The sequence below is a fragment of the Manis pentadactyla genome, chromosome 1, assembly GCF_030020395.1.
Source record: "Manis pentadactyla isolate mManPen7 chromosome 1, mManPen7.hap1, whole genome shotgun sequence".
Lineage (NCBI taxonomy): Eukaryota > Metazoa > Chordata > Mammalia > Pholidota > Manidae > Manis > Manis pentadactyla.
Window position 1 is genome coordinate 48,069,963 of NC_080019.1, and position 72,089 is coordinate 48,142,051.

The 72,089-nt window shown below is 37.3% G+C and overlaps 1 protein-coding gene and 1 pseudogene across 1 annotated transcript; one reads left to right on the forward strand and one right to left on the reverse strand.

The window, feature by feature from the left end:
• Positions 1 to 6,637: 6,637 nt before the first annotated feature.
• Positions 6,638 to 18,816, forward strand: LOC118925732 (xin actin-binding repeat-containing protein 2-like). The gene is given in 9 exon segments (XM_057497619.1): positions 6,638 to 6,890; positions 7,243 to 7,315; positions 8,194 to 8,327; positions 9,000 to 11,826; positions 11,829 to 12,298; positions 12,300 to 12,375; positions 14,440 to 14,557; positions 16,996 to 17,540; positions 17,543 to 18,816. Coding segments are annotated over 9 exon segments (5,205 nt in total). The 5' UTR covers positions 6,638 to 6,827; the 3' UTR covers positions 18,442 to 18,816.
• Positions 18,817 to 25,571: 6,755 nt separating this feature from the next.
• LOC130679480 (cAMP-dependent protein kinase catalytic subunit PRKX-like) lies at positions 25,572 to 30,556 on the reverse strand (annotated as a pseudogene).
• Positions 30,557 to 72,089: the final 41,533 nt, after the last annotated feature.

The window sequence follows — 72,089 nt, forward strand, 5'->3', positions numbered from 1 at the left end:
TGTGCATTTAAGAAAGATTTTTCTGACTGTGTAGGATTGATATAAAGAGGGTCACACTTAGATGGAAGATGATAAATTAGGAGACTACTGAAATAGATTGAATACACAAAGAGTTAAATGGGTCAGAATTTCTAGGGTACAAAGGGCATTGATTGACTCAAGAGATTATTAAAAATAGATTGGCAGGGCCAATAAATCAGTTGGATAGTGATGAGGGAGGGGTAGGAATGAAGAGAATTCTCTTGTTTCTCTATTTTAATTTGCATTAATTAACATAAGATACATGTTACCTCTTTTTAAAAATATTTTCATTTTTCTTGAAATTTTTTTACTGGGAATTTCACTGTTCCTTGAAAATCTACATTTTAGCCTCTGTTATTGTACTTTTATGTTTGTTTATATTCCAGTGACTCTTTGGTTTTAAATTGCTTTATATCTATGTTAGATTGAAATATTGTATACATCTATGTCTTTAACATACATCTATATAAAACTTTTGGAAAGTGTCCCTTTATTGCAAATTGAATATTTTTATATATCCTGCTTTTTAGTTTGTCAAATAAATACTGTTAACTTATATAACTAATATATTTCATCACCCAGTGGAAGTGCACCTTTTATATGTTCTTTTTTATGAATCTTCAGCATTTTTGGACACTGGGGTATGGCTCTATATATACTTTCTGGAAGGAAAAGAGTAGTTAAGAGTTCCAGCAATTAAAGTTGTCATTGCTTATTCAGAGACCTCTGTTTTGAAGTCAAATATTCCTACTTTTAAATTAAGTACTTTTATTTAAAATTTTTTTTCTTTATAAATATGACCAAAGCATAATTGTTTTGAGTCAAGAGTTTAAGTTAATTGAATGATAATACTTCTCTCAAGAGATTTATGCAATAAACCTACATAATTCATGCATCCATATATGTTAAAAGTCCTAACTCAAGGGAATTTCAGGAGCATTTTTACTTCCATCAGATGTGTGTATATTTTTACATATTACACAGTTATAGAGATAGACAATGGATAGTTGGTAGGTAGAGAAATAATCATAGAAACTTTTAGTAAAACAATACTGCCTAGGCCTAGCACAATGTTGTGGAGATAGTTGGTGCTCAGTAGCTTTGGTAAAATAACTAAATGCCCAGGTGAAGCTGTATAAGATGATTCATGTTTAGAGATTCAGTGATTTCAAAGGAGAAAGTCACCACCTCGACTTTTTTTTTTTTTTTTTTGGTGTTTTGCACCATCAGTGTCTAAGGATCCAGCAATCCAACTAGCGCCCGCTCACAGCTTCGGGCAGGGCTACTGCTGAACCATATAAAACTGGAGGCTTCACTTACAAGTATATTGACTTATGTAAAAAGATCAGGAATTGAAATTGCTTTGATTCTCCTTTCCACTCATTTTTTTCCTATATGAATTAAAAATGAGGTTAAAGTAGTGTCTTTCATTGTCACCATAAATAGCTCAGCTTATTTTTTTGATGTCAGTAATTCTGCCCAAGGCCTTCTACTGCAGTTTCTACATGATGCTTGACAACTTGTCAGAATCAGCTCAGTCACTAACAACTCACTAGAGGAAGGGCATATGTAAACTAGTTTGCGTAGTACCATGAAAGACCTTTTTATAAAAAGGCTATTTGAAAATATATTTCCCTGTTGTGAAGGATTCTTTACCTTTGTGAGTGAGTGTGTGTGTGTGTGTGTGTGTATGTGGTGTGTGTGGTGTGTGTGTGTGTGTGGTGTGTGTGTGTGTGTGTGTGCGTGTGGTGTGTGTCTGTGTGTGTGTGGTGTGTGTGGTGTGTGTGTGTGTGTGGTGTGTGTGTGTGTGTGGTGTGTGTGTGTGTGGTGTGTGTGTGTGGTGTGTGTGTGTGTGGTGTGTGTGTGTGTGTGGTGTGTGTGTGTGTGGTGTGTGTGTGTGTGGTGTGTGTGTGTGTGTGGTGTGTGTGTGTGTGTGTGTGTGTGGTGTGTGTGTGTGTGGTGTGTGTGTGTGTGGTGTGTGTGTGTGTGTGGTGTGTGTGTGTGTGTGTGTGTGTGGTGTGTGTGTGTGTGTGTGGTGTGTGTGTGTGTGGTGTGTGTGTGTGTGTGTGGTGTGTGTGTGTGTGGTGTGTGTGTGTGTGGTGTGTGTGTGTGTGGTGTGTGTGTGTGTGTGGTGTGTGTGTGTGTGTGTGTGGTGTGTGTGTGTGTGGTGTGTGTGTGTGTGGTGTGTGTGTGTGTGTGTGTGGTGTGTGTGTGTGTGTGTGTGTGGTGTGTGTGTGTGTGTGGTGTGTGTGTGTGTGTGTGCGTGTGGTGTGTGTGTGTGTGTGTGTGTATGGTGTGTGTGTGTGTGTGTGTGTGGTGTGTGTGTGTGTGTGTGTGTGTGTGGTGTGTGTGTGTGTGTGGTGTGTGTGTGTGTGTGTGCGTGTGGTGTGTGTCTGTGTGTGTGTGTGTGGTGTGTGTGTGTTCCCTTTGTGTATTTTTCGGTCTCTTGGTCCAGGTTTCTCCTCCCCCCGGTGATTCCAGGTCCTCTCCGCAGCACCCCAGCACTGCCCAGATTCTTCCATGGATGTTCTGATCACTTGCAATGCCATTAAGGGGCCTTTTCCTGAGAACACTTTGTGAAGTGATTGACATGTTACTGTTATACATCAGCTTCAGTAACTCTGTTGACCAATTAAGAAATGTTCATTTTCCAAGACTGTCAGCGGAAATACCAAAAAATAAAATCATAGGATTTATGTGGAATAAATTTAGAATGTCAAAGTTTAAGCTAGATTTTCATAAATTCATACAAATTTTACATTTCTAGAAAAAAGATGTGATTCTTTGCTCCTGCAGACACTCCTTGATATTTGGGGAGGCGTCTACTCTCAAAGCTAAACATTGAGATTTGAGGATGCATGAGTTCAGCTAAAGGAGAGGGTCATATTATCAAATATGATAAGTAGACAACAAAGAAGTATACTGACAATATGGGAATATGAAAAGAGGCAGGGATAGGTATTCTATACATGAAAATATCAGGAAAGCTTTTAAAGAGAAAATAATTTTTGAGTGAAGATTTCAAAAGTGAATGTGGAAAAGCCTTAATCTGAAGCTAAGACCCTAGGGATGTCAATATTTATACTGTAATTTTTAAAGTAAATTTAGAAAAAATAAAGAAAACTCATGGCAAAATTATATATATATATATATATTTGAATTTGAATATATCCAAGTCTAGACAAACACAATACATCAACCACAAATCTTTATGCCCATCGCTTAAAATAAATAATTGATTATTCTTCCAAACCTTGGCTCCTTTGACAGTTTTCTATCATAAATAGCACATTATTGGTATTGTTTGTGTCTGACTAACAAAGATGCAAATAGTATTGGTACATCATAACCCTTTGTAGTTTTCTTAAAAATGAGATTAGTGATGGGTGAAATTACTGAATCACTGACATTGAGCACGAACTGGTTTTTCCATTCTTAATGAGGTAGTTATCATGTACTATATTCTGCCAGTCTTTTATTGCATTTTTTCCTATTGGATATACTTCTAAGAGTCACCGTTTCTTTCCTTATTATGCTAGGATGAGCTTGTATTTTTATTGGTTGAAATGTACAATATCTTTCCTATAACGATAATAACAGTGGCAGGCTGGCTGGGCAGAAGCAAACTGTTCCCTATACTGAGGTCATCTCCTGAGGAGAAGCGTGCATGGGGATAGAGGTTTGTAGTAAATTTAGTTAATATGTGAGCTGACATCAAATTGGTATGAGTGATGCAAACATTACAATATTGTTTTGCGATTGTACCACATTTCTCTCTGAGATTCCCAAATACGAGCATGCTTGTCATGTTTTTCTTTCTTTTAATAGAAGAATGAAAAAAAAAAGGAACAGTTGATGTCTGATATAGTGACTTTCCCAAGATTACAATACCTACTAGAGGAGGAAGTTAGTACTAATCCCATTTCTGCCTCCTGGTTAATCCACCTGTGAACAAAACTGCATTTTTGTCTCTCACAGCCTGATCTACACTTGAATTTCAATTTCAGGAACCAATTATGAAATTCATTAATTACTTTGTATGAATTTATGTATGGTAGTCTGGCCAGAATTCTTGGTTACACTTTATTTGTGTCATTTGATTTCTCCCTGAGCATTATGACATCCATCCTTTTAGCTAACCCTTTGCTCTATAGGCACCAGCAATTGGCAAGAAAATCTAAACTAAACTAGTTACAAAATATGAGACATAGTAAGTGATGGAAATAAAATTTTGGAATATTTTAAGACCAACTATATGAATTATAGTAACCAAGGGGCAGTAAAATTGATACATTGACACTAACATAACAAACTAGTGTAATAGTTACAGTTCTATTTAGTAATAGAACATAAGTGCTGGAGTAGAAGTGTACAACTCTAAACTAAACTTATGTACCCTTGCCTGTTTATATTGTGTCATCTTCTACAAGACAATATTATGTAGAGATGACAGGCATAGATTGTTTTCACTCAAGTAGATACACATTAAGTATAAAGTGCTCCAGCAAATGATAGTTTCTAAAGTTTGTGTCAAAAATACATTTAGTATTTTTCTACTCTCAGTACTTTGCATTTGTCTTCAACATACACATTCACATCACTAACACTATTCCTTCAGCCTGATGATAAGCAGCAAGTATCAGCAAGTGAAATTTCTATGGGTTCCCAGCAGATTTTTTAAAACCATGAACTTTGTGTTGAAACTAGTGAGTGATGGGAACAATGACAAGTTGAAAAGTATTTGCCGCTTCTAAAAAAATTGGCCCTTCCGTTGTTACACTGCCATGTTGGAATTTGAACCCAGTGTTTAAATTGGTCAGGTCATAATACTGGTCAGGCTCCTACTGTCCTTTGCTCTTTTATCATTACTTCCAATTTTTCTCAGTGTGTCATAAGAAAGTCATAGAATATTTCCATATATCCCTATAGATGGAAAGACTTGACACAGTTGTAAAGACTTTTTCTATCTGCAGTCTTCAAGGATTCTTATTGTTCCCTCTAGGCTAATGTTACTGACATCCTTAAATAAAACTTGATTATTCAAAGCTTCTTCTTTTATAAAATTATGATTCTTTGAAGTTAAAGAATATAGGTTATTTTCTGTACTCCCTCTTGAGAAAGTAAAGAACATGTTTTGTTCATTGTTCTATCTTCAGTTTCTAAGACATTCTCTGGCAAATAGGAGGTTGGATGAATAGTTTATTAATAGAAATTTGCTATTTCAGTCATTCATTCATTAAGTAAACTTTTCCTTAATGTATACTGTGTGCCAGTCATGTTATTAAATGTCATTGGATGCATGTGAATCATTAACACGGACTAGAAAACCATTCTGCTTAGGAAAAAACTTACACTGGGCTTCAGTTAAATGAGAGATCATCTACATTTTTTTCAGCTTCATTAAGGTATAACTGATAAAATTATATTTAAAATGTACATCAACATGAATTGATAAATGTATATATTGTGAAAAGATTCCTCCATCTTGTTAATTAGCACATCTAATGAAATATAATCTAAATTTTCAAGTGTAAACTTACATTTTGCCTTCAATTTTCTGTAGGACTTTCTGGAGGGCCTCAACTTTTTTTCTTGATTCTCCCTCCTGGAAAGGTGTAAAAAGATCAGATCTACCATCTACCTTTCAGTCAATGTCTGACTACCACTTACTTAATCAGAACTTTCACCCCATCTACCAAATACCCTTAGGAGAAAAAAGCCAGACACTACAAGTCCACTAGCAAAAAGAAATAAATATATAACAAGTCAGATCTCATAAATTAATTTGAAACTTATCCTTGGTTTAAATTATTAGAGTTTGAGAGCTTAAGACTAACCTGTATTTTTAAAAAACCCTTTAGTGCTCCTATTTGGCTTATAATAAAGATGCAGCTTTGCTCATCTGACTTTTCTCTAAGACAAATTTTTAAAAATCAGACCTCAAAAATAGTATTTATTTAGAGTCATGTAGATCTCAAGAGAAAGGTGAACTCCCAACTTCAAACAAGTTCAAAGTCATGCTCTCTTGGGAAGTCATCTGTCTATATCTTTGTATTTTGATGCTAAGATTTTTAGCAGGATGCCAACTGCCTCATCATATCTATCAGTCAACCGATCATATACTTGTGTCATATCACATTCTGTAGGAACAGCAGGGCTGGATCACCAGAATGAACAGGAACTTTAAGCTTCCATTTAACCAGGGTCACCTGTACTAACTGAACCAAAATCAAGAATAAAGAGTGAAAGATGCATGCTAGCATAATTATAGTCTGTTTATATTAGTTATGCTTAATGGTTATATTCTTCAATAGAACTCTGGCAGTGTCATCAAACTAAATGGCCAACTTGAAGACTGGCATGTCTCTCTATAACAACAAAATGTATTTCTTTTTTATCAAGGATGTGCATTTTCTTTTTGCAGTTCACTTTTCTCATACTGTTACTTACTAAGAAGAGCAGGCGGAATACTGGCTCCTAAAGCATGCCTTGTGACACCTGTCGACATTCATTCAGCTCTGAGACCCATTCAGGGCTTGTGACTTACAGAACCTTAAGATACTAAGTCTGTGCAGTTGTGAGCCACTACGTTTGTAGTAATTTGTTACAGCAGCCAAGCAAACTACGATACTGAGCAACCCTATTTTTTTTCCAGAAGACTCTATCACTGAAACTGCATTAACAAAAAAAAGTTAAACTTTGCAGACTTTTATTAAGGCACTGTCTATTCATTCACTCATTCATTTATTAATTTTCAGGAGGTGATCCATAGCAACCAGGTCGACATTTCAAGAAGCAGCCAGGAAATGGAAAGAAATGAACAAGAATCTTCCGAAACACACAAAATTGATGTTGTTGGAACAGAAACGGTAATTACTTAGAAAGACAATACTTTCCAAACAGTTCCCAGAATTTTGTTGTAAGCAATTGCTTTTAATGTCCTTATGTATTTAATATCCACAAGATCAGTGTCTTCCCTCACTTTGGAGTTGACAGTCTCTGACAAATAATGCAAGCACCCTAAAAATGAATGCATCTTAGGTGCCAATTCATACATGTTCTGTTCCAGCAGGAGTCCACACATTAAAATAAGTGATAGACGTTTAATTAGCGTTTCTCAGGGTGCACTGAAGTCTTGGATGAAAATCACTGTGAAATGAAGAATGTGTGTGCAGTACTGAAATATCTGACTTCTTAAGAACAACTATTTATTTAAAACAGGTCTCTCATCTTCAAAAGCACACTGAGGAAATAAACCAAGCTTCTCAGATCCATCAATATGTTCAAGAAACAGGTAACAATCTAGTATTATTTAATCCCAGTATATCTTTCTCCTATGTTTGAAAGGAGAACTTCCAGAGCACAATCCTCTCACTATGTAGGAGTAGTAACTATGACTCATGGTCCCAAAGAGGGCAGGGTAGGATTTCTATATATAATTAGGTTCTGACTGTGGTAATAGATGCAATAAGCTTCTAAAATAGTTCATTGCCCATCAACCCTGTGATGTATTCATCCTCAAAGTCTAGAAGGGAATAAACCAGTCACCTCTGAATTGCTTCTTGCCTCACAGACCTAGAATAACACTTGGTGTGTACCAGTTCCCTGATTATAGAAATATTATCTTGATTGCATTACTTTTAATAATAGATTTAAGCACTCTTAAGTCCAGTTCTTCAATCTACAGATATGAGATTAGATTACAGGCAAGTCGGCGTAAGTTTGCATAAGATGGGTATAGTTTGTCTTGCCTATAAAAGGGGAAAGAGAAGTTTGACTTTCCTGAAGAGCTAAAAGGGAAGATTTAAGCCAACTGTGACCCAAATATTACTTGACTATATCTGTATTTTGGTTTTGCTTAAGGAAGTAGGTATTTTCTGTTCTTCTGCTGTCTTTTAATTATTTTTCCTGACATGCTTGTAGAAAATTTAGTAAATATATACATTAAAATAAACAACACTTTCATCACTTATGACTTCCCATCCAGAGATAACCACTGCCATTTTTCTTCTTCTATTTCTTGACAGATACTAACTTGCAGAATGAAATAGTGCCATATGAATACATTTGTGCCTTGAATCTTTTTACGGGATGTTTCCCTTAGCATTATAATTTCTTGTCAAACATTGTGTTTCTTAGTTACATAATATCACTGGTGTTCTCTGTCTGTAGTCATTGATACACCTGAGGATGAAGACATTCCGAAGATTTCGGTTAAGGTTTTAAAAGAGCAATTTGAAAAGTTTGCTCAGGAAAAGACCCTTTATTCTGACAAAGAGACAGCCCCAGCCAAGCAGATTAATAAGGTAAGACAATTTCTCTACACAGAAACATATTAAATGCAAAACTGATGTAAATACATAGCATTTTCAAATTATTGAATGTTGGCAGAGGTTTTTTCCAACAGAAAAATATCCTGAACCAGTGCCTATTCTGTTCTCTAAGGAGAATATTATTCTATGTGAGGAAAGTGGTAGAGAAAATTTAAACTTTTCTCACTAGATAAAATTAGGGAAGTAAAAAGTATGTCTGCCCTAAAGTTTAATAACCAACATTAGTTAAAGTAACAAAGTCAATTTTAAATGTCAGATACTTACTCTGGTCTGTTTAAAATTCCAAGGAAAAGAAAACAACCCTCAAAAGTATTTTAAGACTTTTATTGTTTCCCTCTAGATTACTCTGCATAGCACATGAAGTACAGGAGGAAAAATAACCAAGATTATGTGTAAATGTTAAAATGCTGAGTCATTAATTGAATAGAGTATTGAATAGGGAGTAGAACTCTAAACGTAGAAATGGCTTATAGGAGAGACAGAGGCAGACACTGAATATTGCTGCTAAGTAGGCCTCCAGATGGAGCACGTCATCTGCTGCCCCCAGTGGGGATGTCATAGCAGCTGGACCAGTGAAGGGCAGTGCCTTTTAAGTCTTTACCAATACACTCATCTTTATAACATCTGATTTTCTCTCTCTTAAAGATTGGAAGTGACTATGAAGAGACTCTTAAGCCATCATCCATTGTGGATACCTCTTCGACTTCTTGTACTCCAATCAGCCAGAGGAAGGAAACATTGACCAGACTAACTAGTGACCACAGGGCCACTTCCTCAACACTGGTGCAAGATAATACCGTTCCTTCAGGAGGGACAGAAGAATTTCCTCCTCCCCCACCCGGAAGCCTTCAAACTCCAATAGATGTGATGGCATTTTCCCAGTCCCCTGAATTCCCCAGCCCTCCTAGAATGCCACCAGTCTCCAAAGAATTATGTTCTAAACAAAGAAATTTGTATGAGCTAAACCATTTATATAAACACATCCATTCGGAGTTAAGGAAGAACTTAGAAAAAGATTATATCAGTCAGGTTTCTGAGATAGTTTCTAGTCAAGTGAATCCAAGCAGCTCAGTTTCTGCAGATGTTCAGCAAGCCCGGTATGTTTTTGAAAACACAAATGTCAGTTGTCCAAAAGGCCTGAACTCAGAAAGAGAACTTTTGGAGTGGAATGAGATTCTGAAGGGGGAGGTACAGTCCATGAGGTGGAGTTTTGAAAATCAGCCTTTAGATGCCATCAACAATGGCTCCCCAGAGGAAGGTAACATCTCCAAGGGCATTGCTGATCAAGAAATCATTGCTGGTGGTGATGTGAAATATACCACATGGATGTTTGAAACACAACCCATAGATATGCTGGGGGATCATTCTTCTGGTACTGAAGAAAATGCTGAGAAAATTCTTGAGCTAGCCAGAGGAGATGTTTGTACAGCCAGATGGATGTTTGAAACAAAGCCATTAGATTCAATGAATAAAATGCATCCAAGTCAAGAAGAACCAGGGGTATATTCCATAAAGGATATAATTGGCGGGGATGTCAAGACTGTGAGAGACATGTTTGAAACTCTACATCTGGATCAACTTGGACAGTTTCATACAGTGGATCAGGTTCACTTACTGCAGCTCAGGTCTGAGCTCCAAGAAATTAAGGGAAATGTTAAGCAAAGCATAAAATGTTTTGAAACTCAACCATTCTGTGTTATTAGAGATGGTTTAGGTCAAACGCTAGAAATTAAAACTGTTCACAGAGAAGATGTTGAAAAGGGGGATGTGAAAACAGCACAAGGGCTTGAAACACAGCCCTTGGACACAATCAATAAGGATATCACAGAAATTAAAGTCATCCAAGAAATATCCATGGAAGAAAAGGTCAAAGGTGGGGTGAGCAGGGCAAAGTGGTTGTTTGAAACTCAGCCTTTGGAGAAAATCAAAGAGTCAGAAGAGGACATGATTGAGAAGGAAACAATTATGGGTACAGATGTCTCCAGAAAGTGTTGGATGTTTGAAACACAGCCATCAGACATTCTAAAGGAAGTTCCCGACGCAGATTCTGTAAGATCTGAAGAGATAATAGGGGGCGATGTACAAACTACCAAGCCTCTATTTCAAACACTTCCAATAGAAGCTTTAAAAGATAGCCCTGATGTAGGTAAACTTCAAAAAATTACCACCTCTGAAGAAGAAAAGGGGGATGTTAGGCACCAAAAGTGGATTTTCGAAACCCAACCTCTGGAAGAGATTAGAGAAGATAAAAAAGAGTACATACGAACAGTGAAACTTGAAGAGGTTGACAGAGGAGATATCAGAAATTACACAAATACCTTTGAGTCAAACAATTTAATTAAATTTGATGCATCACATAAGATAGAGGTGAAAGGAGTCACAAGAGGTGCTGTAGAATTAAATAAATCACTCTTTGAAACAACACCATTACATGCTATTCAAGATCACCTTGGAAAATGTCATCAGGTAAAGACAGTCCAGCAAGAAGAAATCCTAAGAGGTGAAGTAAGAAGCTGCAGGTGGCTTTTTGAAACAAGGCCCATTGACCAGTTTGATGAAAGCATTCATAACTTTCAAATAATCAGAGGAATATCTGCTCAGGACATACAGACTGGAAATGTGAAATCTGCTAAGTGGTTGTTTGAAACCCAACCTCTTGATTCAATTAAATATTTTAGTAATATGGAAGTAGAAAGTAAAATTGAACAAGCTACAGATATCATTAAAGGGAATGTCAAAACCTGTAGCCAGCCAATGGAGTCTCTTTATGAAAAAGTCTCATTAATGACAGACAGTGAAGAAATTCCTAAGGGAGATATCAAAGCCTGTACTTGGCTCTTTGAAACTCGGCCCCTTGATACCATAAAAGATGACTCTGAAGAAACAGTCAAATCACAAGCTGTAAAACAGGAGGAGATCAATGGTGTAGATGTTTGTTCAGCGTGTTTTCTTTTTGAGACAGAAAATCTGGACAGCATACAAGGAGAAGAAGGAAAGGAAATCAAGGCTGTGGAAGTAGATATCCAAGCTGGGGATGTCTCCAGCATGCGGCATAAATTTGAAAATCAGTCCTTAGACTCTATCAGGTCCTCAGAGGAAGTTTTGAGAAAGATCACATCTCCTGCAACACTTTGTCGCCAAATTAAGATAGAAACTCGTCGTAGGGACTCTCCACCTATAATTACAATACCGGTAAGTGTAAATCATGTTGATAGTAGTTCCTTCAGAGAATCCATGGAAGCGCAAGAGGAAGTTAGGAAAGTAGGGAAAAGGGCGACTTACATCCACAAAGACAGAATAAGTTCCTCTGGGTGTATAGGGCCAGATACTGAATGTTTTGACGCAGTTGAAATCATCCACAAAGTTGAAGGGCCCCTCAGGTCAGAGCACACACAGAGATAGGAAGCAGCCAACCAAACTGTTCAAATGGCTGAAAATTTCATGAATGACTGTGAAAATGAAATAAACAGATGGTCAGGGAATTTGAGGATGGCCCAGTTTTGGAAGCAAAGTCAAAGAGAAGAGTTTATGTAAATGGAGAAGCAAACCATAATATAACACTAGAAAGTCATACATTTTGTAAGGAGGAATTTGGATTAACATCTTCAGAGAACTCTAGTTTTACAGGCTTTTCAGGCAATCATCCTAGGGAACTGCAAGAAAAAATTCCTGTTAAGCAGCCTAGCATATGCTCTGAAACAAGGTCCCTAAGTGAGCATTTCTCAGGTGTGGATGCATTTGAGAGTCAAGTTGTGGGGTTGAAGATGACAGTTTCTTCACCACATAACTCAGAAGCTGGCAAATCTGGCTTTGACTTCAAGCATGCCCCACCAACCTATGAAGACGCCATCGCTGGCCACATTTTAGATGTTTCTGATTCACCTAAAGAACTCAGGAGGAATTTTCAAGAGACGTGGCAGGAGAGTCAAAGAGTCTTTAAAAAACCTGGGATATGCAACCTCAGATTCTTCTGCAACAGAGATGAGAACTGCCTTCCAAGAAGAATCTGCATTTATAAGTGGTAAATGAGCTTGGAAAGCATGAAGTAACATTAACCCATGCCATAGCTAAGATGACTTGCAGTTTCATATTAAATGAAAACTAACAGCTTCCCCTATTTGCTGACACCCTTTTCTTACAATGTTTGCTTTTACTACTTTCTCTTAAGCATGGAACATGGTTCACCTGCACTGTGTGAGAATAACAAATACTATTATGTAGATTATAGAGATCATTTATTTGTTAAGGTAAATAGGCTTTTGATAATATAATAACAGCTGTTATTGTGATAGTATTCATGATTATGTTTAACTGTACACTTATTAATAATTGTACACCTATAGCACATTCTTAGTACTTTTTAAAGACAATATTAGGTATATCCCTTGACCTATTATTGAGGTCATTTTAACTGCCAGAATTAAGTAGAGTTTGCATTTGATTTCCATGCAGCCTGGTAATAGTACAAGGAGGAATTTACAGTCTTCCTAAGTGCTTTAAGGGTTTTTATTGATTGATATCTCTGACAAAAGAGTAGGTATGGAATTAGGCCTTTTGTATACTTAATTATTGTTGTTGAGTTGGATAGAGTTAGCTTTGCCTCAGGCCACTTTCTTTCCTACAACTGATTTTTTTTTTTATCTTTCTTAAACCCCAGATGACAGCTCAATTGGCCTCGTTCACAGATGAACATGGACAATACATTTTTAACATTTGATTAGGTTTGGAAGGAGGGAGATTTAAAACATATGAACTGAGTACATATTTTTAGCATCAGAGAATAGGTGGTTTCTTTACATTTCCCTGCTTTTTTAAAAGTAACAAGGCTTCACAATAAAAGGGTTTGACATAATTAACATGCATCACTGGTGTAGTCCATTTCTTTAGGGAAACTGAAAGAAATAGCAGGCTTAAAATGACTGTTGAGATGAGCAGTTATGCCTCTAGCCTATTTGCAACATATGTGTCTAGTTTATCAAGTTAATATGATTTCTAATATGCTTGCTTCTGGCATGATGAGGCAAAGCTGTCTAATTAATTTCAAATGCTCAGTTCTGTGAAGATAGCTAGAAAAGATATAGAAAATACACAAAAAATGCTGTTAAATAGAGAAATGTGTCTCCTCCTAGAACCAAAAAAAAAAAAAAAAACACACACAAAGGAGATTACTTAGTAGCCCAAATTGAGCATCAAGCACTGAAGTGCGTATATTTATTTGCAACAAAATCCCTGAGCACATATGATCTTTCATGTAACTAGTATGAGAGCTTAGTTATTCTCACACAGTCCCTGTGAGGGTCAAAACAATACTGAGGTGAAAGTTCCGTGCCAGTTTTGAACCACATGCAAACACTGGCTAGTAATATGACTATTATTCACAGGACTTGCATTCAAGGAGAGTGGCCGCATGGGGCTTGTAGGTGCTTCAGCGCAAGAGAAGAGGAAGGAAAACTGTAAAAGGCAGACTCAAGAATCCAAAAAGCCCTAAAATCTAAAGTCACTTATATTAAGGACAAATGGCCCTGATTTTGATGTATTCAAAAGTCTCATTGCATTAAAGTTAAGAATTGGTGTCAGAGAGTGAATGCTAAGTCATCAAGGAAATATTTAAGCAAATGCAATATCCTTAGCTTGAGAAGATATGCATGTCTTTCAGAAAAATCTCTCCAGCATGCTTTAAAAAACTAAAACTTTGGATCAAGATGGGTGTAAACCTTCATGTCCATGAGGGGTCTGGTTATCTAGAATGAATGATCTCAGGGCTCTCTGTGGTGAGTTTACTGTATTTTCTTTCTAACGTATTGAAGTTAATGAACATATTTTACTCATGTATGTTTCCTTTAATAAAATTCAGCTTGTTCAATGCATAAATAATAGTACAGACACTAGAGAAATGCTGATTGGACCAGAGCCTGAGGATGGGCTGTGTCCAGAGAAGCACAATGAGGACACCAGTCTGAGAGCTTCCTACTTGCACTACATGGCCAATTAGTATGTTGTCATCTCTTTTGTTTTTATAATCTGCTTAAATTTAGCACCTCATAAGCTCTTGTAAATTTTCATTTTTAGAAACTGCTGCTCCCAGACAAGGAAATATGTATACTTTGTCAAAAGACAGTTTATCCAGAGGAGTGCCTCATAGCCGACATGCAGATTTTCCATGAGTCCTGCTTCAGATGCCACAACTGTGACAGTAAACTGAGGTAAAGTGTCGTGTGCTGTGCGGTACAAATCTTTGAAGAACCTGCCTTAGTCTAATAACATGAAGATTTAGACTTTTCCAGATCTTGCTGTCAACAGTTAACACAGCCACCAAAAGGTGTTCGTGCTCTGTTGCGTTTTACCCAGGATGGCTGTGACCTTCCTCCTTTTGAGATTGTGCTTTCCCAGTGAAATTGAGAAGGGTCCCTTCTGTCCAAACATGGAACCCACGTTGATAAGAAAAATCAAGGGTTACTGTGCAAATCAAGATTTGTTAATTATTACCTTCATCTAAAGTCTAGATTACACATTAGGAGTAAGTAAGCTTATTCTGTAAAAGTCGGATAGTAGATATTTTCAGCTCTGCATGCCATATTGTTTCCATCACTATTGAACTTTCCTGTAGAGGCAAAAGCAGCCACAGACAGCTAAGCAAATGGGCGTGGCTGTAAACTGATGGTCCCTGCTCTAGTCCAGTAAAACTTCATACACAAAAATAGGTGGTTGGCTGGAGTTTACCTATGTTTGGGCTACTGCATCTACATAAACAAATCAATAAATACATAGAATTTAGAATAAGGTCACTGTCAGATAAATACTCTGTTTATTCTCTGGTGCAACAGAAGCACTATGTCAACACAGTGACAAGCTCACTCATTTCTCCAAAACTCTTGACATAAATGTACTTAAATGAATGTAGCACTTGTAGCTATTGTCTGAGATGCTGAAATGTAATTATTTTGCTGAATCCAGTGGACATCTCTCAGACTGTATCTTGCCTGACTTTAACTGACAATGTCAACCACCTGTCATTGCAATGTTCTTTTCCCTGGGGTTCCATGTCGCCAGAGTATAATCGTCTTCCTCCCGCCTTCGGGGTTCCTTCTCAGAATCCTGTGTAGGTGGACTCTTTCTCTGTCCATCACCAAGGTGGTAGAGATGCTTACAATTCTGTGATGGGCACTTATTTTTCTCACTGTATATAATCTTTCTGGTTTATCACATCCACTCCCATGACTTTAGTCATCATTCATGTGTCAATAACTCTGAAATCTGTACCATGAGTCAGCTCCCTCCTTTGTGTATCAGATACTTCTATCTCAATGACTAGTATATATCACCAATTAGATTTCTCATAAGTACAACAAATTCAATATGCCCCATTATCTTCTGTCTACTGAAATTCCTTCCTTTTACTTCCTGATCTGTATGCTACTTTCTCAGTAAATTACATTCAAAGTAACTCAATGACAGACACATGAAGTCACCTTTGAGTCCTTCCTTTCCCTCATTCCCTACCCACCCCCAACAATGACCAAGTCCTATAATTTCTGTCTCACAAACTGCTAGAGATGTATACTTTTCTTCTTTCCCACAGCTCAGATTCCTCTCCCCAATGTTGTTTGGGGCATTCTTTTTCATTTCTGTCATCATTATTCAATTTAATTTCATTCTTCCACTCCCATATTTTTTTCTTCTCAGCATGGGGATCTTGTTCTAAGGGGATTCCAGTGGGTCAGTTTTGGGAATTTGACATCTCTAGCCTCTTCAGTCTTCCTACCCCAGGGCCCTTGCACTTACTGATGATTGGTGAGGGCAAAGCCCTTCCCCATTTCAGCTCTTGTTCTCTGATTGTCATGTGATACTTTCCAGGAAATGCTGGCTGGCTATTCTGTGGTCTCATATTTTCAGGTCCGTCAGGCACCTTCTTTTTTTCCCTCTGCTATCAGCCATACAGATGTGATGACTATCATGCTAGTCTTGTGGCTTTGGGGACTTTTCCTTACCTCCTGGTATTTTGGGATTAGTGGAGATGCCTTGTCACTTAGCTTTGTTACAGATTTTATCCATAAGTTTAAAGTTTTGCTATCTTGTTGATATATCTGTTTTTATGCGGAGATTCAGAGGTGTTCAAAATCAATGCTGCTGTCTTCAACTAAATTTGCTATTAATTGTAACAGATTCTCTATCTGTGACCTCCCCAAAGAAGCCAGACAAACAGCTGCATAGGCAAGCTTTCCATTTCATTCAAAATCCAGTTAGCCAGGAAGTTCAAATAGTTGATTTTTGTGTGTGTGATATTCAGAATTTATTAAAAATTGCAACCCTTCACATGAATCACTGAGTTGGCAAAGATTAAGTCCTATCATTTTGTAACTCCTATAACTGCATATTAATTACACTATCATACCTATTATACCAATAGCTGACATACAGCATGAAATTCATACTGTAGGACAGGTATCATGTAGGGTTTTAGTGATAACTATGAACTAATAGGAATGCTGAATTAATAAGCACCTTCTTCCTATTGCCAGTAAATTAATTATACTGAATCTCTGACTCATTCTTGGAAATAATGAATTCTCTTATTCCCTATGAATTTGAAGAGTACCTATGTAGAATGTTTAATTTTTTTTTCTTTTTCACTTTTTGGCAGTTTGGGATATTATGCATCACTTCATGGACAAATATATTGTAAACCACACTTTGAGCAACTTTTCAAATCTAAAGGAAATTATGATGAAGGTTTTGGACACAAACAGCATAAAGACCGATGGAATTGCAAAATTCAGAGCAGCTCAGTGGACTGTATTCCTAATGAAGCACCAAATATGTGTAAAAACAGTATAGAAAACACCCCCACACTTAGGGATCTTAACAAACATTTAGATGCTGAGAACAGCAAAGGGCAAAGGGATGAGCTGAGAAAAGTCAGGGAGAGGAGAAAACTAAAAATCATTTGGCCCCCATCTAGGAAGCTGCCTGAGAAAACCTTTCCCCTTGAGGAAGAACTCAAAATGAGCAAACCGAAATGGCCACCTGAAATGACAGCCCCTGCATCTGCTGAATTTAAAGATGAACTAAGAGAACACAATAACACTCTGGAAAATAAAGGACAAGAGCAAGATACTTCTCTCCTTGAGACATATCTGCAGCACATCCATATGTGTCAGAAAGATGTTACAGGAATCCAAGAAATGGAAGTTATAAAGCAAAGTAAGATGAGAAGGAAGGGAGTAAGAATGTGCCAGATAATCTGAATGAGGCTGAAGAAATAAAGAGTAAGAGGAAAAGTGAAATGGATGTTAGCAAGAATAATATTGGGGTTGTTCAGATAGCTGAGGAGAAAAATGAACCAGGTAATGAGCTTGATGATGCAGAAGTTATACAGGTTACTGACACTGATGATGAGGTGGTACCAGAAAATCATAAAGAGAATTTGAATAAGAAGAATAATAATTATGTAGCAGTCTCGGATCTGAATAATGGCAGGCAGAAGACATCTATTTTAGAATTTCCTAATCTATTACCACTGTCAAGTGAAGCAAACTGTGTTGCAAGTGACTATGTGATTGAAAACTTAGAAAGTGTACCCAGGATCTCTGAAGAGACGTACTCGAGGAATGTACCAGCTATGGCTTGCAAGAAGCAGGCTGGCAGAGCTACTGCTGGCAGTCCTGTGCAGTCTGCCCCCAAGTCAGTCCTCAGTAGCAGCTTAAGAGGAAAGAGGAACAGCTCAATGGCCTCTCCTCCTAACACAAATACCTTAAACATCAAAGAAAACCACTCAAATAACAAGAATCTATGCTTCTTCTTTTCTAACACTGTGAAAATTGCTGCTTTTTCCAAGAAGAATGAGGATCCTGATTTAATAGAGTCTGTAGATCCAATTAAAAACATGCCATGTTTGTATTTAAGAGAACTTGGGAAGAACATCAAACATTGGCATGGTGAAGCAGGAGCAGCAGGAAACACAAGCTTTGATGCTCTGAGCAGTGAATGTGCAACTAAGCCTTCATTTCCCAGAGTGGAGGACCAGTTTGAACAACTCACTGTGGAAGAGCAAATTAAAAGGAATAGGTGCTACAGTGAAACAGAGTAAAACATCTCTGGCCACTTGCAGTGGACTTCAGGCTTGGAAACACGCAGGCATGGACTTTAGGGATTTTGATGACGTTTAGTAGAACTTGTAAGCTTAATGTTCAGAAATCTCATGTCTATCACAATGGGATATTCCTTGTGTTACACCGTATGTTTTTCCCAATTGGTTTGAATCTACTTTTAATCCGAATGGAATGAAAAAAAATGAAACAATATGGCTATGTTTTCTGTCAAGTGGCACTTACATGTATCGCTCTCTTTTTCAACATGCCAGAGAACATCACCAGGGAGATTCTATTCTGCTAATGTTTATCATAATTCTTATACCTTCTCTATAATTTCTGCTGAAATAAAATTCAATCACCTGGGATACCAAAACACTTCTGTAACTTTTTTCCATATATATTATCACTCTAAACATATATGCTTTCCATAATTTAGGAAGTATTTGTCATGGAGCAAGTATTTAACACACAAACATGCATGCATAAACAAATGATCCTGGAAATAAATAAAATACTATACTAAAATTACAGTATTATTAGAAAATATAAAATTTACATTTTTTTTGCTCTACATTTTAAAGATATGAGAATTGTTATGATTCTTTAAATAATTACCCATATTAAACTATCATGGTATATGTCTATAAACATTTAATGAAAAATACCAACTTTCCTCCAAAATAACATGGAGTCCATACTCAGAAATCAAATGAACTAGAAATATTTTAGAAATTACTTAAATAAATTATACACATAGTATTTTTCATTGCTTACCATATGTAACGGAAAAGTACACAAATCATACCGCTGATTTTTGTCAGGTATTTTTTTCATCATAGTCAATGGATATTAAATTTTTCACTTATAAAAACAGTCTCTGGAAAACATGTCTTCAAATATTCTGCTGATACTGCCTTTCTGAAAATACATTTGACGATTCTGAGAAAAAAACATGAATATAAACTGGTGGCTTCACATTCATTTACAGTGTACATACATGAAAACAGGCCTTATCCCATATTCCCCTACATAAACACAAAATTGACTTAGTCTATTAAGTATGAAACCAAAATACAGTGTTGAAAACTATTTCTCTTTAGAAAGTAAAATAGACTCTCTCTTGCTAGTATGTTCCAACAGATACCTACAGTCTGAATTATTAGTCTGCTCAGGCTGCCATAACAAAATATCACAGACTGGGTAGAAAAAATAACAGAAACTTATTTTATCGCAGTTCAGGAGGCTGGAGGTCCAACACCGAAGGATCAAGGTGCAGGCAGGCTCGGTGTCTCCTGGAGCCTCTCTCCGTGGCTTGCAGATGGCTGCCTTCTCACTGTGTCCTCACCAGTCCATTCCTCTGTGCATGAGCCCTCCTGGTGTCTCCGCCTCTTTGCCTAAGGACAGGAGTCCTCATGCATTAGGGCCCTACCCATATGACCTCATTTAACCTTCACTGCCTCCTTCAAGGTTCTATCTCCAAATGCAGCCAAACTGGGGCATAGGGCTTCAGTATATGAATTTTGCAGGGACAAATTCAGGTCCTAAGCAATTTTACCCAATTTAATTAAATATTGTTAGAGTCTGCCATGAAAATGGCAAGCGGTGGAGCTACTACAATAGCAAATTTTTTATTTAAACTGAATTTTTGCACATTTGCACTTCTTTTCATATATTCTTAATGATGTAGAAATGACAATGTTTCTGCAATCATTTATGCTAAGATAATTCAAAAGCTTCCCTAGAGAAAGATGTACTTTATCAACAATCACTACAAACAGACATAATGTATAGTTTTTTAATGTTCGTAGATCTTTTACAAAAGTGACTTGCTTTTCAAAAATGTCCCCTTTGAATTCTGCCCAATTAATCTTGTAGCCCAGTCTACACTGTTCAATTAGGTTAAAACTTGGGATTAAAATAAGCTAATATACACATCAGGGGAAAACTGGAAAGACATAAATTGTTCTTGTGTTACGCTTTCATTTAATCAACAAAGTATTGTTTTAAAATCTTCTTAATCAGAAACAGTATCATATCAAAACTGTTGGCTGCCCCACCTTCCTTGGATGACATGTAGAAGTTTAAGAAATTCAAATATGCTTAAGAAATCCAAATGCCATTTTATTTAGTAAGGTTATTGGCCCACTCTAATTATAACCAAATTTCAAGCTAAATAAATAGCAAGCTTTAAGAACTAAAATATAGCTGAATCCACAATAAAAAATTCATTAAATTTTGTTGTTGTTGCAGACAGTGTATTAGTTGCTATGGCTGCCATAACAAAATGCCAATATCTGAGTGGCTTAAAGAAAAGAAATTAATTTTTTCCCAATTCTGGAAGCTAGGAGTCCAAGGTCAGGTTGGCAAGTGGGTTTCTTCCGAGGCCCCTCCACTTGGCGTGTAGACGGTCTTCCTCCCTCTGTACTTGCTCTCCTTTTATATAGGTCTGGGTCCAAGCTTCTTCTTTTTATAGTGATGCCAGTAATACTATATTCGGGCCCACATTCATGAACTCATTTTACCTTAATTATCTCTTTAAAGACCCTCACTCCAAATGCAGTCACCTTCTGAGACACTGGGGTTTCAGACTTCAACATAGCAATTTCAGGGGGGCACAATTCAACCCATAACAGCACTAACCACCTTTCACCTTTAGTTTCTATTTTTCATAAATGCCTATTAATATTACAAAACAACTCCTCAATAATTTTTCACTTGGGACTTATATCACAGAACTATGTCATATACTGATTCATGCTATAAAAATTAGTATTTTCAGGAACATAATTCTCTTTCAAGGGAATCAAAATGGGCATGGTATGGACCAAATGCTTTATCAGAAGAGGCTGTGTGATGGCAGAGCTTGGCGTGTAAGGGAGTTTGCATTATTTATTCAACACTGGGCCTTCCAAGGAATCTTGTAAAAATGTTCTATTACCCAGAAAATTGTGCTGAATTGTCTTTTAGAGTTTTGCATGCAATCAGTCCTTGTGACAGATTTGGGGCTCTGGACAGCACGCTCTTTGGATTGGGACAGTGGTTTTCCCACAGGGCAGTAAAACTGACAACTGCAAAGCTCTTACTTGAACCCTAAGGTGCAACCAACATGCGCATCTGGCACATTTCCCCCAAAACTAACAATTTTCTATAAACATCTCTAGAGTAATTTCTAAAGGCACATTAATGTTTTAAAGAACTATAAGGCAGGAAAAGAATACTTTCTCTGTGGTGTTTTGACAGTTACTGACTACTGATTACTATCCAACTAAGGAGTAGAAAACCCTTCTTCCATTGCCAAGAAAATGAAATTACAGAAAGATAATCACAGATGTTGAAGTGAAAGAGAAGTACGATAGACTTTTTTTCTCTCTGGAAATGTCATTGAGAAACAAAGGTGATTTCCAAATCTAATGTAAAACGTTTCAAATCTGCAGGTATTAACAATAATATGAAATCTTATTTTAGAAAAATGAAATTTACATAGTGATCAGAAATAGGCCATGGACATGATACTCAGATTCAAAATCAGAGCCGTGAGAGCCACGAGAGGTGCTGAGAGGTGCAGCAGCTCAGTCGCCTGGAGATAAACTCTAACAAAAGACAAAAAATATTTTTGGATAAATGTGATCCAATATTTTTGGATAAAAAGTAATTTGATCTCAGTTTAAATGGGGTCCTTTGGAGAGGCTAATGGAAGCTCCCTAACAAGGCCCATTACCTTGGATGCTTTCCCCAAAACATATTATGAGAAATTTTTAAACTTTAGGGATTTGCACGCAAATGAAGTGATAGAGGGAAAATAACAGTAGTGGAATATCTACAGGTCATTATCCTTGAATATATGACCTTTAATATATTAAAGGTCAATATCCTTTAATAAATGTTTGTAGAAAGTAAACCAATGGGTAGGAAGCCTAATAAATAAACACTGTGATGTCACCCAGTCAGAAGACATTCCACGAACACGATGAAGCCTTTGGTATGTGCTGGCAGAGTGATTTTTTTTCTTTAAAGGATAAATCATGGCATCTTCCACACAAGGTCTCAGACTAGAAAGAGAGGCATTAAGAAAACTAATCACAGTTGGTGCTTATGGCTGTAGAGGGAACCAACCCAGGAAAATGTATAACCACAAAGAGCTCTCTTAAATGGGAAGCGTTCAGAATAATAGTAATACAGGGGGAAATTTTTCAGGTTTGAAAACCAAACTGTGTTGATTTTGCCATTGTCACGATATACTTAGAAGTAAGAATGTTGCTGTAGACTCTAGGATGCACAGCCAAGATCCCCCTTCAGGAAGGAAGGATTTACTTCCACTGATGCTGGACACAGAAAGCCCTCACCTTTCAGCCCCCAACCAGGATTGCTTTGGCTGAAGAGAGCCATTTCCCCCAACATATACTGTATTCAATAAACCACTAAGGAAAGGACAGCTCAGCACAGCTCTAAAGGGGCTCACTATGTCAGATCTCACTGTAGGGTTGGCTGAGGTCTCCCCTGAGTCGACATCATAACTCAGCTTCTCCTTCTGTCCAATCCTGTTTATTCACCATCTCTTCCCTTCCCTGAATACCAAGAGCACACCCTGATAAGCCTCCTCCATATCAGTTCCTGTCTCAGCATCTACATCTTTGAGAACCCAACCTGGGCAAGCTGATGCAAGGCCCAAGAAAGCAGACACGGGGATATTTTTGGACCTGAACTATTTGCTGCCTGGCTGACAGTGGGCACAAGATGGCAGTACAATTGTTAAAATCAGCAGCAGTGATGAACTGAGATGGCTATACAGCTCGGAGCAAATGCCTAGCTTGGCACCATGTATCCAATGCTTGAGACACATAGGAGAAAGAGTTGTTCCTGTGAAAATGGAATTGAGCTCCCTTTGCTAAGCCCTAGACCTGGGAAACAATTTAACAAAAAGCTGACAGTGTAAATCACCAAAGGCTAAATATAATTTATTTATTTTTCATATTTATATATTTATATAGTGGGGAGTCTACGTAATTACAGCAGGCTTAAACACACCATACCCATGCTATAGAAAAATATGAGAAACACCCTTCCCTATAATTAGAGGTTCAAAACGATTAGTTGAGATGAATCTGTTTTGTGGTATCTATTCTGTGGTGACCCCCAAGGACTCTGGTGAATGTTTTTCCCTTTTTATTCAAAAGTCCTGTGTGTGGTCTGAATCCTGAACCAGAATACAAGTCATATACCTCACCAGAGCTGGTCAAGAAGAACAAATATAATCCAGAAAAAAAAAATAAAAAGAAAAAAAGACCAAAAAAATTTTTTTTAAGGGTTTGCAGTTTGCACTGTGCACTAGCCACAGACTAAAGAAAGATGAAGTTTTTTGCAAAAACAATACATCAGTGGTAATGAGCCTTCTTTTCCAAGACTCAAGCTATGAAGTAAATGTAATGCTGGGTGTTGGGAAGTAAACCATTGACTCTTAAATGGGCATAAGGGTTCAGTGGAGAAGAACACGGTTTGGCCAAATCTATAATCAAGTGAATATGTGAGAACTTTTACTTCTGGTTGCTTGCAATCGGACTTCCAAAGAACTGAACATGGTATAAAGTACAATAAAGATATGCCACATACCAGCATGCTGTCCTTAGGGGGCAGCTCTAATATTTAGAAACCACTTTTTAAAATAAGGTCTCCACTCTCTGTAAAAGTGCCTCGTTTCTATGTGTTTTAGTCTTTGCAATGGACTAGATGGAATTCTATTGGGAGAAATCTGAATCTAAGTGCATCATACAGTGTTCCCAGGATGGCCCCTTTCTAAAAACCACCAGAGTTTTTAGGTTTTTCTAAAAATCACCAGATGAGCCACTTAGTGCACAACGGCCCAGGTATCTCGTTTCCCAGAAATGCAGGTGTTCCTGTAAGGTGAGGAAGATGCTGAACACCTTCACCCCACGCCACTAAGGAACGGAACAACACGGGTGTATATTCCAGGTCTGTCCATCTGCTACGGGAGCCACTACCCCACATGCATCAACTGAACGCTTGAAATGTACTGAGGAACTGAAATTTTAATGGTCTGTAAATTTAAATTAAAAAACCAATACTAGCAACTACTGAAAAACTTGATTAAATGTTGAAATGATCATATTTGGGATGTACAGCAGACCCTTGACCAACACAGGTTTTAATTGTGGTTCATAAAAATCCTTTATGCTTAGATTTGTTTCAATGAAAATATTATTACATGAAAATACTGTATTACATGAAAAGGCTGTCATGCATCCTCTCTTCCTTATTTTTTTCTTACTAACATTTTCTTTTTCTCTATAGCTTCCTTTATGATAAGAATACAGTATACAATACATATAACATACAAAATATGTGTTCATACACTTTATGTTATCAATAAGGTTTCTGGTCAAAAGTAGGCCCTGAGCAGTTAAGTTTTGGGGGAATCAAAGTTATATACCTTGATTTTTGACTGTGTGGGGGTCAGTGGGGGTCACTGCCCCTATGTTCACTGTTCAAGTGTCAACTGTTCTGAACTAAATAGACTATATCATGAAATGACATGCACCTGTTCCACTTTTTAAAACACGGCTACTTGAACATTTTAAGTAACACATGAGGTTGGTATTGCATTTCATTTGGACACCCCTGTTTAGATCAAGATTAATTTCAGGAACGTAAATTGCTGAAAAGGTCCAGAGGAAGAAAGTGTTCATCTCTGTTCCTCTTAATGGAATATTTTATGACTGCATGTTATTATCAACAGCTGGGATGTATCCAAAGTAATACAGTCCGGTCTCCAGCTCTGAGTGGCAAGGTCTCTGTCTCTCTTTTTTAAACCCCTTCAGGTTTCTATTTTTGAAGTTTTGTGAGCTTCATTCTGACCAGCTTGCAAACAAAATCATTTGCCCTGTAACCAAATATGCAGCCGAGACGTGGAAACCCCCTTGATGCCCATTGACAGATGACTGGATAAAGATGTGGTTTGTATATGCAAGGGAATATTATTTGGCTGTGAAAAGGGGAATCGTGCTGTCTGTGAAAACATGGATGGACCTTGGTTGGGGGCATTATGCTGAGTGAGATCAGCTGGATGGGGAGGGGGTGGCTGTGGGTGCAGGAAAGGGAAGAAGACGGTCACTTACTTGTCTACCAGTTTCTTGGTGAACCCAAAGTCGGTGAGCTTGATGTGACCGTCCCTGTCCAGCAATATGTTTTCAGGCTTCAGGTCCCGGTACACGATCTCCCTGGAGTGCAGGTACTCGATGGCGCACACGATCTCCGCCGAGTAGAAGAGTCGGGTGCTGCCGGAGAAGCGGCCCCGGTTACGCAGGTAACTGAACAGCTCGCCGCCGGGCACGAACTCCATCAGCATGTACTGGAAGTGTTCGTCGTGCCACGTCCAGAACAGCTTGACCAGGAACGGGTGGCTGACTTACTTCAGCACCGACTTCTCGTTGTGCACATGCTCCTCCTGCTTCGGGCGGATGACGTCCGGAATGCTCATCACCTTGAAGGCGAAGAAATGCTTGGCTGTCTTCTCCTTGATAAGCTGCACCCGCCCTAATGTCCGTGTGCCCACGGTGTCCAGCGTGTCGAAGTCCTGCAGGAGGTAGGCGGGCTGCTGGGGCGCGCCGTCGGGTGCCTCGGCGTGGCTCTCCGGGGGCTCGGGGCCCGCCGCGGCCGGCCCGGGCGCCTCCATAGGGACGCGCTCAGGTCCGGGGCGCGAGGGGCGCCGGGCTTCCCGGGACGCAGCCTGGGCGGGCGGCGCGGCGGCGGTGGCATCAGCGGCGCCCGGCCATGTGCGTCCTCCGCGGCCCGGCGGCGCGCTGGGGACAATGGCGGGGGGCGGCGCTCACGGCAGGAGGAGCAGGAGCAGCTGGTGGGAGTAGCCGGCGGTTTCCTTTAGGAGGACAGACTGGTTAAAGGATATTTCTGGTGAACATAACTTTACTGTATTGTATTTATTTGCCTGTATAGACATTTCCTTAAACAAATCATTTTAAAAGCGAATTCCAAAACAATTTATTATTTCCTGGACTCTAAACTAAAATATTTATTGTTCAATAACAGTTTCAATGATTTTGTAGCTGAGATGATATATACGACACAATTAATGTTGGCAATATCTAAGAATATATAATGAAAAAAATTATTAACTGCCGTGCCCCAGCTCATTAACTGATCTCTTTTAAGTCTGAACTCCTATATTTCACACGGTTAGTGTTTGCTTGTGTGAATGTAAATATATGATTATGTGTTTAATAGTTAATGCCCAAATTACGAAATATCACTATCAGCAGTTTTCAGTGCTATTTAGGCTGTTACAAGCCAACACATTAAATCATAATGCTCAAAATCACTGATTCTGAATACATATTTGTCATAAGTTAATAACAGATAAATATTTATTATCAAATGGATTACATTTATGTTACCAATTATAATACTCAGATTCTGCATTTTACTCCTCTCAATTTCATTAATATGTACATTTGTTGTCATTTATGTAGTTTTAGTGCTTATAAGCAAATGCACATCTATTAACATAATTTGTTATAACTATATTACAGTTACTCATAACGTTTTACTAATCTCTTTTATTTCCTCATCTCTACTATTCTTAGCAATTTTATGCATGCTCGAGGCTTCAATTATCTCCTTAAAACCAATGACCCCCAAATGTATGTCACCTTCCCGAGCTCTCCTTTGAATTTCAGAATCATAGAACAACTGCCCACCTGAGAGTCTCTTGGGTGTCTCGATGGCCCCTTAAATCCAGTATGTCTGTCTGTGTCAGAGCATCACCCACTCCTCGCCTCCAATCCCCAACTTGTTCCTCTTCCAGCGTTCCTACCTCAGATATCAGTATCCACTAGCTAAAACCAGAAAACAAGGATACACTATTTTATGCTCTTATTTCTTTCACCCATTCCCAGTTAAAACCTCTCACCAGATCCAGTTGATTAATATTACTTAAATGAAAGTAGTACCTTTAAGATAGGCACATTCGCATCTTTTCTTCCTAACACACATTTGTGATTTTACATGTTTTTGTAAGTTATTTGATGTGGTACTCCACTCCACCCCACCCCCATACTAACTAGAGGCATTTCAAAGAAAGTAACTGGGTTGGATTTTACTCTCCAGATTTCCCTAATTACCAGGAAATTAGGACATTGTAACCCAGAGATGTGAAAAGGAGTTATTGGTTGAAGACTCACTCCCTTTCCTCCATTCAGGTAGCATCTGTGAAAGTGTTGTGATTTGGATATCATGCATTTAATTTTTGCTCTTAAGCTTTATTTTTATGCTTTCGCATTTATTATTGTATATAATTGTGCTGCATATTATATGTATGTATATCTCACCAATGCATATATGTATATTTAAGTGTACATATCTCATGCATATGTGTGCATGTATTTGTACATGCACACTAATGTTCTAAAAACAAATGAAACATCCATTGCTTAATCAAGGTCCTGTTCATGAGTTGGTTGAGAAGTAGGATGTATTACTTTTCACATATACATACTCACAATTTCAATATATTTAGAAATTTAGCGTGTTGGTCATTTTTAATGAACTTTAATTACCTGTGGAGTCCATTTGTTTGGGAAGATTTTTAACAAGAATTGACAAAAAAAGATTGTATTAACCATTATTTCACCAGAAATTACAGATGGGCAGGGAACCAAGTGCTGTTAATTAGAAAATGGACATGCATGTCCGCACAAAATTAATACAAACTAGTAGCCAGTAGTACTCATCTTTTGCTGTGTTCCAAGCTCACAGCAAGGGCAAATGCTGTGGTCCTTGGTCTCATTTAATCCTCAGTGGGGGACACAGTTAAATACAAGCAAAATAAAATACATTGTCATCTACCTTTCTCGTAGATATTAACATTAATTCCAATACAGCACATTTCTAAACTGCCTGAAGTATAATAGAGACGTATCATGTTGGGAATCTATCTTACCGTATATAACCATTGTTTGTGATATCTTTGTTATAGTATTTATAATTCATGTCTCAATGGATAAGTGCTTGACAATAATGAGAATTTCTTCTCTAAGAATGAAGTACTCAAGTATTATATAGGTCTAGCTCACTGTTGAGTATAATGAAGAAAGAAAAACTGAATGCAGTGTATACACATAAAAGCTCAATCAAAGCACTGAAGCATACAAAAATAGAAGTCATTATTATTACAAGTTTTAAAATGAAATTTAAAACAATGAGTTTTTTCTTTGGAGACATTCATGTAAACTGTTAAGAAGTCACATCTTTTGGGAGAGAAAAATCATGTAGAGAGGAATTGAGTTATAAGCATTTTAGAATGGACTGTAAGCCTGGGACATAAAGATCTAGACTATAAGATTTCTAATATTCTAGTTTACATAAGCTAGATTTTAAGAAAATTCCGAAATGTGAAAACAGATTTTCACTTTTTTATTGAATGAATACTAATGAGGATATTAGGATTTTCTACCACTTTTAAAAAATGTACTTCCATTTTCTCTAATCACACTTGAAAGTCCTTTCTGCTAGCAGGTAAAGGCAAATGGGCATACCTGAATCCACTTGCAACGTAACTTATACTCTATGATACTAAGCTAATAAACACATGCTTTTAACTCCCTTTTTTTTAAAAGCCTCAAAATTCTTGACATAGCAAGGACATAAAATATTTTGTTGGGTATTTTTATTTAAGGCCATCAACACTGGGATGTGCAAGTCTATTATATTTTTCCCCATGAATGTAAAATTATTCCATAGCACTCACAGGGCCTCTGGGTGGTTAACATAAATAAAACGAGCAGCAATGGCTTGCATGCTTCCCTTGCCAATTAAACAACACAGCCCATCTACCCTTAGCATCAACAGGTCAACAGCAAACAAAGTACTAAAATCTGCTCGTGACTTGTTGTTACAGACATTCAGACAATTCAGAAGTGGATTTTAAAACATCAATCCTGTTATGAACTAACATTTAGTAGTGGGAATCTGACTTATCCCGTGCAGCCATGTTTCACAATGTCCTGGTTACATGTATAATTAATGTCGCATTTGAAAGTACTTGATAATAATTAAAATTGTTTCTCTGTTAAATAGACACCAAAAGTTACTAAATATAAAGTATGCATGCAACCAACCTCCATAGTAATAGGACAGTAAAATAAAAAAAAGGTTTGCTAAAGGAAACATTATAGATTTATCTTACACTATAGGTACAGAAACTAATGCAGGCTTTCAGAGCACAGAATTATTTTTTTAAGAAAGAAAAAAGCTTTACAAACTTGACTTCCAGAAAGCAATTATCATGCTGCATGGCAGCATAAAGCCCTATTGATCGAAATTTCTCTTTCCATGTGAACTTCACAGACTTGCATGACTTAGCATCAGTAACAGCTAATGATGATTCACGCTGTTAGCTTCAGTGGCCCCAGTCCCTTGGAACTTAGCTTTGACCTTTTATTAGCACTTCTCTTCCAAGCAGGTAGGATCATTCTACAGGCACAGTTCCTAATCACCTGAAAACACCTAGAGAATTAGTTAAAAGTCTGATTGGTGAGGGGCTGGGATGCTAAGGGAAAATGCAGATTCAGTCTAGTGAAAGAAAGTACCCATGGTGTGATCTGCAGAGCAATCCTGGAAAACTAACTAAAATAAAATAAAATTATATGTTATGATTTCATTTATGTAAACTTAAAACGGTCACAACTACAAGCAAGTTAAATGCTATCAGTTGGTGTGAACTTTCAGCAGCAGCTCTCTGCCCGCAAACCAAAATCCCTATGCAACATTTGCACATTCCCATTTTCTTGATGAAACATTTACTGAACTCCTAACACTATGCTAAGCACTTAAATACCATTCTCTTGTGATAATGTGGAAGTCATTAATGTTTTAAATTTTATTAGTGTTCTCTGCTTCAAGTGGCTTCTGAAAGAAGTACTGATTAGTGAAGCCATGGAAAACTGCTACCCAAATAACTTGAAAACTCTGTTCCTTCTCTCCTTAACTCTTCTGACCTCCCACTTCTCCCTCACACCTCCTCCCCACCCCACCCCCCACAGTACACACACCTGCATATGCCTCCTCTCCTGTTTTCTTCCTCATGCTGGACCAATGAAAATATTTAGCTGCTCCTTAGTGATTACAGCTAAAGAAAAATAAACTCATTATTAGAAGAGGCTGGATACTCTTATTCAAGCAAAGAATGTAATTCTAAATTATAAAAATTGAAAATGGAATGTTTAGGGTAAAGAAATATCTTTTCTTCAATTTTGGTAATGGTTTGATTTCTATAACATACACACTCATTGAAGACTGCTTCTCTTTGCAAATAACAATGTTTTAGTAATAACTTCTAAATACTGTCTAAATGACAGTAATAAAGACTGTCAATAATTTAAGACTTAATGAGCCATTATGTCGATTAAAGTTCCTTATACAGCTGTCTGCATAAATCATGACTCCACCTCTATTTCAGAATACTGAACTTAACATAACTCCTTCCTGATATAATAGAAACATACCCACTTGAACTAGTCCTTTCCCCGTTCTGTGAGGGTCCAATGTTTTCACCCTAATAATGTTACCATAACTGTCCTTTCAAAAGAAACCAAAACATCTCACTTAATTCATTATGTCTTGCCAATGCTTATAGTCGAGTTGATATAATTCAACTTCCACTCCTTTGTTTTTCCTTGGACTCCACAATACCAAATTACTTTTTGCCTTCCTACATTTCACATTAAAGTTTGCTTCCCCCTGGAAACAAACATCCCCACGAACCAGCCTTACTTTCTCTTAATTATAAGTGGTTTCCTAGGCTTGTTGTTCTGCCTACCCTTTGTTCTTGTATATCTTTTACATTTTCTTAGTTTCAGTGATACCCTCTCTACTGATAATTTCCACATCTCAGGAAAAGAGTATGATGTGGTGGAAAAAAGTGCAGTAAGGTTAGGCGTCTTAGTATTTGCTTGGTTTGGGGTCCTGTTTCCTGTGAAATTTTGATGAGTGACTTTATTCCATTTATGTGTGTGTGTGTGTGAAAAAGATAGAGAACAAGAGAACACAGATCCTGTATAAAGTATGTTTCTAAAAAAATACTGGTTATGATGAATGAATAGAATGCTATTCCATTTTGGTGGTTTTCATGTCTTAATTTTGCTTTAATATTTTAATATAAAGACTTACTTAGTAATCTTTAACATAAACATGGATGATACCTGTTGTTATAGGTGTTATAGAGTTTTAAATATGAAAACAGAGGGTTTATATGTCTTGAAGTATCTAATTATATTATTTGGGGAAATAGTTTTTCAGGCACACTGACACCCAATATTAAACAAAATGGGTTGTCCTTAATTTAAATTAAGGTGTCAGCCTTTAAATTTGCATATTTCAACCATTTTGGAAATTGCACAGTGAAGGAACCATGGGTACAACATTCTTGCTGGACATCAACAGATTAAGTATACCTGATAGTTAATTTCTTGTAAAATTGGTAAAAGAACCTCTTGGGACTTAATATGTTCATCTGTAGGACTAGGTATTATATATTCATAATGAACAGTGCCATTGTGAGAATTAAAACTAAGTCAGATTCAAAAGAGGGCAATATTTATTGAATTGCAGCGCCGTACCTTTTTGGAAAGACTTCTCTGCAAAGAGCCCATTCTGGCTTGCAGTTCCAATCATAAATTAATCCTCACATATGCGAAAGGCAGCTATAGGTTTGATTTTGTTTTTAATCTCTATTTTACAGATAAGGAATGCTGGAAAAGTTTAAGTGACTGACCTGTGATTCCTCACCCAGTCATAAGCAGAGCTGGAGCTGGACTCATTTATTTCATTTTAATTCAGATTCCTGCCTGCTGGATGTAACTTTTGCCAGAATTGACTCCAATCAAATATTCAGTTTCTATCTTGATAAATATAGATTTTTTGCATCAATATAAAATTATTTTACATACTTTCAAGATTTGGGCAGAAGTTACTGATTTAAATAGTGCCTAACCATATTTCTTCCTCTACTACCAAGTTGAGTGAGTTTCGCCATTGCAAGGGGAGAAACATAGACATATCTAAGTGAGAAAAAAAAGTGGGGAGGGGAAGAAAGAAGGAAACACCGAAAGTTATTTAAGTATAATTAGCTCATTAAGTACTCATGTAATTAAGTAACACAAGGCTTTCTGCCCAGTACATCCTGTGAAATTCATAGCAATGCAGAAAGCCTGGTGTGAGTATGCCATCTTTTCAACTTCTTTAAATTTATTTTCTTAATTTTCCATCTTCACTGATTTTTGTATTTCAGTTTTCATTGTTAGGAGATTGTTTATTGTGCAAGTTTATTTTGATCAGAGCTGCTTATGCAAAGAATGGTGAGATACTACTCCTGTTATATCTGCATGCATTCTATTGATTTTCTTTAACTTTTTGCTTCTGTAAGATAGTCAGTCATTTGATTATCTGACTATGGAATGTGGTATGTAGGAGCCAAATTTTTTCAGGATTAACTGTTGCAAAATGTCAGATAAGAAGAAAATATTACAAGATATTTGGCAGGGCATGGAAGAGTGGTGGGAAAAGTTTTGTAATTGTGTATGCACATGCATGTCTCTGGGAGTTTCTAAATAGCTTATAATATTCTAAACTTTAGTATTTTCATATTTTACATGCTTTCTTTAGTCAAGTTGGTCTTTTGATTGAAGATCATCCTAAACATCTTTTGTCAGAGGTATTTCTAAATTGTTGCATTTAAATTTTCCAATTTTAAGATTTAAGTTTTAACATTTCTACTTCTCACATGTATCAGCTCCCTCTTCCCCCAGGAAGTGAGTAAAACTTTAATTTTTTTCTTCCTCTCCCAGACTTGAATTCCATTTCTCTAATGATCACCTCATGTAGTTAATGAAGATGTTGATTTTAAGTTACACAATAACAACAAATAAACAATTAACAACTTTAAAAACCTAAACAATAACAAAAACTTCTCTAGATTAAAAATTCAAAATGATGTGGTACAGATCTTTTTTAGCCTAAAAAATAAACTTCCCATTATCTGTTTTAGCACACTTGGATCCTTAAAAAGAAATTGTCTGCCTCACAAACTAGATTGGCCAAATGACTGAAGGGTGGCTGTGGGCACAAGAAAATCGGGAAGCCTGATCCTGAGATGCATACATTTTCTATAGTACTAAAACATGGCAATACACAAGTCTCATCTGGAAATTTTCTTTATGGTGTTCATATAATTTAAGCAGTATTTATTGTGGGTATCAGGATACATGGAGTTGTCTTAAAGGGAAAGTAAATGAAGAAAGGAGTGATTACTGAAAACAGAAAAGGATCACTTAAAATATAATGAGAAACAGCAGCAGCCTAGCTAACACCTACTACATTCCAGCTTTTGTCAAACAACTGTGTAGGTGATGTATACATTTCATTTTTTACCTTCACAACCTTGTAAGATAGGTCACTTGGGGAAAGACCCACACCCATTAAACTCTTTGTGTACAACTTAGTTTACATTTTTCCTGCCACTGGGGATTACAGACTTACTAAAACTCTGGAACATTCAGACTTATTTGTGCTGAAGGGACTTAAAATGCTCCACAGGGAGAGATCAAGTTTTGGGGACGGTGGTATGGGAAAAGTTTGCCACTTTCATTTTCTTTTTCTTTCCTCGAGAAATAATATCACTTCTCTGGCGTTTGTGTCACCCCCACACACTCACACCCCGAAGTGATTCTCCAAGGGAAAACCAACTAGGTGTCTGCTTAAGCTGCCTCTCCACTGCTTCTTGAGGTATTTTGTTTTGTTGAGGGGGAGGCGAGTGCGTTTACTTGGAAGGCAGGCAGGGAAGGTTCACTCTAAGTACAACTTTGAGAACGTGTCCCCGTGTGCCTCCTCCACAGCTCGGCACCCTTCTGGGCTCAGGGCTCCGGTTCGGAGGCGCAGGGGCACCAACCTTCGGATACCAAGGCTGCCAACGGGAGGAGGACGGGGCACTGTCTGGTGACTGTTCGCGGATCCTTCCAGGCGGCGACCACCTCCGGGGGTTCGCTGTCCCCCGCGCCCGGGTGCTCGGTCCCACGGGCTTGCCCCGGGATGCCCAGGCGGTGACCCGCCGCGCCGCGCCTCTGCGGACACGCACCCCGGGGCGCCCCTCTCCTCCCCGCCGCGGTCGGAGAGCGCCCCAGGCCCGCCGGTTCGCGGTCTGGCTGCCCCCAGTGCGCCCCCGGCGGGAGCCCCGCGGCCCTCCGGGCCCCCCCATCCCACGCCCGGCACCCGGCCGCCCTCCCGAAAGCCAAGCTGCGGAGCCCGGGCGGAGGAGCACCTTGGGCCTTCCGCTCTGATTGGTCTCCCCCGCCGCGCGGGGCGAGCCGGCGATTGGCTGCCGGGCGTTGTCAATCGTCGAGGCCTGAGCCTCTGCCAGGAAAGCGCCGACGGCTCGTGTCTCCGGCTGCCGCCGCGGTTGCTCAGCGGGCGCAGCTGCGATCTCGTGCGGCCGCCGCCGCCCACGCTGCTGCCCAGCCGCAGGCGCCGCCGGGATGGCGGCGGGAGAGCCGCGCGCGGGCGGACGCGAGGCGGTGATGCTGGCGCGGGGCAGCGGGCAGAGGCGGCCGGAGCGGCGGCATCTCCGGGAGCCCGGCTGCGGCTGTCCCGTGGCCCGCGGGCCGGCGAGCGGCGGGGGAGCACGCGCCCCGCAGATAAGCCCCGGCCCGGGACCGCCGGCGTCTCGGGGGTGGGGTGGGGTCGGCGCGCCCGGGGCGTCCTGAAGGGGTGTGTGGGGGGGTCCCTGCTCGTGCGGTGTGCCCTCGGCGCGGACCGGCGGGCGGGCGCGGGGGCGGCATTGTGTGTGCCCGCGTGGGGGGCGCGGCGGGTCCCCTCAGACGGGAACCGACGGCCCCGGTGCTCTCGGCTGGGAGGGAGGGAGGAGGGCGCCCGCGGCCTGGGGGCGGCGGAGCGCACGGAAGGCACGGCAAGTCAGCCGTGGCTCCCGAAGCGCCGGGCAGACGGAACTTCATTGCCATGATGACAGAGAGCTGGGCGTCCAGCGCGCCAGGGGAGAGGCGCGGCCACCTGGGCTCCGCCAGGTCCCGCTTCGTCCCGGGGACTTCCGAGGGGAGCGGGACGGAGGGGAGGGCAAAGTAAGGGTTGGTGTGCCTCGCCGAGGCAAAGGATGAACGAGGAGGGGGAGTGGAACTAGGCGCAGAGAGTGGCCATTTTTCGGGGCCAGATGCGCCCGGTGGGAAGCTCGCCACCCTTTTCGGGGCTCGGATCTGGGGACTGAGAGAGTCCGGTTTGCGGGGCTTGACCGCGGCTGGGCGTGCGGCGCGCGTGTGAGCCTCGGACTGCACGGCCGGAGCGCGGCAGGGCCCGCGCACGGGTCCAGGTGCAGCCGCTGCCCCGGGGCTGCCTTGGCCCGAGTGGCCCCTGGGGCCCTGCCGGCGGGGAGCGCGGGGGCCGCTGCGGACTGCCGTGCGGCTACGCCCGCCGAGAAGGTTCCGGCCCATTGGTATCTGGGCATCCGGACCCGGACAGGGCGCGGAAACCACCCAGGGAACCAGGCTTTTGCACCCCGCTTTCTCCAGTGCCCGTGCTGTTTTTGTTTTATATTGAATTATATTTTGGAAAGCCATTGGGAGTTCCACCTGCGCGGCACACCGTTCCGCAGAAGGCGGATTGTAGGCGCTGCTGCAAATGGGTGGTGTTGCCAGCCAAGCCGAATCTCCGTAGCTCAGGGCGGTGTTGTCTCCATCCTTCGTCAGGACACACAAACTTAATCTTGGCGATTTGTTTTGTATGTGGCCAGCTGTCTCCACAGGAGGGTCAGGTTGGGAAAGTTCTTGAAATGTCTGGGCACTAATGACTGTTCGCATACGTCCCTGCTTGCCAACTAGAATCTTTGGAAAAATAAAAATTGGCTCCATACAGGGAGCCGGATCTTGAACTGAGAACAGCAGTTTCCTGTTACTGAAGCTCATAAACCTCTTTCATTGGAGGGATCTTCTGTCCCCAAGCACAAGACAACACAACAAAAATAAACCCAGATCCAAACCGCGGAAGCCACTTTGGTTGGGCTCATTTTTGAATTGGGAGAACAGAAAAAATTAAGACACCTAAGAGAAATACTGTAGAAAAATCAGGAGGGAGCTGTCCAAAATGTCAGCATTTTTTGTCAGTTTCGTGTGTGTGCGCGCGCGCGTGTGTGAGTAAAGATTCCATTTTATCCCAGTTTCATAATGTAAATTGTTCTGAAGCAGATGTATAACTTACTGGTAAACTAGCAGTGAAGTTAGCTTTATGTCTGAGGATGATTGCACAGTTTCCATCACTTGATTCATAAACTATAAATGGAATTTTTAGTACTATTTTAGTAGAACACATATATTGCATTTGGGTTAGTAGAAAATTAGTAGTAAATATTTTCTCCTTAGTAGTCATCACATCTGGGTTGAAAGTCTACTTTTCTGATATAGAGAGTATAGCTTGTGTTTGTTACATTGCCAAACAAAATTCACTTGGTGCCTTGTGATTATTTTAATATTGCAATATTGCAATTGTAATTGTCAGGATTTAAGATTATTTAACATATTAAGCAGTTGACTTTAATTCTCTGTTTCATTTGTGCAGTGCTCCAAGCTGGTAAAACTGGTTTCCCTATTGGCTGATATGGGGGAAATTGGATTAAAATGTGTTAAGCATTATTAATCAATAATTTTAAAATAAGCTTAAAATGAAAACCACGTTACCAATAACAACCAATAATGAAAGTGGAACTTTTAAAGAAAATTTTAACTACTTAGCTAAGAAAGTGGTTTTTCACATTGTTATCAAGTAACATCTTGGATATCTGCGTGGCCATTGTATGTTGGGGTAAGCCACAGTCTTTAAACAGAAACAGAACCTTTGTACTCATTTCAAGGTTTTTGCTTTTGGTGAGGAGGACTTCTACTCTAGGGAAAATTTTTTTTACAAGTAATAAATGTACTTTCAAAACCACCAGGACAAAGATGTAATCAAGTACGGAGAACGGTGCCAATGAGCATAACATTAGCATAAAGAAGTAGGGTCTATGTTTGAAAACAGAAATGGTGCAGAGTGTACTCGTGTGTCTGTGGTGGGGGGTGGGGAGGGCGCCTCCCCATGGGAGGTCATAAACAGTGCTAGCCGCTTAGTTTATACAATTTAAATTCTGCAAATTCACTTCAGTTTTGACTTGTTTTGCTGGAGGGCAGCCCATGACCCCAGACTGCCATATTTTCTAGATGGATTTTAGTATCTCAAGTAAATGTCAACTTGTCAAGACTCTAGGCCACTAATTTCACTTTTTGACCTATACCAGATTTTAATTTAAATACTGCATGATTGTTCTAAAAAGATTACATTTACTATGAATAGCAGTGCAATAAATACCAACCATAACTTGTTAAATAAAATGAATTTGATTTGTCAAATAGTCCTGATTAGAGTTTCTGCCTTGTTAGGTAAGATAGTGAGGTTTACTTAATTTTATTTAACAATAATGTATTTTCTTTTAATTAATGATGGGATTTTTTTCCCAAAAAACTCTAACACATTTTTTATTGTAAACAGTTCATTAAATCAAAAATTCATTTGCATTCTCTTTCTGTTTCTCTGTACCTTTCTGTCTTTCTGTCTGTCTGTCTGCCTGCTTGCCTGCCTGCCTGTCTGTCTGTCTCTCTTAGTATACTGGAAGGCTCTCAGTAAGGATGTAACCCTCCTGCATTTGAAACAAATTCACCAACCCATCCTGAATGATGAATGTACTTTGTAATGCAAAATTCTCATTCTCTTAAGTAATTTATTACCAATTAATTATCATACTGGTTTACTCAGGTATAATTTAACAAATTGCACTGTGCTCTTAATATGTACAAAACATTGTTCTAGTTGCTTTGATTATATCAGAAAATAAATCAATAGAGACCCTTGCCCTCATGAAGCTTATATTTTACTGGGATGAAATAGTTCATAAACAAAAAACATAATAACTTTTGTAGAATATTTATCTCCTACCAATCTGTTTTATCTAAACCCTCATACCTTGGTCCGGTGTCTTTCCATTTCATTTTCTCTCCAATTAATACACCCTACCCACACACCCACACAAATATACTCAAGTGAATCTAAAAACTAGTGAGTATTCATGGTAATACTATAATGTATGTTATTCCTGAAGCTATGTATCTGACCAATAACAGCACTGCATGAGGTAAAGGTAAGAGAGGTATTCAGAGATGATTAAGCAATGAAATGACAGGATATCTGCCCTTTAAAAAGTGTTTAAAACAAAATCATAACTTTTCAGAGGAACTAAAGTGAGAAACATTATCTTTCAACATATTTACTTCAAATTAACATTTTAAAGGGGATTTATGACTAAGGTAAAATCTACATAACCTCATTTAAAGGGGATGAGTGAATTGGAAATAGTGAGAACAGACTTAAAAGCATAATTTTTATGAGAAACATTCTGCTTCTTCCACACTCAGAATTACATATTCATGTATTTCTGTGCAAGTTGATAAAAAATCCCTTGGATTTGAGGTCAAGGTTTCCCTAAAGTTTACGCATCACACACACACACACAAAAAAGACTCAGGATTTGATTACTTTAAAAAGAAATGCCAAAACACTTCAAAAATTTCAAATGAAGTTTGTCTTTAATTCAAAATCAATTTAGTATCTAGTGGGTTCAATTACAGATAACATCTTGTAATGTTTTCCCAGGTTATATTCCCTTACGCATAAAACAGTGTGCAATTACAGTTCTAGTTTCTCTTCCTGTGCTTTCCATTTAATTATTTTCTTTAGGGTCTTTGGCTTACATCCCAAAAGAATGGTCTTTTTTTGACCCTCATATGAAGAAAGTAAAGAAGCTAACTTGATTTTCAAAACTTGGTTTGCATACAATATTTTCATATTAGAGGAAAGCTGAAATTGTACCGCCAAGAAGCCACACCACATAATAATTCAAAAGTTCTATTTTGACAATATATTAGTGCAGGGCACGTCCTAGCAGTCACTTATCAATGGATTTCCATCATGCGAGAAAAACCTTCAAGGTTGCTCCTGTACAATCCAGTTTTGGGAAAGGGGGAGAAGTCTTTTGCTAATATCATTTTAGTGTTTTATTTATTCAGATTAAAGAATGTACATACCACCCACTTAAGCCTTAACCCTTTTGCCCTTGTATCCTTTTTGCCCAAAATGTAAAACTTCAGGAAAACAGTGTTTTTAAAAAACAAATAAATCAACCAGTGGTTGGTTACCACTGTTAACACACAAAGTCAACTCTGGCTGATTATGAAAGTGTTAAGATGAGAGCTAAGAAGGAATCAGTTATTTAGACTTGGGAGGCACACAGGTCATTTAATTCAGCCTCCCATATGTATAAGGAAGAACTTTCCTTTGAGAAGCTGGTAATTGACCAGCCAGTTGAAAGTAGAGCTAGGTCTAGAAATATTGTCAACTACTAAGTGTGTAAGTTAACACCATGCCAGTTGCCCATGAAACAGCTCAACATTTTGTAAAATAGTAATGTAAGAAGAGATGACTGCGTCTACCAATTTTTGCACTTAAGTATTTAAACATCTGACATGGTATTGCACTGTAGTATGTTGAGATGAAGAAAATGATGAACTGGGGTGCATTTAGAGATGTCACCCAAGATTTATAGGCCTAGAGGTAAGTTGGCATGTACAATTCAGTTTTTATGTCCATAAAATTCATTTTAGATATTTACTAGTTATCCCCAAAATAGGATTTCTTATTTCCAGAGGTCTACAGGCTGCACAGTGATCTATAGGTGAGCTTCAGGGACTACAGGGAATATTGAAATTGTTTGCAAGATCTTTCTAGTCTTGAATGTTCCAAAGTAAGGGAAAATGGTTAAGAAAAGCTTAAGGGTTACTACTGTAAGAAAGGTTAAAACAAAAACAAACAAAGTATGGGCAGAAAGAGGGAACCTGAGTTTATAGGGAGAGGATTTTAAAGAAATAGTACCTCTTTCTTATTGCTCAAAGGAAAGAAAATGAAACAAAAAAGCCCAAAAAACTATCACCAGATTCCATCTGAAAACAACCCCACTATGGTTTCAAGAGACACTTCATTGTCCTAAAATGTAAATCTGCAAGTTAAGAGATGGTTTATAACTGATATGTGGCACTTAGTTCTGAGTTACTGCAGTTAGCATTTGTTGTTTTTGGTCTCTGGCTATGAAATGTTTTCCTAACATATATATATATATAGATGACAGGGCTGAATCAGTTCTTCACTGAACAATAAAATTTGTGGGTGACTCCCAGGGCCCTAGCACTTAGTCAAAGATGATTGCCAAAGGTAGAGTTTGATTGTATGTGATTAGTTGTAAATTTAATTGTGACTTGGTGTGAAGAACTGCATTCAAAGTACAGAAGTGCACTTGGCATCATGAACAGGGCCTCTGAACTAACACCCTTCCCCATCCCGCACCTGTCTGCGCCCAGCCCAGTGTGGGTGAGCCCCCACCGGAACCGGTCACCACCTTACTTTGTCTGTAAAACGATGAGCACATTACTGATTGCTTGAATTACAATTTTTGAGAAGTTAGATGAATCAAATATGAGTGATACATTTTGATTTCTCTGAGTGAACACAGCCATTAATTTAGAGGTGCTGTATTTTATAAGTGACAACTAATGAATTGTGATAGTTATTTTAGTGATTATTTTGGCCTAATTCCTACTGTTTAAAGAAATAAGAGATAATAGTTTCAAATCATGCTGACTAAAATAAAAACTAGGCCAATACTGCAGTTTCTTGAAGGTAGTTAAAAGTAGTCATTTTTACCCTCTGTGTTGATTCCTTCTCAAGCTCTCTTGTGTCTTTCTGTCTCTCTCTGTTATATGTATTTAACATTAAATATGCATATATACATATATACATATATATATATATTTAACATTACATTTTAAATGTCACATGGAGCTATTTCTCCCTACTTTTTTTATAGCAAACCAAGATTCAGGATTTTAAGACTCAAACCTTTATTAATGGACATTTACAATAAATGTGAAAAACTAGAGAAATTTCCAAAATAGAATCAATGAATGTGTATGTATGTGTACATACATACATATATAGACATATGTATATATAGACAAGCCAAAATAAAATCCAAAGAGATTTTGTAAAAATTTAGAGATTATGAGCTCATCTGGAATAGCAATTAGGTTATAAAATTTTTTTAAATGAAAAAGAAAAGCCTTGAGACAAAGTTGCACTATTTATAAACATTAAAAATGGCAGTAATTATACTAAATGTAGACAAACATGAAGAAGAAAGTAAAAGGAAACTCAGATTCAAACTCTAAGATAAATGAAAATGAAGCATAAAATCCAATAATCATAAATCTCTGGGAAAATGAAAAATGATCAACAGATGGTGCTAGGAAAATTGAGTAATTATTTGTGAAAATGTATACTTCCTACGTCACATTGCATTCCAAAATAGTGTCAGATGAAGCAGAGAGTTAGTATGAAGAAACTCTAAATCAAGTTAGAAGAAAATAGGGATTTCATAATTACAGACATAATGGGAAAAATATGAAGATTTGACCTTTTAAGACTGAACAGTTTTAAGTAAAAAAAGCCATAGATAAGTCAGGGATATTTTCAACACAAATTACGAATAACATTTCATATTCACACTACAGAAGTTAATTATGACTAACTTAAGGAATAAGATCCACAATGAAAAGAAGGTATTTTGTAGCTTACGTAATCGAAAGAAAAGGAGAAGAATCAGAACAGCTGCAGAGATCACAGGGGAAACTGATGATGTCTTTACCAGGGACTGTCACTGTGGTGAATCAGCATCAGTTCTTTTCTGTCCCCGGGTCAGTTTGCTCCAGACCCAAATTCCAAGAGTGAGAAGTATGGACTGATCCAGCTCAGGTTTCATGCCTAGGCTTCAGTGAGTGGATAACTGGGCACCTTGATTGCCAGACCAATCAGAATTTTTAAAGGGAAATCAAGGGAATGATGTCAGCAGAAGGGAACATGGATGCTGGACAGGTAAAAAATAGATATTCACGGTGTGTTCAGAAAGCCTTAAAAATGCTCCCTTTGTTTCAGTAATACAACTTCTAGGACTTCATTCTATATGATTAATTAAAAACACACATGCTTCCATTAAAATGCCAGTTTTAGTGGTTTGACAAAAATAATCTATTTGGCCAGTCATATGGGAATACTAAATTATGGTATATATCATTAAATCATGATTTTTGAAAGGTTGGTAATAACATTGGAAAATGCTAATGAAATAATGGTGAAAAAAACCAATATAAAATTTAATATGAAGGAGGAATGTACATTCACATCTACAAAAAGGCATTAAATAAAATAAACATTTATTTTTTAAGGAAAGTGGAATTATGGAGATTTTATTTTTAAGTATTTAATTTTGTTTTGCTGGAAATAGGTAGTACTTTAATAATCATACAAATATCTCTACTAAAACAAGCAAAAGAATAATTGGTGAAATGGTAGTGGCTTTGAACTTGCAGCCTATGTTGGAAGCCAAACATTGGACTGTTAACTTAGTTTTAGAAGGAAAGAAGCTAATTGTAAAATATGCCTTTTTCCTGATTAGTTAGTTATTGTAAGTGAAATCTGGCAAGTTTCCTCCTTAGGAAACTTTTCAGGAGTCATTTGGACTTTGCTTTTTCAAATCTTTATCTCAGTGTAATAGAATATAAAATGCATTTGCATTTTGGGGTTCACATGTGGAATTGTTGTTGGCATAGCCAGTTAAAAAAAGATAAAAATAATAACATGTAGTGATATGTATATACATCTTATCAGTTACCCTGCTAAATCTCAATAGCTAATGCTTAAATTGAGACAGTATAAGCTAATATATCTTAGGATAAACTATAGTCTTGTCCAGTTACTTATTAAATATGTCTAGACGTTTTGTTAAATTTGATTATAATAAGGCAGAAAAAACACGCTTCTTTATATAAATCAGAAAGCAAATACAGCTGACTGCTTTGAATTCTTTCCCCCTCTTGGTTCTTACCTACAGCCCAGAAATTGGAACTGCCACAGGAGGATAAAGGGGTCTGGATATCAGAATGGGTGGAATTTTCCTAAAAAGCATAAGAACATTGTTGCTGTAATACATTTTTGAGCAGTTTACTCTGACATATTGGCTGAGCTCTGTATGGGAGGATTTTGATGATTTCACGTTGTACTTGAGCAAATTGTTGGAGAAGAAGGAAAGAGGCAAAGAAAAGTGGTTGATCACTGTTTCCGTTGAATAGCCATTGCCTTCTTGCAGCTCATGGGGATGTGCAATCTGACAGCTAGTCCCTTTCCAGGGTATAGAGTAGGGATACTTTTGTTGTCATTGTTTTCTTTTGTTAAACTAATGTATTTAATTTTTGAATGGATGACACATGTGGTTCAAAAAATACATAGTAAAATCCCTCCCGTGTCCCTTCTCTTGATACCCAGGACTCATCCCCTCAAGTGGTTAATCACTCTTATTAATTTCTTGCTATCTTTTCAGAGATTCCCTATTACATGGAAACACTAAACTTTTGAACTCTTTTTGTTCTTCAATTTGTATAAAAATGGTAACATTTTATGTATATGTTTTACTTCCTGGTTTTTACTCAGCAATCTTGAAGGACTGTCAGAGTTGATACACAGTTTCTTTATCTTTAAACTCTATCGTATTACATGTATTGGAAGTACCATAATTTATTTATTATTAGACAGTCCCCTCCTGATGAACAATTATATTTTTCAAATGTTTTGAATAATACAACCAACACTGTCACGAATAATCTACATGTTATTTCACGTGTGCAAGAATCTGTTGGACCTAGAAGTGGAATCACTTAACTAAAATGTATGTGTGTGTTTACTTTGAAAGAGTACATGTATTTGTTTATTTTCATATTTGATGTTCTTAATTTCCTTGTCTTCAGTTGTATGATTAACAGTGCTGAATTGGACAAGTTCAACTTGGATTCATGACCTTTCTCTAGGGATCCTTGCCCAGGTTTACTTATCAGCATGCTTTGTATGTAGGCAATTCATTGTGAACTTACCTTGTTTGGTGATCTTCCAGCATCTGCTTAACCATCTTGACCACAAAGATAGCCACTAGAATAGGGAGATTATGTCAAATTGTTCCTTAATTTAAAATATTCTCCTTTTTCATCCTCTGGTCTGCTAGACTAATACATTATATGAGCAATATGAGGACTTGTTATTCATTGACTAAATGACAGTTTTAAAAATAATCATGTCCCATGTTGGCAAGGATGCCGTGAATCTGGTGCTTTCAGAAACTGTTCATTGGAATTAAAATTGGCACAGCCCTTTTGAAAAGCAATTTGGCAGTATATAGGGAAAAAACTATAAAAATATTCATGCTGTCTTATCCATTAATATTCTTTCTGGGACTCCTAAGGAAATAGTACAAAATATGGAAAAGGTATTGTATTTGAAGATGTTGATAGATGTATTACGTAAAATAAAAAATCAGAAGCAATGCAAATGGCCAATAATACATGTAGGCATGTACATTTAAGGATAATGTGAAGATTATAATAAAATGAAAATACATATACTATACTGGTTCTTGGTGAAAACATGGCACGAAATTACAAGTCCTGCTATAGCTAGGGAAAATCTATACATATGAACACTGAGATTATAAATGTGTTACAAAATAGTGGGAAAATAGACGATTCCTTACCTATCTTTTTCTCTCCAGTTTTCTGTAATATTTTATATTAAAATTAAAAAAAATAGAAAAACACAAGTAGGTTTTCCCTTTTTGTCTTTGATGTTTTGCACTGTATGTAAGTAAGTCATAGCTTTTGATGGTCCTAACTTCTTTGCCACTGTCCAGTGAGGTGAGATTATTCATCTCTTTTTTATATAGATGAGTTCATCCTAGAGTTTGCAACCCCATGCACGTTGTCTTCAAAGGTCTCTCTCATTCCCTTCTACGTATCAAAAGACATCTTAGTCACTGAACTTCCTTTCAGTTTCACCCCTTGTGAGATTTTTTTCTCTTTGGAAGAAATATTCAAATATTTGGAACAGTACTGAACTTGCCTCTTGCCTACTTCTTAGACTTCATCTCCTGACATTCTCCCCTCTGCTCACTAAGCGTTTCATCATGCTGATCTTTCTCTTCCTCAAACACTCTGAGCTAAATGAGAATGTCTCTTATTCTTTATAAAATTCTACATATTTCATTAAAATATACTGAAGGAAAGTAACATAGCAAATATATCATGTATATCAATATAGTTACCTCATGGAATAGATGGACATTAGAAAAGATTTCCCGTGATAGTTGTATATCTTTAAGAAAAAGCAAAGACTGAAAGATAATGTGAAAAATACTCTTTCATATATGTTAATTTGTTAAGTTGAAGTGAAGTAGGAAGGAACAATGTTCCCAGCATTTTTAATGTTAAATTCATTGTCATATTTATATCTGCAACTTTACCAGTTGCAAAAGTAATTTACCCGGCAAGACCTGGCTTTCCATCCAAAGGGCCATGAATCACAATCATGATTTTTTTAAACTAAATATATTAATGTATTTCAAGAAACTCACTTCTCATAGCTTATAACTGAAGAACACTATTCAATGTAACTTTGTCTATTTTTGACACTCAGTGTTCCAGAACAGAAAGGTTAAATTTGGCATTAATTACTGTTACTCAATTTTTCTTTCCTCTCATTTGCTTTGCCGTTTTTTCAGTTACTTTTATACACCCAGGGCTAGCTCAAAACTAAATTAATGTCTGCAAGATCCCAAATAAATAGCAAGATTTCAGAATTTCTGAGAATACAGAAAAAAGATAATATGTGAACATAAGAGAGATGGAAACTTGAGTTTATGTACCTTGAAATTACCCACTTCTTTGTATTACTTTATATTCATGAACCACTTTTTCTGTGTAGCAGAATACTGTATGTTGTGCACAGTATAATATGTTCTAGTGGAATGTCATTCTGCATTGACCTGCCTCTTGAAAGTTATTCAGGCTATTTCCTAATCTCAGTCATTTGATGACTTAGAAAATGCTCAACGTTCTTTGATGCCTGTCAAATCACATTATAATTCCAAGAGTCCAATTCATTCACAAAGAAGGGTAAAATGATTAAAAAATTTGTAAAAAATGTAGGATGATGATTTCAAAAAATTCATTAGGAAAATGCATATTTGACAAAGTTAATAATATGTGTTCACTTTTCAAATTGATGTTTCACAATTAGAAAAAGTATTTAGATACTTCTTACTTATATGTATATGTGTTATTCAAATTTTGTTTTTCAGCAAATAATGCTGTCCAAAACAGGCAAAACTACAACTCAACTAGTCACTCAGAGGATAAATGGATATTTGGATGTTGTACATGTGTGATACACATTAGTTTTAATGGAAATGTCTTATGCATACCACAAAAACAGTAGACAACATATATATAAAAGATTTCCTGAGTAGATATCAAAAGCCAACAGTTTTTAGTGATGTACAATATTTATGATTTAATTTTTTAATGGAATACATTATTTTCAGTGAGCAACTTATATTTGCCCCAATAAGCCAGTATCTTCCTTGTAGAATGCTTATTTATTTATTTTTCTCTTTTTTTGGCCTAGCTTAAAAGAAAATAACTCAAAAGTATTTAGCCTCAAATACAGTTATATATTCAATGACAGTTTACTTAGTGCCTTTTATATGCCAGGTCCTGTTCTAGGGACTGGGAATGCAGCAGCGAGTAAAAGCCCCTCTTCTCATGGAACATATATATATTTTATTTATTTTTTATTTATTTATTTATTTATTTATTTATTTATTTATTTATTTTTATTGAAGGGTAGTTGACAACAGTATTGCATTACATTAGTTTCAGGTGTACAACACAGTGATTCAACATTTATATACATGATAATTCTAGGTACCAGGTATCACCATACCAGGTTGTTACAATATTTTGACTATATTCCTTATGCTATACATTACATCCCGGTTACTTATTTATTTTACAATTGGAAGTGTGTTTATATATATATATATGTATATATATATTTTGTGAGGGCATCTCATATTTATTGATCAAATAGTTGTTAACCACAATAAATTTCTGTATAGGGGGGTCAATACTCAATGCACAATCATTAATCCACCCCAAGCCTAATTTTCGTCAGTCTCCAATCTTCTGATGCATAACGAACAAATTCTTACATGGAGCACAAATTCTTACATAGTGAATAAGTTACATGGTTAACAGTACAAGGGCAGTCATCACAGAAGCTTTCGGTTTTGTTCATGCATTATGAACTATACACAGTCAGTTCAAATATGAATATTCATTTGATTTTTAAACTTGATTTATATGTGGATACCACATTTCTCTATTATTATTATTTTTAATAAAATGCTGAAGTAGGTAGATACGAGATAAAGGTAGAAAACAGAGTTTAGTGTTGTAAGAGAGCAAATGTAGATGATCAGGTGTGTGCCTGTAGACTATGTGTTAATCTGAGCTAGACGAGGGCAATAAACATCCATGTATGCAGAAGATTTCTCTCAGAACATGAGGGGGGAGGTTCTAAGCCTCACCTCTGCTGCTCCCCATTTTCTCACCACATGGCCCCCTGCGACTGTGCCTGTCTTAGGTTGTTCCTCCCTTGAGGAATCTTACCCGTCTCTGGCTAACCAGTCATCTTCCGGGGCCATACAGGGAAATGTTAAGTTGGTAAGTGAGAGAGAAGCCTTATTGTTTGAAAAGGTTAGCTTTTTACTTCTTTGCAGATTTATGCCCTGTGGCTTCTATGCCCAGCATTTGTCTTGAGGTGTCTTTACCACTTGGAAGAATTATGATACTCGGTAAATTCGACATGTGGCACGAGTTCTATTTAAAGGTTGTGATTAGGTAGGAAGAAGAAAAGCTATAGAAGTAGCAGGCAGAAGAAAACCTGGGAAGATTGATTATTTCTTTGACATATCTTCTTTCATGGAACATATATTTCAGTGAGAGGAGGGAGGACAGGAGGGAAGGAGAGAGAGAGAGAATGGGTGATATGAAAGACAGAGGGGAAGGGAGAGAGAAGCAATAAACAGTGTAACATACCCGGTCTTGTGAGTCCTGTGAATCCACACAGGCAGAGGGAAGGAAGGGACTGATGGAAGAATGGGCAGTCTGTTTAGGTGGGGTGGCTGTGAAAGGTTTTTCAATTTTGACAATGAGCAGAGACCTGAGTTAAATGAAGGACCACACCAGGTTTCTCTCTGGAGAAGACCCCTCCGGGCAGAGGTGCTGTGGAAGAAATGAGCCTGTGTGTCGGGCACCTCGAGCAACCCTGGGCTGCTGGAAGAAATAAGGGAGAAGGAGTGGTAGGAGGTAAAGTTGGAGAAGTAGCCGGGCCTGGGAATGAGTCCTTTGTAGGCTGTAGAAAGGATTATGGAGCTTCTTTGAAGTATCAGATGTTGAAAGGTTTTGACTGAGAAGGTAGGGTGATGATGTGTTTCTGGCTGCCATGTGTAAAAATGGCAATAGGAAAAAAAAGAGCCTGGTAGGAAATGAGAGGGAGGCTATTTCAGAGACGTTTGGGATAGAGAATGGTGGCTTTGGGGGCATGGACTAGGAACTCCTCAGCTGTGTTCAGGCACTTCTGAAATGATTTATCTTGTTTGCTAAGGTCTTACTTTTGATTCCACATGTCATGTAAAGATAATGGCAGAAACCAAGTTGCTGTGGACTCATTTGGGTGCAGTATTGTACCCTAATCATGAATGTGCATTTTATGTTTCCTGAGGCAACTTATCAATAATAAAACCACTAAAAGGTCTGACTACATGAAAATTAAATGTGCTAATTAGCATTTCCATCTTTTCTCCTCTTGATTTCATTCCTGTGACACTGTTTATCATTTTATATGCCTTCTCCTCATTTGATTATTGCTCATTGAACTGTGAGTAATTGAGAGGCGAGTTATCTATAGTTATAAACAGAAAATCTTATTGTACATAGATTTCAAAACTTTTTAATCATTCCAGACTGTTTCAAGAGACAGAAATCCAGTTCAAAATAGCTTTATGAGAATTTATTGACTTGAACAACCGAGCTGCTCAAGGGGTATGTGCATTCAGGTAGATCAGGTTCAAAGGTGTCAACCAATGCTATGGGGGTTTTCTTCAAATCTGCCTGTCTGTGTTCTGGCTGCGTGGCCTCATCCTCAGGCAGTTTCTCTCTCCTTCTCCCACCTCGGAATCCCCTCCCCTGAAACCAGCAAACTCCAGATCAAAGATGCCAGAAAGGGAGTGAAGTTCTTTTCCAGTGACTCTGGGAAAGGCCGCAGTTTAGGTCATGTGACCTGATCTGTGTGACAAAGAGAGGAAAGTACTGACCCAGGCGTCTATACATTTCTTTCTGGAACTCCTTATAAGGCCTGATCATGACCATAAGGAAAGTTGATAGGGAGACAAAAAGAAATTATATCCACTTTAACTGCCTTATTACAAATACATTTCAGACTTTCTAGATTTCTTGGAACCTACCACTCTATTTTTTTTGGGGTTAATTTATGTGACAAGAGGTTTTTAGAGTTTGAAGTAACAGAACAAACCTCATTGTCATTTGAGCAAATGCAGAAATTGCCCAGTAGCTACTAGATAACAATGCGTAGATAATTTTCTGTTAAATATTGCTTCCAACAATGATACACACATTAATTTCACCAAGAGCAACAGGAAAAGTTGGATGGAACTTAAAAGAAAAATAAAACCTTCTTAAAAGCAGCAAAGGTTGTGAAGAACTGTAGTGCTGAATGAACTCTGGGAGAGGACAGAACCTGTGGAGGTGAGGCCAACATTCAAGGATATTTTCTTCATCAGGAAGAAATGTCTGAGAGGCTGAGTTGCACTTCTGGTGGTCTTTTGGGTCTGGGTGGAATCCAAGAACCTTCATAGGGAGATGCACTAGTTGACCATCTGCTAAATGGACTTCTAAAGAGCTGCACCTTAGGGTTAAGTTTGTTGGAAGCAAGCCTGTCCTTGCACAGACTTTCAACCCACCTCTGTGTAATGTGGGTGGCCCGAAAACATCACAAGCCTTATCACAAATCAGATTAAGGTGTTTCAAGTCATCTAGTATCCCAAGTGCCTGGCAGAAGAAAATGAAAAGCCTCTCTGATTCTTTTGGTCTTTGAATTATCTGAGGCACATACACCTTTGAATAAGTTGAAGACGTGTGCCATAATTTCTAGAGTAAATCTGAGAGAAACGTGTATTACAATAACAAAGGGAAAAGTGAAATATGAATCATAAAGAACACAATCTAAAAGGAGACCTCCCCCCCAGAATTACAGAAATTGGACAAAACCAGGACAAAAATAAAAAAGACAACATGGTGAAGTCACAACAAATTTTGGTAATGACATAATATAAAATTGTTGGGCTGTATCAGAAAATGTATATGCTGTTTACAAAGGACTATCTAAAACATTAGGATGTGGAAAGTTTGAAAGAAAAGTTATCATTAATTCTGTATGGGTGGGTGCTGAAGGCTTTTTCAATTTAGCATATCAATTTAGGTATGCTAATTGTAAACATCACACATTTATAAGTCAGGGAGACATGTTAAACTAGTATCATTTAAAAAAAATTTTTTGTGACGTAATAGGGAGATGCAAATCAAAACCACAATGAGATATCATCTCACAACTGCTAGAATGACTATCATCAAAAAGACAAAAGATAAAGTGTTGGCAAGAATGTGGATAAAAGAGAAACTGTCTGTACTATTGATGAGAATGTAAATTGGTGCAGTCACTATGGAAAAAAGTATGGAGGTTCCTCAAAAAATTACAAATAGAATGGCGATGTGATCCAGCAATTCCCCTTCTGGATATTTATCTGAAGGGAATGAAAACAGGATATCAAACATTCTCATACCCATTTATTGCAGCAGTACTCATAGTGGTGAAGACATGGAAACAACCAAAGTGTCCATTAATAGATGAATGGATAAAGAAGATGTGGGATGTAAATACAAAGGAATACTACTCAGCTATAAAAAGGAAAAAAATCTTACCATTTGCAACAACGTGGGTGGACCTTCAAGGCATTAATGCTAAGTGAAAACAGTCAGACAGAGAAAGACAAATACTATAGGATCTTCCATATATATGGAATCTCAAAAAGCTAAACTCATAAAAACTGGAAGTAGAATAGTAGTTACGTGAGGGTGAGTGTGGGGAGATGTGTAATTATGTGAGGTGTTAACTAACCTTATGTGGTAATCATTTGCAAAATTGCATGTATCATATCAACATGTACTTTACATTTATTTATACAATGTTATATGTCAATTATACCTCAATAAAGCTGGAAAAATTATTCCTGATAAAACAAGATTCAATTCACATAAATAAGTTAGTTTAAAAATACTACAATGAACTGACATAAAAATGTACCATTAAACTATTATTACAGTTCTGTTTCAATTTTATTCCATTTGTCTGGAATTTTCTTTTCTTTCTTCCTTACTCTCTCAAAGTACACCCAGTTGTGTTAAGCCATGTTCCAGTACAGAGATCTGGTAGAGTGACTGCCTTGCTGAGTGCTGCAGTATCTTCAATTAATCGTGTTCTGATTTTCTTCTTCATTCATAGAAAACCAGTGTACCATCATCACTTCTGCCATTTTCTATGGAGATCTTACTCAACCAATTCTCCCCTCAGGATAAATTGCTATACATTTTTGTCTGCCTGTTCTCTGCCTTTTATGAAGAAAGGCATGTGGCATATTATGAAGTCCCTATCCCGATCCCTAAACCATCTTTCACTATATGATTTAGTGTGATTTACATAACCTCCTCTTGAAAATTGACAGACTCTTCTTGACTATGATCAACAAATTAAAAGATTTAATGTAACAATTTTAATTTAAACATAAATAGAAAGGTTAAGGATATTTTTAGGATGTACGTCCAGGCTGGATCTCCCGATCTAAGGGAACTCTAAGGACGCTGGTTCTTTGGTGACGTTTGAGTAGGAGGTCAGATAATGATCCCTTCCAATGCAATGCATTCAGGTTGTTACTTTGAGCTGAGTAAGGCAGGAGAGAGAGCAGCTCTCCTGTGTAGCCCAGCATTTGGATGCTGTCACATGGACTTGCCTAATTTTGGACTGTCTTTCTGTGGCAAGTGGTCTCTGGTCCTATTTATTTCAATCAATTTCGAGAAAATAATTGATTTGTTGATAATTACTAGATGCACGATTGAAACAACTGTGCATCTGATGGATGCACAGCAGGTTAGTCTACCTAACAACAGATACCCTTCCTTTTCAGTCTTGACAAAGCCCAAGTCTTTACCATTATTTCCCTTTCACAAGAGAAATGTGTACTGGTACCTTTTGGTTGTGTTATCTTAAGTCCTGAAGTATGTTAAGAGTATCTTTTCTCATTCTGCACCCACTAAGAGTAACATGGCTTTATCATTAGGTTAAAATCCTCAGTAAGATCATACGCTATTATGAGCATCTCTGGCTGGGAAATTAGAGGGTCTGAATTCTTCACACACACAAAAATGTCAGCAATATTATCCTGATGTGCTTTTGAACTGAACTTAGAAGTGAACGTTTAAAAATACGCCCTATGTGTGATGGTATGCATAAATGTTGCTCGGCGTTGGCTTCTAGGTTGAAACTGGGAAGGAATTAAGTTTTAAAAAAGGAAGTTTGGGGAAAATTGGCCTAGATGCTAAGGAATCTAAGAATTGCTTGGGAGGGGAGAAAATTGCTCAAATGATGTCTTTTCCCTATAATAATTTAACCTGGAAATTATTCCTGTGCCAGACTCGCACTGTGACTAGCACATACAATTTTATTTTCACTTATAAGAACATTATAAGCTAATTGGTATGATGCCAATGTGTTAAGAAGTGTTCCTTCAGTCATATATGTCCACTAGATCCTCTTAATAAAGATACAATTTGTGCCTGGGGTTGATGTCATTCTTGGTTTTTTCAAATTAATTGTGTGTAATCAAACTATAATTTGTTTTAAAAATACTAAATTACTAATAGTGATTTATCATTTTTAATTGTCAATATAATTTTTATTTTGTTGAGGTAGGCTTGCATGCAAATCAGAAATATTTTTATATGCACATTTTTTTTTCTGAGTGTGATAATGCTGTTAACTTGGTCTATTGAAATGTTTTGGTACATTTATATTGACTCAAACAATGCTTCCATTTTGTATCTTCAAGCCCTTCAAGATTCTGGACCTCCCTTTTTCACAAACAAAGGTCATGAGAGATATTTTACATAAATTATATGGATGTTAAATCTCATATCCTAATAAAACTCTTAAATTTACATAAATAGGTTATTATATATTGACTATCCATTTCTAATTAAAGAGCTATTTCTTGACTCAGTTCAGTGTGTCCATTAGATTGCAAAATATCTCCAGAACAGGAATGCTTAATAAATTATACCTCTTAAACATAATTAAAATAAATCATGCATATTTAGTAAGAACTCTATTAATGTAGGGATAGTGATATACATCCATTGATTCTTGACACTTAATTGAAATATTAGTTAAACCTTTTAAAAATGAAGAGATTGTTCTACATAATAAAATATAAGCCAGAGAATAATAAACCATGCTTTTTGCTCCATGTAAACCATATTTAAAATCCTATTTAATATCATAGTGACTAAGTATAAATCTACCTACTATGAACAGTTGCTAATCTAGATACAAAATGAAGTGAGATTTTTTTCACATAGTCTTGTTATGTTGTGTTTATATGTCAATAGGAAACACTGAATTTTTCCAGTCTTGGGTCGGGTGCTTTCAGAGTGCGTTGCCTGGTGACTTTGGGCATTACATTTAGTTTCCTGTGACCGGGGTAGGATGTGCAACGGTAGCCACCACTGACTTCACCATCCCTACCTTCTGGTTTCCTTCAGGGCTGGCAGGGAGCTCTTCACTGCTCACCAAATTTTCTATCTGGAAAATGGGAGGAAACAGCACCTCACCCTAGAAAAGTTTTACAAAGATAAAATGAGATACTTGTACCTTGAAATCTTAGACTGACATAATACTTTATAGTTACTATGAAATCCACAATGTCTTGCCTCTCTCTTCTGCTTCCATTGCCAAAAGTGATCCCATTTTAGCTCAGTGATTCGAGCAGAATTAACTCCTTGCAGACCTGACTTTACAGCATTCTTGTTTACTTCTCAGGCTAATACCGAGAGAAAATCTTTAGAAAATATAATGATAGTTGATGTTCCATACAGGTACAGCAAATATTTTACTTGGTTTGATATGACAGGATGTGTTTAGAAGCATTTCTATTATATATTTAAAAATATATTGGTTTTGCCTATTAATAAACTGCAAATGTTTTTCAACACCCAGTCCATAATTCCTAATAGCATGAGAAGAAATATAAGACAATTGACCAGGACTTTCTTTTGTATTTAATGAGGCCTTGGAAATAAAAATAATCTTGCCGTATTTCTAGCACAGTTGTGCTTTTTCACCAAGATCGTGAGAATGGATAAACCCCAGGTGGGGCAGGCTGGATGTGTCCAGAAGTTAATGCTCCCAGGAATATCCTGAGTTAATTACCTAATGAAGTTGGAGGTACATACCCAGCTTCTGTGCTCCCCAGGGGGGATAAATCCAAGGTATATTCTGTATTGTCTCTCAATACAGCATTCCCTAGCCAGACGGTTTCCTAAAGCAGTAATAATTTATTCAACGACAAGCCTGGCATTGACTTCCAGCCTTCTTTATTTCACTTCTGCATTCCCATATTAGTGCTTCCTGAGATCAGCTCCAGAATAAACTATTTGCCCTGAAACCCTCCTCATAGGTCTAATGCTGAAGTAATCCAAACTATCACAAGCACCTTCCACAAAATTCTGAGTACATAACAAGGGAAAAAAATCATAGCACAGATACTCAAGTGATACACTGCTTAAGTTTTTGTTTTACTGATTTTCAGTTTGTGTCAGGCCTCTGAGACTTGGTAATATATTCCATTTTCCCAGCCACGAGCATTGAGTAGGGTGGATATTTTAGGATGAAAGGAATAAACAAATAAAACAGTTCTGATTATTTTACTGTGAAGCCATATAAGCATTTAGAGGGCTACATAAATAATGTGTTTGCGTCAGAGGATAGACTGAAATGTGCGTGATGTTCCAGCATTGATCAAAACATAAACATACAATGCAGACATTTTAGAGCATCTGGATAATCAGCTCAGCTACCTGGCATGGCAGTTGAACACACAAATTGAGTGGGTAAATCAAGTTTTAAAGAGAAGCATATTTTTAATAAGACTGAGCCTACCTCTGCTCTCCAAGTGTAGAGGAGAAAAAGGGTGCTTTAATTCCTTCAACATAGTACAGTCACATTGTTGCTAGGGAGACACATTTAAAAGCATGTGAGCCTTCTGAGTGCCCACACCAAGATGGTCCGGTGCTCTTCTTACAACCAGAATAAAGAAGCCTAGGCACCTATTTGAATTTCCAAAAGAAACTTTCATATTCTCCTTGAGTAGCATCATCACAATTTGGGGTGGATATATATTTCATTTTTTCATTATTGCAAATAATTTCATTACTGCAATCTAGTATATTTATAAATTTCTTTAAAAAACCAAAAGTAAGACAGTGAAGTATGATTTTGTCACAGTACAGTAAAACAAATGAACGATGTGTATGGTTTTTATGCAAAAGTTTCCTACTTGTGCATGAAGATAACGACAGGATTTTTATTCTAATAACAAATTATAGATTTCAAATCCTAAGGTTATTTCATTTAAAAAAGTGAAACGTATTTTCAGAATTCCTGGAAGGTGAGTTTCCACTTTGAAAATAAACCCAACTCTAATCTAAAAACCTAAAATTCACTATTAGAAGCTGCATAAAACTGAATGAAAGTTTTATGAGTATAGTCAAAATCAGATGATTAATTATACCCAATACAAAAATTATCCTATACATGTTTAGTTTTTATGCAATCTTAATATTCTGATGCTTAATTAAAAATAAAACCAAACTGTTGAAACCCAAATAGTAGCAGATATTTACCCAAGTCGGATTTCCCAATTCCTATTATTATTTTTACTGAGGCAAATGAGTGAGTTAGCCTTCTACCACTGCTTCCTCCCCCAGTTAGGCCCTTATCCTATTAAGAAATTTGATGTTTAGGATGGATGAAAAAAACCAACTTGTGTTTCTGCACTTATTTTTTATAAAAGGTGATGTGTTTCTTTTTTTAAGTTCATTAAGACTTCACAACTATTTAAGTTTAACATTTGTTGATCTTAATTATCCAATTTGCATTCAGAAATGTAGGCCACCCGCACTCTTTGACTAAGGAGAGGTGGAAAGGCATTCCTTCTCCAACCTACTGGGTTCTCAGAGGTGCTGGGGCTCTCAGCCAGCCTCCCTGGGAGGCATGTTCAGCTGTCGTGGCCAGTAGACACCCATATGCTGAGAAGGGTCTCTCTGACCGAAGCTGAAAATCAGCCCCAGAAAGCCAGCAGCAAAGGGGATGGTGGGGCCCCTGGGCAGCCTGGGGGTCTAGCCTGTCGGGGCCTGCAGGGTGCCATTTACCATCAAGAACACCTTTTTTTGTCACCTTTGCTCTCAGAGGAGCTTGAGCCACTTCTGTTTATAGCTGTGAAGAGGAATGACTTCCAGAGGTGCCTTAGATGGGTCATGTTGGCGTTAGAGAATTCAGCATTAGGCACCATTGGCTTGCTTTGTGAGGGGCTCTGTGAGGACTAATAATAATAGCTAGTACAAATAATAGCTAGTACAAATAATAGCTAGTACAAACTAAAAGTTGACCTCTTTCTGCTCGTGATGTCTGTTTGGAGCACATTAGAGGCAAAGCTGCCATTAATCTCCTTGCCCTTAATCTCCTTTCTACAATAGGCAGGTCTGCATGCAAACATCTCTAAACTTTTAAGAGGACTCTTCTAAGCCTTTCCTCTTTTCCTCTGTGTAGCTTGCCTTTTGTATTCTTCCCTGAGAGCCGAAGTTCCTTTCCAGGAAGACAACCAACGGTGTCTTCTTCCCTAATGCTGTGGAGATGGTACTTATGCATGAATTCGGCAAAAGCTTGAAATGATTTTCAATTATCAAATGCCTGTGTAGGGATGAAGTGATAAAATGTCTACACTGCAGTATCCACTATACGTGGTAAATAGAAGAGCACAGAGAATCTCTGTAAGCCACACATCGGACTGTCAAACAATTACAAAAAGAACACTGTTGACCTAATTACTTTTTTATCATGAAGGACAAAAAAAGAGACACATTCTCCTTAGTCGGAACTCAAATAAGGAGATTTATCCCCTTATCACTTAAAAGAGGGCCATAAAAAGTCATAACACATTATGTTGTTTGTAAATTCTCAGGTAGAGTTACTTAATCATACATAAAGAAAAGTCTATTGATGATTATACTGGTTAAAGCCAAGGCCCTGGGCCAAGCCCTCTGTTCCCTCTGTTCCAGCTGCCCATTGGGTCCCAATAGGCTAGGACAGAGATGCTTTTGCTCCATCTTCAGGTGGAAACACTGTGGCTCTGTACTTAAGTGACTTGGTTACTTATATGCTTTAGGTTCTATACCTTAAAAGCAATGAAGTTATGATTTAAACACAGATCTATTAGCATCTTATGCTGGCGTAATTAATCACTGTCTTATATTGCTTGTCTCCTTTAAGGCTGTACAACGTGATGATTTAATATAGGTATACATTATGAAATGATTGCCACAGTCGAGTTAATTAACACATCCACCCCAAATTGATGCGATCTTTGTGTGTGTGTGTGTGTGTGCTGAGAACCCTTGAGATCTACTCTCTCAGCAAATTTTGAATATACAGTTTGACATTATTAACTGTAGTCACCAAGCTGTACATTAGATCCTCAGAACTTAACTCGTCTTATAAATGGAAGTGAGAATCCATTGGCTTGTGTTCTTCTTGAAACACAGTACACCTGCCCTTTACAACAGGGTTGAAGAATGTTCTGATATTATGAATTTTTTAACCATTTCTCCATTTATGCAAGTCAGCATCCTGGGCTACTTTTTAAGCTTTGCCTCGGGGCACTGTAGATCTAAGTTTCAGGTCCATCCTAAAACTGGACAGTGCCACATTTATTTTACACAGTGAAACACACTTTCCACTGCTGTCTCTGTTTTTCCTCCCTCCAAAATGACCCCACCGCAGTACATATAAGCATAAAGACATTTTCAAGACACTTTAAGTAATGTTTCCTAAATAGGTTGTAAAATGACATTATTTGACTGTATTTTTAGGAAACAACATGTTTTAAAAAAATCAATCGGAAACATTTAAGTGGGTAAATGGAACTCAATTCAGGAGTGAGCATTGTAATTGTGTACTGGTTCTTGAAGAAAAATGTTCATCTCATGTTTACTTTTTAGGTTACAAGGAATATTTCCAAGTTGAAATCCATCAGTCACCATAGAATAGAACCCCAACTCTCAAATATCCCAAACAATGAAAAACATAAAGTCCCATCTTTTTAAGGAACTTTGGTAATTAGGGCAGAAATTTTAAAAATAAAAGTGAACCTTGGTCAAAAAGTTGGTATACATTAAAAATTGAGAAAAAACTAAAATAGAAGAATGAAGTTAAGCCCAGGCTTTCATGTCACTTTTTAAAAAGGCTTTATTTTTGTAGTGTCGTTTTAGTTTTAGAACAAAATTGAGAGGAATGTAAAGAGATGGCCTGTATACACCCTGCCCCAACACATGGATAGCTCACCCCATTATCAACATCACTCACCAGAATAGGATTTTTTTTTTTACCAAGGATTAATCTACATTGACCCATCATAATCATCAAAGTCCATACCTGACATTACAGTTCATTCTTGGTGCTGTATATTTTATGCTTTTGGGCAAATATGTAATAACATATCCACCATTATAATATCATACAGGATATTTTAACTGCCCTAAAAATACTCTGTGCTCTGTCTATTCATCTCTTTACCACCCTCACTCCTGCAACCATTGATCTGTGTTTTTTTTGGGCTCCATGATTTTGCATTTTTTGGAAAGACATACATTTGAAATCATACTGTATATATCCTTTCTCAGAGTGGCTTCGTTCACTTAATCATATGCATTTAAGTTTCCTCCATGTCTTTTCATGGCTTGATAGCTCATTTCTTTCAGCACTGAATTCCATCATCTTGGAGGTGCCACAGTTTATCCATCCACCTACTAAAGGACATCTTGGTTTACTCCTAATTTTGGCAATTAAAAGTAAAGCTACTGTAAACATCCATGTGCCTGTTTTTGTATGGACCTAAGTTTTGAACTCCTTTGGGTAACTACCAAGGAGTGTGATTGCTGGATTGTATGGTAAGACTGTTTAGTTTGGTAAAAAACCACCAAACTGTCTTCCAAAGTGGCTGTACCGTATTGAGTTCCCACCAGCAATGAATGAGTGTTCCTGTTGCTCCACAGCCTCACCAGCATTTGGTTTCAGTGTTCTGGATTTTGGTCTTTCAAATGGGTGTGTAGTGGAACCTCATTGTTTTCATTTGCATTTCCTTAAGGATGTATGATGTGAGGCATCTTTTCATATGATTATTTGCACTTGAATATCTTTTCAGTGAGGTGCCTGCTAAGGTATTTGACCCACATTTCAATCAGGTTGTTTGGTATCTTGTCACGTGTAAGAATTTTTCTTATGTTTTAGAGAATAGTCCTTCATCAGATGTGTCTTTTGACAATATTTTCTCCTGGTCTGTGGCTTATTTTCTAATTCACTTGATTACTTTATTTTCTTTCCAAGTTTATTGAGATGCATTTGGCATATTTGTGTAAATGTAAGGTGTACAAAGTGTGATTAGATACACATTTACTTCAATATGATTACCACCACAGTGTTAACTAACACCTCCATAATGTCACATAATTACCACTTCATTTTTGTGGTGAGAACATTTACTATCTACTCTCTCAGCAGCTTTCAAAGATATAGCACAGTGTTGTTATCTATATTCACAATGCTGTACATCGGATCCTCAGAACTTACTCATCTTCTAAGTGAAAGTCTGTATCCTTTGACCAGCATCTCCACATCTCCCTTCCCCCTTGGCTCCTGGTAACCATTCTTCTATCAATTTCTATGAATGCAGCTTTTTTAGACTTCAGTATTTGTCTCTCTCTGTCTGACTTATTTCCCATATCATAATTCCCCCAAGGATCGTGTTGTCATAAACAGCAGGATCTCCTTCTTTCTCATGGCTGAATTAGACTGCATTGTGTGTATGTGTATATATATATCACATCTTTACCCATTGATGGACACTTAGGTTTATTCCATATCTTGGCTATTGTGAATAATGCTTTAGTGAACATGGGGGTGAAAGTATGTTTTTGGTATATTTTCATTTTCATTGGGTATATATCCAGAAGTGGGACTGCTGGATCATATGCTATTTCTATTATTAGAATTTTTTTTTGAGCAACTTACATAATTGTTGTCCATAGTGGCCACACCAACTTACATTTCCACCAGTAGTACATAAGGCTTCCCTTTTCTTCGTATCTTTGTCAACTCGTTGTCTCTTGGTTTTTGGATGATAACCATCCTAACAGGTATGCAATGATATCTCATTATGGTTTTGATTTGTGTTTCCCTCATGATTAGTTAGGTTGAGTGCCTTTTCATATACCTGTTTCCATTTGTATGTCTTCTCTGGAAAAATGTCTACTCAATCCCTCTGCCCATTTTAAAATTGGATTTTTGTTGTTATTAGTTTGTATGAGTTCTTAATATATTTTGGATTTTAACCCCTTAGTTAAGAGATGCATGGCTTGCCAGTATTATCTCCCGTTCCATCCCTAATTTGCCTTTTCATTTTGTTGATTGTTTCTTTTGCTGTGCAGATGATTTTTAGTTTGGTGTAGTCCCACTTATTTATTTTTTCCTTTGTTGCTTGTGCTTTTGGTATTATATCCAAGAATTCATTGCCAATGTCAGAGAGCTTTTTTCCTATGTTTTCTTCTATGTGTTTTATGATTACACATCTCTCATGTATGTCTTTATTCCATTTTGAGTGGTATAAAATAGGTGTTTAATTTTTCTGCAGGTGGTTACATTTTTCGCAGCACCATTTATTGAAGACACTGTTCATTTCCCATTGAATATTAATAATTCACTTATCAAATATCAGTTGACTGTACATGTGTGAGTTTATTTCTGGGCACTCATTTCTGTTCCATTGGTTTATGTCTATTTTTATGCCAGTATCATACTGTTTTGATTATCATAGCTTTGTAGTATAGTTTGAAATCAGGAACTGTGAAGCCTTCAGCTTTGTTCTTATTTCTCAGGATTGCTTTAGCCCTTTGAGGTCTTTTGAAGATCACACAAATTTTAGAATTGGTTCTTTCACCTCCTTGGCTAAATTTATTCCTAAGTATTTTATTATTTTTGATGCATTCTTTTTTAATATGTAATTTTCAGTGTTAACAAAAGATAATGTGACCCTCAAAATCTGTTAATGTATACTATACTTTTGAAGTTAAAGAAAAAACTAAGAAAGGATATTTATTGGTATGAAGGGAATAAATGATAACATTAGTACTTATAAACCTCTTAGGGAAAATAAATCTGAGCATTTTCATTTATACAGAAAATAGTCTTAGAAAAATATTCCTGTATATATAAAGTCACTGGTTTTAGCATTTCAACTATTAAATGAATTGTATTAAACAACGAAGCTAAATATTTACTTTATATGATGTCTATATTTTCTGTTGCACCATCTACCTATACAACTTTGAATTACGTCTCCCACCATTTTCAGCTTCTAACATGTCCAGCCAATGCAGGGAAAATCAAAGTCAGAAACACAGATCTCTTTAAGTATCCAAACATCTATTGAGACACCTGTATCCCGACCAATTCATCGATCATTTAACTAGGTGAGGGTGGGAGAAACATGCCTCCCCTTTGCTGTCAAGATTTTTCCTTTGTATTTTCTCGGAATCTTGACTTCCTCTTTATTGGTGCCTCTCAATGAGTATTTAAAGATTTTCTTTCCATCTTGAAATGATAACAGAAACAGTGTCTGTCTATCCCAGATCTCATTTTAATTGCCACCCTTTCTTTTTCCTTCCACTTAAAGATTTGTTGAAGTGGTAATCTAAACTTGGGTCCATTTTCCAAATTTTTATTCACTTCTCAACCAATTCTTATCCAACTTCTCTCATTATCACTCACTTGAAAAATATTTCAGTGAGGTCACCATTAACATTTGAATGGCTATGTACATAGGGCATCTGTTGGTCTGTGTCCTGCTGGAGATCTCAGCACCATCCATGGCCGCTGGTCGTTCCTTCCTTACTCAGAAGCTCTTCCTTGGTGTTTAAGACAGTGTGATGTCCAGGGGGTGGGGGGAAAAAAGACATTATGATATCCTGATGTTCTCTGTGGGGTGTGGCTGCTTAATCTCAGTCTCTCTTGTAGCTTCTCTTCTGCTGTCAGTTCTTTACATCATAGAAGTGATATTTTCAGATGTTTACTCATTCTTTTACTCTATTAATATTTAAGATTCTACCCATGACCGGGCATGTTTTCATGGCTGTGTAGCCTGTAAGTACTTCACAGCTGTCAGGATGATATCCTTCTTTCTTCCTTCCTTCCTTCCATCCCCCTACCCCCTGCCCATGTCTTCCCTGGAGTGTGTGACTCAAAACCTTGCATTCAGAACAATTTAAACATACCAGTGTGCTATGTTTTTACTATAACTACTATAACATGATAGATAATTTCACAGCTTTCATATACACATTAACATTAACTAGGTGGCAGAAGGTTAAAGAAATAACAGACCAGGAGTGGAAACACTAGAATTGTATCTTTGTGCTTCTAAGAACATGGTGATTTTTTTCTTTCCTCCTTCCATATTTTTATGGCACACATTTACATTGTGAAAGGATGATAAAATGCCATTTTATAAGATTGCATTTTCTGTAAGAGAAATGTCATGCAAAGCTATTATGCTACTTTATTGTAATAGGCTTGAAAACAATAAAGAAACACACTTTTAGAACAGAATATCAAGGAAATTGTTACCTCTTTCTTATTTCTCAAAAACTAAATTGAATTATTTTAAATTAAATTCTTGTTGTAGGTACTGATGTACCTACATTATGGATGTCTAATTATTAGCTGTCTCTCCATCCCACCAATGAGAAGTACACTCTGCATCTTGAGATGTTTGTTTTTAAAAAGGTATGGTTATGAAACAATCCATAAAGAACAGGGCATGCCTTTCGGGACTCTAACGTAACAAAGACCTATAATAAATTCCATTAGATTGAGCTATCTGGGGATAATTTAATATATTTAACAAGTTCAAAAATATGTGCTATCTAATATTTATATGCTTTTTAATAAAGGGATCACTAACATGGAGTAAAAATTACAGGGATATTTTATTTGAGAAATCGACTTTTTTCTCAGGCCAGGGAATCTAATTTTTAAAATATCCAGCCAATGACCTAGTTACTCCTGGTGAGGTGCTAAAGGTGAGACTTTCTCCTCTTGTGTGTTATGCCTGTGAAGTAAAGACACGTATTCTCAGGAAAGTTAGAATCTATTTTGAACACCTAAAGTTAATTTAATGATTAAATATATTGCTTAATTTCTAGGAAAAGAAATACTTCTTATTACTAAAATATAACCTAATTTCTATGAGAAGTTCTTCCCCCAAATATTTTTAAAAGGATCATTGTGAAGTAAGCTGCCCCTACCTTCCAGTTAATAGATGGCTGAAAAATGTATTTAATAGTTGAATATCTGAAATAAAAACAGTAGGACCTCACAAATGAGATTCCACTCCCAGGAAATTAAGAAGGGATAAAATCCATAATTATTCTAAAGATACTGACATTTTATTATTTATGGCTTATAACATTTTTAAAGATTAAAAACTGGATTAAGTCCTAGATACAGAAAAATTAAAGTCTAAAATAATAATGTACTTGATCTACTTCTTTAAATGCATGAATGGGCCATGTTTTTCCTATTAGTAGGTGATTTCCGTTTACTTGAATGACATTTAGGAAAGTCAAAATAAGTGATTTGTTTATTAAGAAGTATTTGATAATGATTTTGCAAGGGACAGAGTAAGACATCCTGCTGCTCACTTTGATGGCTTCTTATCAACTTCCTTGAAGGATTTATCAAAAGAAACATGAACGCAATGTTCTTGTCTTGGTGTAAGAGCTTACAGCAACTGTATAGCTCTCTAGCTCTGTGGTACTGGGAAGACCTGTCTGAATCCAAATTCCTGGCATGCTTTTGAACCTTGATTTTTAAGCATATGATTTAGAATGCTTATTTATTTTATCCAACACTATATGGAGGCTTTCAGACAAAATTTACAGTGATAGAAGTCTGGCAGTTCTTTTTCATGATTTTGGATTGTGTTATTTTTCCTCACAATTTTAAAGAGAGCCAATCAGCTTAGGACTCATCACTTTTGGCATGACTAACCATTTTCATTTTGTCTCAATTGTATTATCTCCAAAACAGTGCCTTCATTTTCTATTTTCTGGTCATTTTTTATAAAATAGAGGCAAAGTGCAATAAAACATTATTGTGATTGCTCAAACAATCATTGCTGTATTTTACGTGAGCACAGCCATGCAAAGAAGGCAGGCAGGTAGGCCCTCTGTTCAGTAGCTTGAAATATTGGTTCACCAGCTGAAGTTACAAAGGTCATAATTTAGCAAAGGAAAAATATTTAAGACTGTGAGTATATGAAGTGTAAAACTGTATGTTCCATGGCTGTTGGATATGTGACAGATTCATTTTAGGTGATAAAGTATATCATAAATGCAAGTTGGTTTCTATTCTAGGAAATCCTTGGTCAAGGTCTCTGTATTCTTTGTGCGTACAACTGCATGTATTCTCTCACTCTGAATAGGTTGGTGCTCAGAAAATGTTGATTTAATGTGTGTGTGATTAAATGAATGAATGAATGAATGAGTGCTTTGCTGAAATGCCAGGTTATTAGGAAACTCAATAACTGAGCAATATAGACAGCAATGGTAAACTTAACAAATACACAGGGGATATTAACTGTGCACATGTAGAGACAGTGGATGTAAGAGTAATAGAGCTTTTTTAGGAAGAGTCTGTCATGCAGCAGAAAAAGCACATTGCAGCGATGCACACCCATGTTCAGATTCTGCTTGTGACATTTCAAGCATTGAGAATGTCAGCCAATTATTTATATTCTATGTTTCCTCATTGATAAAACTAGGCCTGGGTTTTCTCACTTGTAAAATAGAAATAATTATGTTTTTCTCATCAGATTTTGTGTATAAAACACTTAGCCTGGTGCTTTACATTTGATAGATATTCAAAAACTCTAGATTTTTTTTTTCTTCATTCAAAAAGTTGTACTTTCCTTTACCTATGACATCTGGGGTTTAACTGAGATGCTCCAAAGCTCAAGTTAGAGTCTGGAATTTAACACTGGCTCAGTTGACGGATTCCTTTTTAAAACATGGCCAGTGATATTATCTTGCTAGTGGGGGCTTGATAGAAGCAATCCAGGCCACCGACAATCTCCATGGTGGCTTATTGCTTTGTGGCTCATGTGTAGCTCTGATGGATTAGTGGTTCAGCAGGTGCAAGATTTGGCTACACTCTTTTGGCTGGAAATGCACTTGTGCCCTGCTTCCTAGTGAATGATAATGTTGATTCACAATGCAATTCAAGTTATCACTGTGGGTTTTGAGATTCCTATGGATATGGCCCAGAATTATCTCACCTATGATTCTTTCTCCTTTTTATTAGCCTAGCAGCTGAAGTTAATAGTAGTAGTTTGGTAGAAAATTTCAGGTATTTAGATGAAAATCTGCTATCTATGGAATCCTCCATTAGTTCTCACTGCTTTAGTTCATGACATTGAGTTCACAGTAGAAGGCACATTCTGATAGATGATGGAGTGCCAGGATGATAATTATGAATAATCAATTATTTATAACTTGTCACATGGTACCGAAAAATGTACTGAATTTTGCTCTCTGGTATTGACTTCATTTGTCATTGTTTCTAAAGTTTCTGTTTGTTTTGAGATTACCTAATAGCATGTTATGACTTACTCATACCAGAGGCTTTTTAAAAAAATTAGGACCTGAAGTCAATAAGAATGATTTTATCTCATAAACATAACACACCAATTTGTTGTGTAAAAATTACTGAAGCAATGTGAAAATGTGAAATTACAAGGTTACCTATTGTACTCACAGGAGCAGTTAAGAAGTGTTAGATTGCTAAAAAAAGAGTCACAGGATCAAAAATGATAATGCTTGCAAATTATAATTTATTGCAGGAAAAATGATGAAATATAAGAATAGCATTTAAGATGTGCATCACATCCAAAAGATTTTAGAACCAGGGCTCAGGAAAGAGCAGGTGCCAGTTCCAATTGCTCTCCTTAATAAAGGCCCTACTGGATGTACTTTCTCAGGTCAGAAACCATAGACATGTACATAAAAGTCCTTGGAACCTAGGAGCCCCAGCCCAGATGACCGCTAATCACATAGACAGATTTTGCTACATAACTAGCTGAAACAGCAGGCCCTATGAGAGTCTTATGGAGACCCAGTGCAAATCATCAATCTCACGTTATCAATGAACAATGCTGACCAGCTGGTACAAGCTTCTCCTCTTGGACCCATGATTATAAGACAACACTATGAATCATTATATTTCATCTTTTAGCCAAATGTCGGTGCTGTGCAGGTTACACATATTTTAGTAACACAACTCAGGCCAATTCCAGGTCTGTTGGAATTAGCCCTCGTGTCATACCTTTTCTGAAACAAGTTTAAGAAAATTTATAATTATAAGTGATGATGGCACATTGGATGTGTGCATTTGCTTTCATTCTTTTCTTAAGTCCTATTAAAGTGATAGTATGGGTAACTTTTTACAGGTATGAAGCCACAGGGACAAAAAGTAGAAGAGGAGACAACAGCAAACATAATTTTGGAAACCCAGAAGTAGATGGACAAGTGGTAACTTAACCTGGCAGCCCTAAAAAAGCTAAATCCTAAGGAAATTGCATAGAAAGCCAAGAAACTACATAGCTTAACTTTATAGGTCTCCAGAAGTCTTCAGTTAGTGCTAAGAGGGATGTCTGGAAGGATAAAGCAGGGGTAAAACCAGGAAAACTGGTCAAAATTATGTTTAAAAATGGGTTAAGTCCTCAGAACTCTTACCACCTTCTGCCTGCCAAAGTACTGTGCAGCTGCAGAATTTTACTTTCTGAATGTCAACATTAGGCTGTATTTGAATTTTGAGCCTATGGGACCTTTCTCGGGCTCAGATAGCTAGTTAGTGAATGAAGCTATATTAGGCATGGATTCTGAATTTCCTTCTACCTGTACTGAAATGACCTGAGAACCCGAAATGGTTCTGCAAGGGAATGCTTTGCCTCTATTGGTATATCCTGCTGGTCACAGGATAGGCAGCTCAAGATTTGGGGTGGCACAACGTCGTGAGAAGTCATCCATCGGTGGTTTGTAGAATGCACTAGATGAGATTTAGATAGTAGTAGGGGAAATCATCTAGTACAGTATTTCAGGGAGAAAGTGAGCTAGGTTAGCCCAAACTATGGTAAAGTTACTGGGAATGGAAGGATAAGGACATATGTAAAAGACTTAAAAATAACCTCTCTTCTCAGTTGTGTTAGGCGGCACTGAGAAATCTTCCAACTTAGGAGCATTTTTGTCTTTGTGGTGTGAGAGCATTGTACTTTTTGTCTCTTCATTTTCTTACTTTCCAGATAATGGCTTACTAAAACTTTTATTCAGGTGCTTATTTCTATTTTATTACTTATGTCAATTAGCATTGTTTATTATAATTGATAACAGTTTAGCACATGACCCTATTCATATTGGATAATAAATATAATACAGTGCAATGCAACAGGTATTTTAGTTACTTACTATGACTGGTCTGCTAGACACCCTCATAGACAACTTGCACACTAAGCACAGAATAACTTTATTATGAAATAGTAGAGCTCATTTGACATTTGACTGCCTTTAAGATGAGTATGGATGGACAACCAGCCATCTGGTATCTCCTCCTAATCTTGTGCAAAGAGGCATAATAAGTTAGAAAATAAAGGGACTCTATTCACTTTTAAATAGATCCTGCAAGGTGATTTAACCGTGCTTTATAATTCATTATGTTAAAGACAGTTGATGAAGCATGAAGCAGTGATTTCTGAAGTTAGTTTTAAAGGAGGTCATGAGCTGATTCATTCAGGTTTGTGATTCCCTGCGAAGCCAGCTCTGAACCAAAGATGTTTTGGGATGGAGTATACACACTAACATTGAAACATATTCTCCTTGTTACTTAGATACTTATTGAAGGAAGATGAAGGTGAAATGGGCAATAAAGAGAAGTTTGCAATCCTTAAATGAAAGATGATGGTATAGCTTCTCTTCCTTAATTAACAGGATGGTGTTTTAGGATGCCATTCTTTAGGAGGAATTAAAAATTTTATTCACAAAAACAGATAAAATGTGGTGAATAAGGTGATTACAGAGATATTTTAACAATTGAGAATGCCTCCAAAACCAAAAGTTTATTTGTAAAGACTAATTCTGGCATCATCCCTTAAGAATTATAGATAGGAGATTGTTTTTCTTTGTGGAGAATAATTTTCTTAGGCCTGTTGTCTCTTAAGTTCCCTGTGATTGTATTCCATCATTCGTTCTGTTTTCTTTGTATTTGCCCTTAGTTCATATTAATTTCTGCTGAAGCTCTGCTGCTATTACTGTCTTGCTAGGGTACTGAAGCTTTTTATTTCCTTTTTTATGTTTCAACTGTAGGTGTAATTTCTGACTTTGCTTACATGGCTGGGTCTCCAGGTTAAGCTCCATTCTCTTTAAAGCCTAAAATACTTCTCCTTACCTTTTAGTTCTTGGTCTATTATCTCCAAAACCTTCTCAAAAGGAAAAAATAAAATAAAATATAGCACAGCTTATTTTAGTCTACAAAGTGAAATGCCTTATCTGTCTTCCTAATGTCCACAGGTGTATTTTTGGACCTCTATTCATTTACTATAGAAGTCTTATTTTCATAAGGATAACCGCTTCAAAATATACTATCCACCTTCCCCAGCTTGATGTTTTAGAAATAACTATTGATAAATACTCTCTACTTAGCTTACACTTACTTAACGTTTTTAATAAATAGGCATAATAAGAAGCATATAATTCCAGTTTATATAAGAACCATAGAGTTTTAGTGGTGCATTGATATTTAGGATATTTCAACTTAGATATGAGAAAATGAGGACCCAAGGAAGTTTGGGATTTTAGCCAGAGTTCCCCAGCTAAATAATCGCAAAATTTAATTGATTAGCATCTTACTATGCTGATGGACAGTGACTCTAATGGGGTATATGGTGGGGAATTGATAATGGGGGGAGTTTAGTAACCATAATGTTACTCACGTAATTGTATATTAATGATACCAAAAAAAAAAAAGAAAAAAAATTTAATTGATTGTTACTTTACTAGTAATTGCATTATTGGGAGAGAATAAAAAGACTTGATTAAAAAATAAAAACTATTTATTTTGCATATTGCTTGTTCTTGCCTTGTCTCAATTATGTCTGCCAGGCTGTGGACTGTTTGCTAATGTCTTGTTGGTGGGGACCCCAGAGGGAAAGCTTGATGTTTACTTCCATCAATTTATGGTTAATTATGTGACTCACAGAACGAAATCGTTTTCTACATGTCAGCCTGGATCCTACTGTTTTAGGGCATCTAAGATCACAAAGTAAACACCATGAAGCGGAGTCCTTAAAATCACGTACATTTTCCCTGCACTTTCAGAGTGTGTGCATTGGGAGTCATGTTTGATAAGTCTTTTAGGGTTTACCCAGAAAGGCAAGTTTGCCATCCAGAAGGCACTCCCTTTAATGGTCATCAACAAAGTTGCTGATCAGTCTAATTGATGAGTTGGCATCCAGATTAATCTCTGAAAGGTATCTCTGTTTATGGTACTCTGAGCAAAACGGTACCTGGGGCAACTAGGGTGTTCTTACATAAAAGTGGGTTAAATTAGATAAGGCAGGTTGATGACTATTCTCTGTTCCTTTATTTCTAGGTGCTTGACAATTGATCTGTAATAATTTTTCCTAGTCCTTTTTACAGGTATAGAAGTTAAGTGTCTCCATTTCCTAAGTGCATTCTTAGTTTTCTTGAAAATATAGATAATTATTAGTAATTCCTCTCTTCTTTAAGCTGTTTATCAGGATACCATAAAGTCTCTAAACTGATATGTGAGGCTATGTTGTAATTTTAGTTTTTCTTAAATCACTAAATGGCTTATAATGATTTTTAAAGTTCTAAACTTTCCCTCAGGGCCCATTTTGATATTTGTTCTGAATTTGGCCCAGGAGGCCCAACTGACTGTAACCTCAGCTTGTAGCCACAATTGAGCATAGAATTCTACCTAGAAATCCCTTCTTCATCCAGTAGGGCTAGGTGGAGACAGCAGAACTTCTACAGTTCCCCTCTGGGTCTCCAAGATTTGCCTTCATGCCCCTCTTCCATGGGTAGGATTAGGATGTAGAGAAGCCAGGACTAGCTAGAGTAGCATCAGATGTTGAACAATTACATGAAAGCTGGTTCAAAGCTATCAGATGTGAACTTGCCCTTTAATTTTAACTGAAAATTACGTTGTACTACAGGAAAGTCTAAGGATATTATTTTTATGTCTTCCTATAATTCAGGTGCTTACCAGGGAATATAGGTAATATGCTATGAGGATCGTAGTATGTAAAAATATTTCTGGATAGAAAGTATCCATCTATGATTCATTCCTTTGCTACACTCCTCAAACGCATGCACACAGACACATATAGCCACATGGCTCTACAGCTCTGTAGCCATTTCCACTTTTCTGTAAGTGGGGAACTTCCTAAACAGAATCTAAATAAATTAGAATTAGGGAAGGAAGAAATAAAACTGTTTGTGTTTACATGATTATCTACGTAGAAAATCCAAACCAATTGGCCAAAGAACTCCTGGAACTAGTAAGCAATTATGGCAAGGTTGCAGGATACTAGGTTAATGTACAAAAGTCAATCAGTTTCCTATATACCAACAATGAACAAGTGGAACTGGAAATTAAAAATGCAATATTGTTTGCATTTACATTAGCATCTCCCAAAATGAAATCCCTAGGTATAAATCTAGCAAAATAGGTACACTATCTGAATGAGGAAAACTAAGAAAATGCTGATGAACTCATGAGCTAAATTAATGGGGAGATACTTCATGTTCATTGATAAGAAGACTCCATATTGTAAAGATTCACTTCTGCTAAACTTGATCTATAAATTCAATGTAATTCCCATCAGAATCCCAGCAAGTTATTTTGTGCATATCAGCAAACTGATTCTAAAGTTTATACGGAGAGGCAAGAGACCCAGAACAAT